Raw genomic sequence first — 71,920 nt, forward strand, 5'->3', positions numbered from 1 at the left:
TAAATTTAAATATAATAGGATGTAGATTTTGAAATAAAATCAAAATAATTATAATTGATATAATGTTAAAATAATGTTTTTAATACTCCCTCTGTCTCAAAATAGATGCAAATTTTTTAATGCAAATTATATGTAAAAGTTTGCATCTATTTTGGGACGGAGATAATATAATATTTGACATAAATTTAATAATGTTTAATACAAATAATTATTATGAAGTTTTCAATTGATCACATTTTGGGATCAACCTCTAGATTCAGACATTGAAAACTTATTTTTGGGGTGTATTTAAAATCTAAAATTGACTACAATAGTGGCTTCACGTAAAGAAATTCCGTTGCCATTAGTCTCAGACAAGCACTAAAATGATGTGATATTGTCAAGCCTTGTAGGGCACTAACTAGGCTACATTGCAAATTTAAAATTGCTCTAAACTCTCAAATCCTACCTCAACCTAAATACAAAGCACACAAATGGGGAAAGCTTCATACTTCCGTCTATTACTTCCGATAATCCTGAAAGGAATCACAGAACTCCCTTACCACATTCCATTCACCTCCCACCATCTAATGATACTAATCGTGTCAATCTTGGCAATTCTTTATTTCGCTTGGTGCAGAAAAAGATCAGATATTTATTTACTAGACTTCACTTGCTATAAACCACTAAAAAGCTATCGAGCTCCTATGTCCATGTTCGTAGAACATCTCGTCTTTCACAATCTGACTGATCCCGGAAGTGTCGCTTTCCAACTCAAAATCCTCGAAAGATCAGGATTTAGCGACAAAACATCGGTTCCTCCTTCGTTGACTCATTTGCCGATAAGAAAGTCGGTCAATTTCAACAGAGAAGAAGCAAAGACGATAATGTTCTCGATTGTGACAGCTTTTAAACAAAAGCAATATTCACCCGAGAACAGTTGATATACTAATAGTCAACTGTAGCATGGTTTACCCAACACCATCTCTAAGTTCTATGGTTATAAACAAATTCAAAATGAGAAGCAATATTTTGAGCTTCAACTTATCTGAAAAAGAATGTAGCGCCGGAATCATATCAGTGTCTCTCGCCAAAGATTTGCTTAAAGTCCACAAAAACTCAGTTGCTCTCATTGTCAACGCAGAAATGTTACATAAAAACTGGTACACTGGAAAGAATAGATCCATGCTTGTTACAAATTGTCTATTTCGAATGGGAGGAGCAGCCATATTGATGTCTAACAGAAATCAAGACGAGCAATTCAAAGTATGTGTTACAACATCTTGTCCGAACAAGTATGGCACATGACGATAATTCCTACAACTGTATATCTGAAGCTGTCGATTCTGAAAACAAAATCGGTATATTGCTTACAAAGAGTATTGTTAATGTGGCTGGGGAGGCTTTAAAGATGCACATGGCTATCCTTGGACCATTAGTTTTACCATATTCTGAACAGTTTCTATATGCTTTGGCTACGATAAGGCGAAAAATCTTCAGAAATAAAACTCTCTATGCACTGAAGTTTGAAAGAGCTTTTCAGCATTTCTGCATACATGCAGGAGGGGCTGCTATAATTCAGGCAATCGAGAATAGCTTGCAGTTGAGAAAAGAGGACGTTGAAGCATCTAAAATGACTTTACACAGATTTGGAAATACCTCTTCCTCTTCTATTTGGTACGAACTCTGTTATATTGAAGCAAAAGGGAAGATGAAAAGGGGAGATAAAGTCTGGCAATTGGCATTTGGGAGCGGGTTCAAGTGTAACAGTGCGATATGGAAATGCATGTCCGACGTTAGAGCTGATTTAGGAAATGCATGGGCAGACGACATACATAAATATCCAATGGAAATACCTCAGATCAGAAAAATCAATTGAAGATGAAAAAAAAATCTAATTATCCAAGTTCTGTAGCTAATAACCGATCATTTTATGATATACGAATTATATGATCTTAGTGTAAATTGTAATTCAGGGTGAATTGATTCCCGTTATCTAAGCATTTCAAGATGTATTCTCTAATCGATACGATAGCATTTGCGAAAAGTCAATTACTGTATGATCAAAACAACAACCACCATATAATTCAACAAAAAGAAATTCGCAACAATAACAATCTAGTAAAAGGGAAGGAAAACACCAAACAGTTAATCTTCTTCCTCGCCTTCATTCTCAGCAATGTTGAAGTATCTCAATTCGTAAACATTTTGGTCCTTGTCGGATGAAATCACACGGAGCCAATCACGCACATTGTGCTTCTTGAGGTATTTCTTAATCAAGTACTTCAAATACCTAAGGAGAATTCAAATTCTATTCAATCAGAATGGAGTTACTTACAATTAACGAAGAAATAGTTGATGATTAAAAAGCTCGGTCACCTTTTGGAGAAGTTGGAGTCAGAGGTGACGGTGATTTTCGACTTGTCACGAGTGACGGTGACGGAGTCTCCAAGGTTTCCTGTTTTGCCACCGACTTTGATGCGTTCCTGGAGGAATTTCTCGAGTGAGGCGATGTCCATAATCTTATCCTCGACTGGCTTCGCACAGTCGATCGTGAAGGAAGCTCCCTTCTTCTTCCCTTTGGTTGCTTTGCTCATTTTCACTTGGTTGAATGAATGATCCTATGCGATACGCATAAAGAAAGATAGACGATTGAATTGAAATATATATATAAGAATTATTAAGTAAGACCAAAGGAAGGGAAGGGAATTGCAGACACAGTACCTACCAAAAGGTTTTTGTTGCGGCGACAGAAGACGGAAGACCAAGGGGTAGGGTTTTATTTTGTTTATGAGTTTTGGGCCACATTTGGTTGCTGATTTGGACCTCTTCATCTCATGGACCATATATATCAAAACAAATATGGCTGGCCTTTTCAAAATGTTAATTATGTTATCAATTACTATCTCCGTCTTTGAATAGTTGTCGTTTTTACTCATACCAATATCTAATATAGATGCATAATATATCCCTATTTCACTCATATTTTTTTCATTTATTAGATGCATAATATATCCCTATTTCACTCATATTTTTTTCATTCGTAGAGATTTGGGATCTTAACCCTATCTTCAAAACCACCACCTCAATATATATGCAACAATTCCTGTAATTATTTGGAGGTAGTATTTAATTTCTTTGGATAAAACACATGAACGAAACTTAATACCAAATGTGTAAAGTTGCCGTTATGATCCATTTGTGAGGCAGATGAATTTGTGAATTCCGTTCTCAAAACAAAATGTCTTATGACATTCTGAAATCCTCCAATTGAAATCTAGTTGAAATTTTCAGGTTCAAAATTTTATTTCCATTCTTACAGAGAGGGAAACGATATATATATTTCGACTTCCAAGCTAATATGGAATTGCTTTGGTATCAAAAGGAGGAGGAGGGTTGCGGTAGGTTGGCGGCCAGCGTAAAAATAGCCAAATCTCCATGATATGAATCCTACAATATATTTCTTGGGGCGTAACCTCAGAAGCGACGCGTTGTATCGGATCCCCGGTACATTGATAAATGAGCAAGGGTTGGGGTCGTCGTCCTCACCGAGCGACGCGCCATGTCGGCGCCCGGATATGGTGTTAAATGAGCAAGGGTTCCCACACATTGCAGAACGGGTGTGGGTAAAGAAGTTAGTTCCATCGCATACTGGGGTAGAGGGTAGAAATATAGGTGGGCATAGAAAGCATAGGAGGGAGGGTCATGAGAAAGTAAGGGAGGTTAGAGTGAGATATAGAAAACTAAGATTAGGTAGCTGGAATGTAGGTACTCTTACGGGGAAGTCATTGGAGATAGCGGAGGCGATGGAGAGAAGAAAGGTGCACATCCTATGTCTTCAAGAAACGAAGTGGACAGGTCAAAAGAGTAGGATGTTAGGCAAGAGCGTCCACAAGCTATGGTATTCCGGAAAAGATAAGAACAGGAATGGAGTCGGAATAGTAGTCTACAAATCCATCCTAGATGATGTTATCGAGGTCCAAAGATATGGAGATCGTGCAATTCAAATCAAGCTCATGAGGGGAAAAGATGTGTTGCATGTTATCAGCGCTTATGTCCTTCAAGTAGGGTTGAGTGATACCATCAAACATGAATTTTGGAATAGTATGGATGCAATAATGCAAAGCATCCCAAATGGTGAGAAAGTCATCATCGGAGGAGATCTTAATGGACATGTGGGCAAAGATCGTGATGGGTATGATGATGCTCATGGAGGATACGGTTATGGGAGTAGAAATAAGGAGGGAGAGTCCATCCTCGACTTCGCTTCGGCATATGACTTGGTGATACCAAATACTTGTTTTCAAAAGAGGGATTCCTATTTGGTGACATTTAAAAATGGTAGAAATCTAAGTCAAATAGACTTCTTCCTGACACGGAGGAGAGACCGTCAGGAGTGTAAGGATTGCAAGGTCATACCGGGTGAGGCACTTACGACGCAACATAGGTTGTTAGTGCTAGACACAAAGGTAAGGCAATGGAAGCAAGAGAAGGGGAGGGATGATAAACCCAAAATCCGTTGGTGGAGTCTCAAAGGAACCAAACTAAAAGACTTCAAGAAGTCCATGATGGGTGAAGACGTTTGGAGACTAAATGAGGATGTGAACTCTATGTGGGAGGCGATGGAAAGGTGTGTTAAAAGAGTTGCTTCCTCAATGTTAGGAGTCTCCAAAGGCAAAGGAGTCGCACCAAGAGGATCTTGGTGGTGGGATGAGGCTACAAAGGAGAAAATTAAAGAAAAAAGAAGATTATTTAGGAGCTTGCCTAAATCTCAAGATGCCAATGCTTATGAGAGATATAAATTGGCAAGTAAGGAGGCAAAAAGGGTGGTCAAAGAAGCGAAGAACAAGTTCTTTGACGATTTGTACGAGAAGTTGGATACTAAAGAAGGAGAAATGGATGTGTACAAAATAGCCCGACGAAGAGAGAGGGCTAGCAAAGATATTAATGGGATAAGATGCATAAAGGATGAAGAGAACAAAGTTTTGGTGTCCGATGTGGATATCAAGTTAAGATGGAAGAATTACTTTGATAAACTCTTCAATGGTGTCCAAAAAGAGCATATTGAGGACCCTCCTCTAGAGGTAAATGGGAGGATATGCTATCTAAGAAGGGTTCGCTTTGATGAAGTAAAAGAAGCGTTGAGGAAGATGAAGAATGGAAAAGCATGCGGACCGGATGATATCCCTATTGAGGTGTGGAAGTGTCTTGGGGATATAGTTGTTGTATGGTTGACAAGACTGTTTAACAAAATAATGGTCTCGTGTAAGATGCCAGATGCTTGGAGGAGAAGCACGTTAGTTTAAATCTTCAAGAATAAGGGAGATATTCAAGATTGCGCAAACTACCGAGGCATCAAACTCATTAGCCACACTATGAAGTATGGGAGCGGGTTATTGAGCATAGAGTGAGGTCTACCACTACAATTTCCGAGAACCAGTTTGGATTTATGCCCGGAAGATCGACTATGGAGGCAATTTTTCTTGTGAGGAGCCTGATGGAGAAGTATAGGACAAACAAAAAGATTTGCACATGATTTTTATAGATCTTGAAAAGGCATATGATAGAGTCCCTCGAAACATTCTTTGGTGGGCTTTGGCCAAACACGGTGTCTCTAGTCAGTATATCACCCTCATTCAAGATATGTATGAGGGAGTACGGACTAACGTGAGGACAAATGGAGGAGACACGTCAGATTTCCCAATCACCATGGGCGTGCATCAAGGCTCAGCTTTGAGCCCATATCTTTTCACGTTAGTGATGGATATATTGACTCGACACATCCATGACGATATACCATGGTGCATGTTGTTTGCGGATGACGTCGTCTTGATTGATAAGAGCAGAGAAGGAGTAAATGCAAAGTTAGAGTTGTGGAGGGAGACTTTGGAGTCAAAAGGTTTCAGATTAAGTCGTAGTAAGACGGAGTATATGTATTGCGATTTCAGTGGACAAGGAAGGGGTCAGTCTAGTACCATTCAGTTGGGAGGAGAAGATGTACCTAGATGCGATATATTCGATATCTAGGATCTATCCTACAACAAGATGGAGAGATTGACAAGGATGTCACTCATCGTATACAAGCGGGATGGGCAAAATGGAGAAAAGCAACCGGTATCTTGTGTGATAGACATATCTCAAGTCGGCTCAAAGGGAAGTTCTATAGAACAACAGTGAGACCTGCTATTCTATATGGGAGTGAATGTTGGCCGATAAAAAAACAACAAGAGCACAAGGTTAAGGTTGCAGAGATGCGGATGTTGAGATGGTCGAGTGGACTTACATTAAAAGATAAAGTCCGAAACGAGACTGTTAGGAGCAACCTTAAAGTTGCATCTATAGATGAGAAGATAAGACAGGGTAGACTTAGGTGGTTCGGGCATGTGAGACGTAGACCTATAGATGCTCCGGTTAGGAAGTGTGAGGACATAGATATAGGAACAGAGAGGAGAGGGAGGGGGAGACCTAAACTCACGTGGGAGAGGATAATTAGGAAGGATTTAGAGTTATTAGATATTTCAGAAGACTTAGTAGAGGAGAGAAGGGAATGGAGGCGTAGTATTCATGTAGCAGATGCTTTATAGATAGTATAATTTAGTTAGGGATGATATATTTATTGCTAGATTTATTTGTAGAGTATATATTTTAATTATACGTTAGTGCTAGTTATATATGTCTTTATGTTTCATTAGATGATTTTTCTCTCTATATATATATAGCATATGTAGTATATAGCATATTACATGTATTATATATGCTTCATAACACGACATGTGAATTACGTATAACCCTTGTGCTTAAAAGTTGATGATTCATATAACCGACTCCATACGGTGGAATTAAGGTTTGTTGTTGTTGTTTGGTATAAAAAATCAGTTCGAATGTCTAATAACACCATATCCAAAAATAATTGTAAGACAATAGTAATAATTAAATAAAATCCCAAACAATGTTTTCTTCTCCACCTAACAAAAATAGTTCCCAACAATTCTCTACCTTCCCACATCTTACCAAATCAAATGTCTCTTCTCTCTTTCTTCTTTTTTCTTCTCCTCCCTCTAATTCACGAGCTCAGTCGGGGCAGGTGGCACTTCAAGAGTCGTTCCGGCTTGGATCTGGCCCCACCCGATAAGCCGCCAATGTTTCTCAACTCTTCGGCTAAGAGCAATTTTCTCCCCCTTGCTGGTGCACACCGGGGATGTCAGCTGCAGCTTTGCCAGATCGGTTTTCACAGCAAGTACCCTAGCTCCGGTTGACATAGAGCCAATGTTGAGCATAAGAATCTCTCCCTTAGCAAGCTTAGAAACCTTTCCCTGCCTCTCCGATCCTTTAGTCCTCACTCCGAGAAGCCTTCGGAGAAGGAAGAAGTTCACCTAATCATAGAGAAACTTGTTACGCACCATCTATCTAGCATATGATTATTTTCATGATAGAAATTTAGTATTTAAAACACCCTCACCTCTAGCTCGACGAAAACATCTGGAAGAGACCCGACCTCTCCGAGAACCTGACCCACAAGCCTGTCAGCACGAGTCAACATTGGATCCATGGTTGTACCAACTCCGATCAAACCTCCCGGAACGGCGAACTGGAGCTCGTTCTGCTCAGCAAATAACGAGACTATTCTAGAGTAGATTGGAGTGCATTTGGTGTTTCCACTCTCATCCTTGTGAACAATACCAGGACGAACCTCAATAATCTGATTAACCCTCAACACACCCTGAACACACAAAAATGCATAATTAGGGAGTATGTTCATCTTGTCAGGAAAGTAGATTATATAAGCAACATCATGAAGAAAGAGTAGTACTCGGAGGATACTTCCACCAGCCACACCACCCTTTATCTCATCAACTTCAGAACCAGGTTTGTTCACATCAAAAGACCGGATCACAATCATGTTTGGAGGGGAGACAAAGTTTCTCTCAGGAACTGGGATCTTTTTCACAAGATACTCGCATACGACATCAATGTTGTATTTCAGCTGAGCAGAGATTGGCACAATTGGTGCATTATCAGCAACAGTTCCCTGCAACAAGAATGTATCATGATATCAGCACTTTGCGGCCTTCTATCAGAGCGTATTATAAGCACATTTTAGTACATTTTCGGCACAATGCCCAAACAAAGGGATCGCATTTTCCTTTAAATGCATACCATCTTACAATCAGTGTACTAACCTGAATAAATTTCCGAATTGTTTCACCCTGGTCAATCGCCACATTTTCCTGAATCAGGTCCACTTTATTCTGAAGAATAATTATATGCTCAAGTCGCATGATTTCAACAGCTGCCAAGTGCTCAGAAGTTTGTGGTTGAGGGCAACTTTCATTTGCTGCTATAAGCAACAATGCTCCATCCATAATAGCAGCTCCATTAAGCATGGTAGCCATGAGAATATCGTGACCCTATAAGCAAAATGTATAATACATAAAAACGGTCCTCGAGGAAACAAAACTTAGGACACAATACATAAGCTCTGTATGGACCAGAAACCATCATAGTCAAGCTAAGAGGAGAAAGATATACAACAAATGAGAGAATCAAGTAGTTTCACCAGAATCCGATACATATACAGCGCCAGGGAAGATAAAATTAGCACACAATTGACAGCTTACCGGACAATCTACAAAAGATACATGTCTCAGCAATTTCATCCTGCAATTTTCAAACCCTGGTACATCACAGAGAGGGCAATCTTCCTTGCCACTTCCATAAGCTCTGAAAATAGTATAATTGGAATGAGACGTCATTGACAATTAAGAATACAACAACATCGGATAGATATCGAATAATAACTTACTTGTAGCACATAGGTCGAGGACATCGTTCATCCTCACATTTGTATATCTTAGCATTTGCGTACCCAAGCTTGATAGTGATGTTGCGCTCCAATTCATTTTTAAAACGAACAGTCTGCATGAAGTAGGTGGACAGTTATAAACCAGAATCTTAACTCGAAACTCATGCGTACTGGTCAATGTACACAATGTCTTAGAAATAGCTGCTTACTTGAACACCAGATATGGCTTTAACAACAGTTGACTTGCCATGAGCCACATGTCCAATGGTGCCTAGGATATCAATTCAAACGATCAACACAGTCAGCAGGAAACTATATGAACATGATCAGACTGAAAACAATCACAAACAATGGGTGCGCAATCAACAAAGTTTACCTATATTTATAGTGGCTTGGCGAGATATAACTTCCGGAGAAAGAGGATGCAGCTTAGTTACATCCAGCTTACTCAGATCTTGTTCCATCAAACCTTTACGTGACATCTTGACAGTTCCTAGACTTTCCTCAACTTTGCCAAGCTCAACGATTGTAGCTGGAGAAACAAAAGCTGAAAATTAAAATAATCACTAATTACTAAAAGTACAGCTGAAAAATAATTCAAACTGTAAAAAGGCATTATTTTGCAAAAATTCTGAATGTCTGAATACGTCAATACTAAAACAAAAAAATCTTCTCAATATCTAGTGAATGAGAACCTAAAAGAAACAAGCTAATGACAGGTAACCAGATTAAAACTAAGAGGATTCCACCATAAGCATGAAAAATACTCATATCAACATGAGAAATTCTAAATTTCACTAAGGTCTACCGAATTAAAAGAACAGTGATGAATACAGTATATTAAATAGCTGAAACATGCACGACTTAAAGCCCAAATCAAGACTGCGAACCAAAAACCGATAACATAGCTCTAGCTACACTGCACACATACTTCCAAAACCTTAAGAAGCTGAATTCAATTGCATCTACTGAGCTTAGGGAAAAAAAAAGGGATAGCTATCAATCAAAAAACACACGATTTAGGAGAGGGACGATGCTAAGCGTGAAAGACTAACAGAGAGATGGAAAGAGAGAGACGCACCTGATTCGAGCTTCGGGGCGGCCGACGATTAGTTTGCAAACGAGAGAGCGAGAGAGAGAGAGTGTTCGTGAATGATAAGAGTTAGGTTTTTTGTTCGTCTGCAGAGTTAAATAAAACGCAGGTCTTTAGAGCGTTTTAAGGATTCGTTTTAACTCGATGAAGAGCAAGTCGTTGAATTAAATTACTTACCGAATAAAATTACTGTACTACTCCTACTGGTTTAACTAATATATTAATTAGTCACTATAGTTATCAACAAATTCATTTGAGACGCTATATATTTAAAATATCTGAAATTAGTCCCTACTGGACTTTGGTTCCTCCTTTGCTAAGAGAGTAAGGCCGTGTAGCCAAAAAAATTCACTCCTCTTTTTATCAAAAATTCTCCACTTCTCAATTTTCTATTTCACATAAAATTTTAATAAAACTTGTTCCGTGATTGTACTTTTCTCAATTTCTCATTTCACACTTGCAGTCAATCCAAAAAAAAAAACACTACAAACTTGCAGCCAAATTGCGTCCTAAACTTTCTCCATAACTAGAACTATCCATACCCAGAACAAAAGTATCATCTGTATTTCATCAATTGCTTCAAACCTACAATTGAAATTCAATTTAATTAACCATTACCACAGCAAGTTACATCAATTGTCACCATAGATAGATGGTAACCAATACAAAAAAGAATCGATCTGGGCGAAATTGATTGCCAGGAAGTCACGAAGTCACATAGAGAGAGAATGACGTAAACAATATGGGGTTGCTGGGATCTGACTTGGAGATGAGAGAAAATGGCGTTGAAAGTGGAAGCTCGGATCTGAAAAATTTAGGTGCGAGAGAATGGCTTATGGCGTTGAGCGTGGGAGAAGAGAGAGAACAGAGTGTGTGAATGAAATGGGAGTGTGAACTAGACAAAATATTTCTAGTCAAGGATATAATAGTAAAAGTCATGATTTTACTGTAGCTCCGCGTCTCTTTTCCATTTCCACAATCTCTATTTTCCGAAAATTTTATGAAAAATGAGAAATAAAAAGTCACAATCGAACGGCTGTTCAATGGAAAGTGAAAATTTCGGAAAAAATTAAAAATTTTGTGAAAATTTCTGCCTAAGACGCTCTTTTGTTTTTTTCGTTTTTTCTTAACTCATCTCAACTCGATTCATTTTCATTCACTTTGATTTATTTTAATTTATTTTAATTTAAAATATAATTTAACTCATATCAATTAACTACAATTAAATATATTATATTTTATATCATTAACTATCACTATACATTTTAAAAATATTATAATACATATTCAACCACACATATAAATCATCCACTATCTACCTACACTACATCTTTTCATTTAGATTTTGAGATGGTTTTTTACCATTCAAGTGTATTGAGTTTAATTAATTTTTTAGTTCTATTTCATAGATGTCATTATTCAAGTACATTGAAGTTATCGCTCTTGATAACCAATTTAGAAAATTATATTGTAAAAGTCCGATTGCACAAAAACTTTTCAAATCTGACGGTGACTGAAGCTCTTGCCAAGACGTCAATAAAATTAAATAAAATATTTTTTATATTTTGGTGTATCGCCTCGTGAAGCATGCATTGATTTTATCGATGACTACTACATGTGTAGATAAGGTATTTTTTAACAATGAAAATTGTAAAAACTCGCTTAAAAATTAAATTGGAGATAAATGGATGAATAATTGTTTGGTAACATAGATCGAGAATGATATTTTTACTGAAATACACTGACAAATTAATTCTAACACTTTTAAACAATGAAACATCGCCGCGGACATTTATAGATGTGAGTTTTAAATTTTATTATTAACGATTTTAAGATCATAATTTGTTAACTTTTATATTATTATTAGAAGCTATATTTTGAACATCCAAACAAAAAATCCTTAACTTCCCCTTGCGGAAATCTATTGGCTAGCTCTGTAGCTCACGCGTTAGCTAATTTAGTTTAAGTAGAGTTTGGATTCGTGAAGACACAAGGTCACTCATTGAAATGCAACCACCGATGATTTGTAATAAAAAACGGCCATTCATGTTTTCTATTAAATTCACAAAATGCTAGTATTAACCTAAAATGGTTTTAACACTGTCTATTTATTCATTGCACCAGCCATCAGGTGATCAAACGTCACAAAAAAATGGAAATAAAAATAAAATAAAATATTCCCATACATTAATACATATTTTTTAATTTTTTTTATATTATTAAAAAAGAAAATATTAAGTCAATATTAATAATTATATATATTTTTTTTAATATATTTAAAAAAATTAAAAAAATATGATTAACATACAGTAGAAATCATAGCACCAAAACTTTTCCAAAAGCCTAAATGAAAAACAAAAACCAAAATCATATCATGATATGATATCCTACTAGTTTAAATCTGGCTTAGCGTTCTATATATGTTTTGATGAATGGATTTATTCATAAGATGCACCGCCAATAGCACTAGTTTTGTGGCCGAAGATCCTTTGTCGGAAGTCGGCAACCATGAGAGGCAGCCCTTTACGGAGGGAGACGGTCGGCTCCCAACCGAGCAATTCTTTAGCCTTTGAAATGTCTGGCTTCCTGTGGATCATCCACTGTGTTTGGCCTGAATTCTATCTTTGCATTTAGATCTAGAGAAAATTATAAATGTATTTTTTTTTTAAGAAAACTTGGACATTTGTATAGAAATTGGGGGAGAGGTAAACATTGGTAGTCTAACTGGAAATGCTATTTCCGGTTCTACCATGTAATGACTGTGATTAACAGGTATTTAAATTTAAGATAAGACCGGAAATGAGGTATCCGGTCCAAGAAAAAAAGAAGAAGCTAAGACCGGATTTGTCAAATCCGGTCCAAGGAAAAATGAAAAAAAAAAGGCAAAAGAAGAAGACAAAAGAAAGAAAAAGTGAAAAGAAGACAAAAGAAAGAAAAAAAAATATTACTAATATTACTAGTAATATTTTTGCATTACAAGGAAAATGGAAAAAAAAAAAAAGGTGTTGACCGGAATTGTGAGTCCCGGTCATAGGGAAGACCGGATTCTCCGTTTCCGGTTTTAACTTAGACCGGATACACCATTTCCGGTTTTAACTAATTAATCCTAATTAATAGTCCCGGAAACGCGAAATCCGGTCATACTATTTGATGTTCACCTCTACTCGTTACTGTTTACAAAAGTAGTGCGCCCTTTAGATCTATCGTCTCTTGCACCACCTATTATTAATTAAACAAACCCCCATTCAATTAATTAATATGAATATGAATGTGAATATTATATGTATATGGATGGATGTTTTTACCTCAGCAAGTTCGAGCATGGTGAATTCTCCCGGGTTGCCAAGATTGAAAGGAACGACATGATCTCCTTCCATTAACCTCATCAAACCTTCAACCTGTACAAATTAATTAGTAATAGTAACACAACATTATTTCCTTGTCACTTATCGATAAATTCTTGAGATTGTATTCTGACACTTATCGATAAATTATCGCAGGTGTGCTAACGGTAGCAAGTTAACACAGTATAACAATAGCAGTAAAGAAAGTAAATAACACGCGATATGATAACGCAGTTCGGAACACCCAACGTGGATGATCCTACTCTGCGGGGCCTAGCCCAAAGATAAACGACATTCCACTATTCTTGCAACGATAGGTCAGTACACGGATTATAATTCGCAAATCTATAATCTACTTCCTAACTCACTAAGTGGATTCTTCGTCTATACTAATTGCCTTATCAAAACGGACAAAGACTCTCTTGCAATCTCTCACCTAGACTACAAGGACCGATTGCCTTATCAAATAAGGTCCGGTTAATAACAAGAGATTCTCAATTACTAGGTTTCCAAAGAAGACTTGTACCGCAAGAAAGAATCGAATCTTCAGTATACTGGTTTTGACGAAAATAGCCAACTCACAAACTCAGGCGTGAAAACAGGTGTGACTCTGGAACCTGTGTACACTCACGGCAGGTTTGACTTAACAATCTCCCCCTTTGGCATTTTTGACAAAACCTTCAGAAAAATCTTCAAATCGACTTTTCAAACTTCTGAAACACCAAGTCTTCAAAACATCGTTAATGAAAACTAGTAAAGCGCAAACATTGCCAAGATTGTGAAAACAGACTCAAGTTAACACAGTTGAAATTTGCACAAATCTGACCGCTAGATTTGAATGATTTCCGTTCATTCAGAAATTATCTCCCCCTATCTTTTTGATCTCCCCCTTTTCGTCAATAAATCGCCAAAGACACCACTCGGAGATAGCAAAAACGCATAGCTGGTCAAATAAAAGTTATTACACAGCCAAAAATAAAAAAAGTTCTGAATTGTTTGATCATAAACCTGCATATCCAGAAGATAAAAACTTCCCCTGGGAATCAGCTTCTGGCAATCTGAGCTTCCAACTGCAACATCTTCTTCCTTAGCCTATACTCCTATTTCGTCAGGAACTTGACCATTTCTCGTGCAACGGCTAAAGCGTCAGGAGTCAGAACATCTTCTTCTCTAGCTTCAGCAGGATTAACTGCTCTTTCTTCATCTTCAGAGATGTTCATGATATGCTCCCCATTTGTGAGCCTGGCAGTAAGCTTGAAAGCTTCAGGTTGAGTGAAGTCCTCGTTCTCACTAACGGTCAGCCCTTGATTTATCAGCAAGGTAAAGATAGTGGCAGGGTAGGCATAGTTGCCATATTTCCTTGACTGGCCAGCAAAAGACACTATCCTGTCATAGGCCATGTCACCCAAATCGAAACCAACCCTAGTTTCAACCTTAAACAGCAAGAGCCCCAGCTTCAAGCTCACAGTGTTAGTATGTCTGCAAGGCATCCAATTCGCCACGACTATTTTGTGCAGAGCCGAATAAAAAGCTGTCAACTCAGCTGGTTTAAGAGCAGAATCACCACCAAATCAGGTCCTCTTACGGCCACCAGTCAACTCAGAAGCAATAGCATCATAGTCTTCATCACACCTTTCTTCCGGATTCCAGCATTCGAAGACTTCAGACAGCAATTGTGGAGAGATTTCATAGAACTTGCCTCTGACATACACTTTTTGATAATTTGGCGAGTCAAGTTTGTCCACATCAGCAGGCATGTTGCAATAGAATTCTCTGACAACCTTCTCAACGTACTGGTTGTTCCTGGTTGTGCTGACCCACAGATTCTCTTCGAGTAGAAGATCTTTCAGGTTGAACTCGTCAGCCTGATCGCTTTCCAGCACCTTTTCTGCAATGATCTTCTTTCCATATGCAAATGGCCAAAAATCCCTGGCAGCATTATTAACAAACGTTCCTGCCACAGCTGGCTGCTCCCCCTGTGATTTTGAAGTGGAAGCTGGTAAAAATTTGGAAGTCTTCAGAGCAATCCTCTTCCTCTTTAAACTTTTCTTTCCCCTTGTGTTAACAGGGACCTCAGCAACCTTTTCCCTTACAGGCCTTTCAGCCTCTCAACATTCTTCTGCTCAGCCACAACATCAGCAACATGAGACTCCCCCTCAGCATGAGCATCCTCCTCGGCATGGGTCTCCCCCCCAGCTTGAGGGTTTCCTCCATTATCAGCATCATTTTCCTGATCCTCTGTGGAAGCAGGATCTTCAGCAACTCCAGACTCACTAGCGCCTTCTCTTCCAACATTCTCTGTCCGGACCTTGCGTGGCTAACAGACTTACCAGATGCCAGATTTTCACTCACATCCTCAAAAATACCGGTAATTACAGTTCTCCTACCGATCCTACCAGAAGAGGAAGGGAAATTACTTACTGGAAAACATCGATGCACAACCAGAGCACTCTCCGGGTTTTCGACCACAATGTCCTCTTCACTTTCATCATCTGAGTAGTACTTTGAGATATCTTCAGGTCTTTGCTGTGAGAAGACCCTCCTCGGTGGTGGCGGTTACTATTCTGGAGAAGATATGGTTATCGGCGATGAGGGAGACGAGGGTATTGTACGAGCGTTCGACGCAATTCTGGACGAGCGTCTAGTTCCACTGTGTCTCCTTGAGCCACCCCCTCTTGTTCTCGCCATTTTAGCAGATTGAAAGCTTTCTGAGTAGGATTTGAGAGAATGCTTAGGGTTTGAGGAATCGTGTAGCACAGAGAACCAAAAATGCAGTTCTACACTCTGATTTTAGCTTCAACTCTGCAACTTCCCTTTTTCAGTATGTTTAAATTTTCGTGGGAAGATCAGCTGCTTCGCAGGCCAACATAGATTTACTAGGCCCAACATCTTTCCTCATTCTACCCGGCTGTCTCTTTGGGCTTTAGCTCATCACAGCCCAATTCTTTTGCTTCCTAAAAAGCAAAATCACACTATCTCCAAACTTCTTTTTGTATTTCTCTTTTTGTATTTTTTTAATATAGAAAGGATAAAACATAATAAAATGGTATTTACAAGGGATGGAAGCACTTTATCTCATGTTTCACGTAATAGAGCAAAGTCCAAGAGCTCCTCTCAAGAACTCAAAGCGACTTGCATCTAGACTCTTCGTAAAGATGTCTGCCAATTGTTTTTCAGTTGAGACATATTCCAAGGCCACCTTCTTCTCTTCAACAAGCTCTCTAATAAAATGGTGACGAACTTGAATGTGCTTCGTTTTGGAGTGCTGTGCAGGATTTTTTGATATGCTTATAGCACTAGTGTTGTCGCAGTATATTGTCAACACACCTTGCTCTAAGCCATATTCTTCCATCATTTGTTTCATCCAAAGTAACTGTGCACAACAGCTGCTGGCTGAAATATATTCTGCTTCAGCGGTGGATAATGACACTGAATTTTGCTTCTTGCTAAACCAAGACACTAGATTGCTTCCAAGGTAGAAACAACCTCCTAATGTACTTCTTCAGTCATCTACACAGCCTGCCATATCAGCATCACTATAACCAGCTAACACTCCATTTGTATCTTTTGTATACCAAAGCCCTAAACCTATTTGTTCCAGAAACATAGCGCACAATTCTTTTCACAGTCTTGATATGAGATTGTTTTGGATTAGCTTGGTATCTTGCACAAACTCCTACACTAAAGCTTATGTCAGGTCTGCTGGCACACAGATATAACAGACTCCCAATCATGCTTCTGTATAGTGTAGGATCAGCATCTTCCCCTTCAATGTCTTTTGATAAATGATCATTCGTGCCCATCGGAGTTCTCATGGGTTTGGCAGTTTCTAACCTAAACTTCTTCACCAGATTCTTGGCATACTTTTCCTGAGTGATCGAGGTTCCTTCCTTGCACTACTTGATCTGGAAGCCTAAGAAATAGCTTAATTCTCCTACCATGCTCATCTCAAACTCACTGGCCATGCTGTGAACGAATTTCTATCGTTCCCGTTCACTGGAGCTTGCTTAAGACCATATAGAGCTTTCGTCAGCTTGTACACATGATCCGGATAGACTGGATCAGAAAACCCTTTAGGCTGCTTAACATACACTTCTTCATTTAAGTACCCATTTAAAAAGGCACTCTTGACATCCTTTTGATACAGAGTAATGTTGCCATAAGCAGCCACAGCAATCAATAGCCTGATTGATTCAAGCCGAGCAACAGGAGCAAAAGTTTCATCGAAATCCACTCCTTCAACCTGTGTATAGCCTTGTGCAACAAGTCTCGCCTTATTTCTCGTTATATTTCCCTGCTCATCGGTTTTGTTCTTGAATATCCACTTTGAACCAATGATATTGTAATGTTCAGGTCTAGGAACCAACTCCCATACTCTGTTCCTCTCGAATTGATGTAGTTCCTCCTGCATTGCAAGTATCCAATGTTCATTAGTTAAAGCCTCGTCAACTTTTTTTGGTTCAATTTTTTATGTATAAGCAACATAGTTCATCATATCTCTGTAGTTCTTTCTAGGCACCCCTCTTGTTCTTCTTTCATCGATGTCTCCAATAATATCCTCCGTTGGATGGTTCTTCTGAATTAGTGTTGATGGATACAGATTTCGATTTGTGACTGCAGGTGTGGATTCTTGTGTGTTCCCAAAATCTGTGCTAACAAGAAATGCCTCCACACTAGGTGTGTTTTCATTACTGCTAATATTTTCTGCTCCTAATGCCCCCACACTAGGTGTGTTGTCATTAGTCAGAAGTTGACCAATTCCAGGTTCACCGTCCTCTTGATTGTCCACTTCCACCTGCATGTCATCAAACACAACGTTGATAGATTCAGTAATGGTATTTGACTTTTCAATAAATATTCTATAAGCTCTACTATTAACTGAATAGCCAACAAATACTCCCTTTTTACTTTTGGAGTCGAGTTTTCTTCTCTGTTCTCTATCCTTCAACATGTAGCAGGGGCTCCCAAATTCATGAAAGTACTTCATAGATGGTTTCTTATTATTCCAGATTTCATAAGGAGTTTCCTTTATGTGTGGTCTGAGATACACCCTATTTATGATGTAGCATGCAGTTGACATAGCTTCACCCCATAACTTGTAGCTTAGCTTCCTAGCATGGATCATGGTGCGTGCCATCTCTGTAATGGTTCTGTTTTTCCTTTCCACCACTCCGTTTTGTTGAGGAGTAATGGGTGCAGAAAATTCATGCATAATTCCGTTGTGCTCACAGAATGCTGTGGCTACAGAATTCTCAAACTCTTTTCCATGATCACTTCTGATTCTCATGATTTCTCCAGTCGTGTTTCTTCTTTCATTGTTCAGTCTGGTACACAGTTTTATAATGAAATCTGGAGCTTCAGACTTCTCTTTAAGAAAATCTACCCAAGTGTACCTGGAAAAATCATCAACACACACAAATACATAAGATTTACCTCCCAGACTTGGAGTTTGCATTGGCCCCATTAAGTCAATGTGCAGGAGTTGCAGAGGTCTTTCAGTAGTGATATAGGGTACTTTGGAGTGTTTTTCCTTCGTTTGCTTCCCCATTTGACAATCTCCACAAGTGATATCAGGATCATATTTGAGAAGAGGTAAACCCTTTACATACCCTGTTTTTGACAGATCAGCTAGATTCTTAAAACCAATGTGTCCAAGCTTCTTGTGCCACATTTTTAGATTTTCCGTGCTAGTCTTCAAATACTTTATGTCTCCATCAAGAGTGTATGTGTTATCAGCTTGTCTCGTTCCTAACATGACAACTGCTCCATCGATATTGAGCACATTGCAACCATGCTTGTTGAACCTGATTTCACAATCTTCATCACACATTTGTGCAATGCTGATCAGATTGTGCTTAAGACCTTTCACCAATAGAACATGCTTTATCTTTGAGTTTGTCAAAACTGGCAGGCTTCCTTCTCCGATTATAGCATTTGAATTACCATCACCGTAAGTAACAGTTCCATGGTTTTTGTAGATAATATTCTTCAAATTTCCTTCTTCACCTATCATGTGCTGAGAGCAGCCACTATCAAAGTACCAGTCGGCTACCCTTTTAGATGAGAATCTGCACATCAGACTCTTCAATTCTCCTTTCTTCACCCAAATTCGTTGCTGAGAGTGATTAACAATGTCGAGTTTCTTCTTTGGTGCTTTCTTGGATTTGAAGAAATAAATCTACGAATGTCATTCTGTCGTATGAAACATCTAGGTCTTATATGTCCAGGTTTATTACAATAGTGACATATGATTCTGGCTCTAGTCACTCTGTTTTTGGATCCTGAACTGGTTCCTCTTGATGGTTTGTGGCCTATACCAAATAGATTGTTCTTAGGAGCTAATTGTTTCAGAATTTCATCTAGATTTCCCTTTCTTTTGTTGAACTTCTCCATTGCACGGTTGGCTTGGGCTAACTTCATCTCAGTCTTTGACAATTCAGATTTCAACTGAGCAATTTCAGTTTTATATTTTTCAATCACCTTGTCGAAAACCTCCCTTTCAACTGTCAATTGCTTCACTTCGTCGGAGAGTATGTGATTGATTTTGAGAGATTCAGCCATTTTCCCAGCTAGATCTTCGAAAGCACTGTGTATGTCTTCGTCTTCAGAATTACTCTCTGAGCTCTCATCAGAACTTGAGTTCTCCTCTGTTTTACCTGTGCTAGTAGATTCTGTGGTCATAGAAACACGGGCAGCAAATGCATTATATGCAGGAAACTCAATTTTACTTCCACTATCACTGATTTCAGATTGGTCTTCGGATGTCCCCTCATCACTCCATGTGGATATGAAGGATTTCTTCTGCTTTTCCAGAGTATTGGCACACTTTGCAGCAATGTGACCAAAACCTTGACATTCATGACATTGTATCTTTTCTTTCTTGAACCTGGTCCTTCCTTCATTTGATTCTCCCTTTTAAATCTTTGACTACCTCCACCTGACTCATTCTTCTTTTGGAAATTTCGACTATTTTTCTGAGGATTGACTGTAGAATAATCAACGTACTTGGCCTTGTTGATCTTCTTGTACATCTTTCCCATGTTTTTCGTCAATAGCGCCAACTGCTCATGGATTGAGTGTTGTTCACCTGTGTTAGTAGGTACATCTTCCACTCCAGTTTTGAAGGCAACGGACTTGGACTTAGACTTATCTCTGTTTCTCATAGCCAAAGTCATCTCATGGGTTCTAAGCTTTCCATTAGATCATCGAACTGCAGGGTCTCGAAATCAGTAGATTCACTGATAGCATCTATCTTTGAGCTAAACTTCTCCGGCAGTGAGATCAGCACTTTTCTCACCAATTTGATTCCGGAATAACCTCGCCAAGAGCAGCAGATTCATTAGCAATGTAACGAAGGTTCTTTTCAAAATCAGCAATAGTCTCATCATCTTTCATGGTTAGAGTTCAAACCTGATGGAGATGAGGTGCAGCTTTGATTGTCTGACTGATTTTGTTCCTTCATATGTGAGTTGAAGAGCATCCCATGATTCTTTGGCAGTCTCAAAATTTTGAATAATCTTGAATACACTAGGACGCACGGCAGATTGAATGATGCTAACCGCTTTGCTATTTGCTGTGCAGGTAGCAGTTTCAGCTGCTGTCTATTGGTTTTCACTCTTAACGGCTTCAACTCCATCAACAGTTGTAGTAGGAGGTGTCCACAGAACCTGTGTAGCACGCCAGATAGCTTCATCCTGACTCTTCAGGTACCACTTCATTCGGTTTTTCCAATAATCATAATTGGACTCGGTAAGTAAAGGAGGACGAGTGGTTGAACCGCCTTCTTCGATCTTGTCATCCATTGTCAAAATACGTAAGATCTTTTTTTCAAGAAGATTTCTTGAGCCCGCTCTGATACCAATTGAGATTGTATTCTGACATTTATCGATAGATTATCGCAGGTGTGCTAACGGTAGCAAGTTAACACAATATAACAATAGCAGAACAGAAAGTAAATAACACGCGATATGATAACGCAGTTCGGAACATCCAACGTGGATGATCCTACTCTGCGGGGCCTAGCCCAAAGATAAATGACATTCCACTATTCTTACAACGATAGGACAGTACACGGATTATAATTCGCAAATCTATAATCTACTTCCTAACTCACTAAGTGGATTCTTCGTCTATACTAATTGCCTTATCAAAACGGACAAGGACTCTCTTGCAATCTCTCACCTAGACTACAAGGACCGATTGCCTTATCAAACGGACAAGGACTTTCTTATAATCTCCTAACAGATTACAAGCGCTACCAAGTTTTGCACTTTAACACATAACTCTCTAACTAGTTGAAATAGTGCTCGATTAGGTACTCACCCTACAACGTTCACGGACACACAAGGTCAATCGACCGTGAACAAAGGTGTAGATAGGAATATTTTCTCCTCCAAATAAGTCGTCAATGTCGACAGCAAAGAATGCAACAGCAGATCAACTTCTGGTCGACAGCAACAATAGCAAATCGGATGTCTTCTTCGAAAGCAAGTTTGCAGAATACAGCGTGCAGAAGACAGCGTGCAGAAGACTTGTAAGACATCTCACGAGATTGTAGAGTCTTCATCCTTTTATATAGAAAACCTACAATCTTGGAGAATAAGACTTCTTCATAGAATAGGAAAAAACAATCTCTTATGGAATAGAAATTGTATCCTAAGAGAATCCTTGACTTTCTCTCTATTAAGAATTAATTTAGGAATCCTTTTCACAATAGGAAATCCATATAGAATCAAATAAGGTCCGATTAATAACAAGAGATTCTCAATTACTAGGTTTCCAAAGAAGACTTGTACTGCAAGAAAGAATCGAATCTTCAGTATACTGGTTTTGACGAAAATAGCCAACTCACAAACTTAGGCATGAAAACAGGTGTGACTCTGGAATCTGTGTACACTCACGGCAGTTTGACTTAACAATTCTGATCATATATAATCCTTCCTAGAGTATGTTTGGTTCGCTAAGTTTAAGTTATATACTGGACTAGAGTGAATTCAAGCAATAATAGTATTAGTAAGGAGTGAATAAGTTTATTTACCAGGTCTGAAACGTATTGGAAGCTCCTAGTTTGTTTTCCATCACCATAAACAGTGAGTGGTTCCTTCCTTAATGCCTGCAAAATTAAATAATAAAATTGAATTTCTTGGTTTTCATGATATTCCTATCACACAAAAAACCAACATAAATAGTGTAGGGTATATTTCATATATTTTACCTGAGCTATAAAGTTGCTGACAACACGACCATCGTCGGACAACATACGAGGACCATAGGTGTTGAAAATACGAGCAATTCTGACCTGAAAATCCAATTATGTATAAAATTAACCAGAGTGTGTAATTTTTGTAATTAAATAAATAAATGGAGAAATGAATTAAACTCAATCCCAAGACCCCTGTGAGAATCCATCCATAAAGTCTCAGCTGTTCTCTTTCCCTCATCATAACAGCTCCTAACACCTGACAGCCAGCCAGCCACCCAATATTATTACTAATAGTACGATACGATCGAGAGAGTTAGTTATTTATGACAACAACTTGTACCAATGGGATTGACATTTCCCCAATAAGTCTCAGCTTGAGGATGTTGCAAGGGATCGCCATAGACTTCACCGGTACTGGTTAGAAGGAAGCGTGCTCCTACTCTCTTTGCCAATCTCAACATGTTTAGAGTCCCCACCACAGTAGTCTCGTACAACAATAATATTCCAATCAATTCAGTCAAGGACCAACCAAAAACAAACAATAATACTTATAAGAAAGAAAGAAAGAAAGAAAAAAGGATATGATTGTTTTGATAGGATTGAACTTGTAATGAACAGGAGAAGCAAGGGCACACCACTTTTGTACACCTCAGATTTAGGAGGTGAACATGAAAAGGTCTTTTCGGAAACTAAGTTTCCGGAACAACTAATATGTATTAGGCATTTAGATTAATTAATTTCCGTGATTAGTGTTTTCGGGATTCAATTTTTTTAAGAAATAATGATTTCTTAATAATTACACCATTATTTGTGGTGGGGGGAAATTAATTTAATTGATGCCGGTAATGGGGTTTACGGACTCAACTCAAACCGGAAATGGGATTTCCGGACTCAACTCAAACCGGAAATGGCATTTACGGAATCAATGTGAAACCGGAGATGAAGTATCCGGAATCTATGTTAAACCGGAATTGGATTTTCAGGAATGAATGTGAAACCGGAAATTAAGTTTCCGGACTTAATGTCAAACCGGATTTGTCAATCCCGAATGACGGTAGCCGTTAATGAAAATTCCGGTTTAAGTTTGTCCGAAAATTGCATACACGGATAGGATTTTGCCTATATAAGACCTCCGCACCCGTTTTCACTTCCACTTTATTTCTTCGTCTCTCATCCGAATAATTTTAAAATTTCTAATTTTTTTTTCGATTTTATTTGCAATATTTTTTGAATTTGATTTTTTTTTATAAATATATCTTCCTATTTAAATTTATACTGGAGGAGTTCTATACAATTCGTGGAAGGCAAGGTCGTGGTGGGTAGCGTTCCCGACGCAACTTATTTCATCAATGGTATTTTGAGTTGTGATGATTTTTCTCAAGTAATGTGCGATTATGCCGGAATTCAAAGAGAACGGGTACAATTGAATCTTATTTATGTATACGCAGTTGATAATGGTGAAAAACAATGTATCGTAATTAATGATGATGCTACATTATCATTGATATATCAACATCATTCTTGGAGTCATGACTTGTTCATCAGCTACAATCCGATTCATAATTCGGACCGGACATCAAGATTCAATGCCGGAGGAGAGGGTAATAGTAGACCTCGCGGAAGACAGGGAAACGCCTCATCAGACGAGGATTACATCGTTCCACCCGCAAGAGATTATCATGTGTTCAGCAACATGGATGGGCCTAATGAGGTAACAAACCGCCGCATTTCTAGTGGTCCAGAATTATACAATGGTGACCCTAGTAATATAAAGGTGGGAACGCATTTTTCTAACAAGGAAGAGCTGCATGGTGCGATAGCGATCTGATTAACCAGGCGGGGAGCAGAATTTCGCGTGACGAAGTCAGACCGAACAAGATGGGTTGTAGAATGCGTTAATCGTCCAAACAAACGTACTAAGCAGATGCAGGACGGTATTATATGCAATTGGAATATCCAGGCTTTGTTCAAGAGCGAATATCGCACGTGGCAAATGACTTTCTGGTGTGACGGGCACAATTGTGATGGAGCGGACAACGAACGTGAAGACAGGAATATTTTGCTAGATCACGTTGCCCACATCATACTGGAAAAGATTCGCGATCGTCCAAATTACCCAATGAAGGCCATAGTTGCCGACTATGAAGCAACATTTGGCTGTAAAATTAGGAAGAAAAAAGCTTGGGACGGTAAGTGAGTGGCGATGAACCAGGTGTATGGAGATTGGGAGACAAATTTCCGCCAACTACCCAGCTACATGCAAGCTCTTCAACACTGTCACGATGGGACTACAGTGCAGTGGAAGTTCAAGAAGGAGGACGGGATTGTGCATAGCAGGAGGAAGATTTTCAGGTACCAACACATGTTTACCTAGCACAGTAATAAGAATTTTACTCCCTGTACTGATTATTGTTATTTATTCAGGTACGTATTTTGGCATTTTGGTGCCACGAGACTCACTTTTCAACACAGCCATCCGGTAGTTACTGTTGACGCAACGCATCTTCGTGGGTCGTACAAGGGTAAGGCGGTTGTAGCGGTCGTAAAGACTGCCAACGATAGAGTCGTGCTAGTCGCACATGCGATCATAGACGAGGAGTCGAACCACAGTTAGTATTGGTTCTTAAAATACCTGAAAATTTACGTTCTACAAGATACGTTCACCTGCATCATCTCTGATCGTAATTCGGGCATCCTGTCTGCTATTGTGAAGCTCGATAGCAAATTTCCAAACTGGAGAGTTCACAGGTGATGTTTACAACACTTTAATTATAATTTCAAGTTCAAATTAATCCATGAATTAATTATTACTTCTAAACAGGTGTACCTGTAGGGAGCATATTCATGCTAATATGCTGCCAAACGTCTCGAAGAAGAAAGGATTATATGCCTTATCTTGGGAAGTTGGTACCGACTTGGATGAGGCTAAGTATATGAAAGCATGAGCAGATCTTATAGAATCGAGTCAGGCTGCAGCAACGTATCTACAACGTCTTCCCTTAGAGAAGTGGACATTGTTCCTAGACGGATTCCACCGATGGGGAACAACCACGTCGAACGACATGGAGAGTTACAATAACGTTCTCAGAGGCGACCGCTTCTTGCCAATCAGGGCGTTCGTTCAGGCAACGCATGCAAAAGTCATGGCAATATTTGCAGACGAACTGACGAAAATACATAGATACAGATATGCGCTTGCACCAAAACCGATGGAAACATTCGAAGCAGACAAAATACATTCCAGACGGTATAGAGTCTCGTTATATCCAAATGCTCCCGGCCGTACGTTCAGCGTCAGATCTCCGCCATTGAGTCTCAGAGTTACCGGCAATGAACATACGGTTCAATTTGATATGGGTTCATGCACATGTTTACGTTGGAACACCTACAGGATACCCTGTTCTCATGCAATGGTCGTTGCAAAGGAACTCCACGTTCGTCGTCTAGACCTGGTTCATCGTTGCTACACAAGGGCTGGTTGGAGACAACAGTTTATGGTATTTTTTGCCCTCTGCCAAATCATTGGCCCGAATCCGATTTTTTGCTCCTACCAGACGACAGTCGCATGGTTCATCATACCGGTCATGGTCGCAGAAGAGTAAACAGACGACAGCGTGGCGCGAGGGACTACCTGAACATGACCGGTCGAAGACCACGAGGGTGCAGTAATTGCAACAGCAGAGACCATGACAGAAGGAAATGCTCGTTCACTCATACACCGGCGGATAGACTACCGTTGAACATGTTGTACGACCCATACGGACTTCATGGAAATGCGCCTCTCGATGATGACGACTATGATGATGATAGTGAAGATGTTGACTACGATGATGATGACGATGATGAAGATGACGACGACGATGATGACGATGATGAGGATGAGGATGACGATGAGGTTGAAGATGATCATGAGGAGTATGATACAGACAATAATTAATTTTATTTTTAATAAAAAAATATTGTGGTGATGAATGTCAATATTATAAAAAAAACAGTACATTTAATCTACTCCAATGCTAGCTCATCTGGGGTCGTAGTATACCCAACTGCTCCTTTTCTTATTCTGACCGCGACCGATACGATCTTGTCGCTGCAACTCTATCTCTTCCGAAGATGGTTCGCCACTATGAGTCTGAGTATCTAGTAATTACGATGGATGTAAAACAATTCGTCATTATCAATAACTATATATTAATAACACTATGCGAAAATTTTAAATGTATTATGAAAATATACTAACCATGAACCTCTTGACCTCCGTGTTGTCCTACGAACTCGGCAAAACCTACTGGCCGGTCGGTGGATGTGTCGGGAAAGCCTTGAGAACTCGACCTGATGCCTAACTCTATATGTACATCTCTAGCATATGTGTCGGCCGTCTGCTGCTCCGGCTGCACCGAACCGAAAAAACTCGCGACGAAATCGTATTGCGTAGGTTGTGCAGGAGCGAGAGGATCTGCAGCCGTTGAGGACACTAGGAGCTGCTGATAGGGAGAGGTGGTATCCGTCAGATCATCGGTAGTAAATACCCGGCTGTTCAGAAGTTTCGTTAAGTTCATCTGCGATGGGAAGAACTCATCGCTGTGCAATGGTCGTGACTCTGGCACTTGCACATTACCACCTGCATGGTGAGATGATGTAGAATACCGGGATAAACCACTATGATGAGAGGATCCAGCGGGACGAAAGGGTCCAACCCTAAAATCCGATACGAAATGACGAGCAGATCCAGCCGGATGAGAAGGTCCAGCAGGCGGAGGTACCTCAAGTGATGGTTGCCTGGCTTGTCTACCGCTCCCCAAAACCCGACTCTCGAGCCTCCGCAACAGTGATCTCCATTGGGGCGGCACGTAACCCTGATTGGGATCGACGTGCCGACGTGCACATCGGTCGGCTCCTGTATCGGCAAACCGGTCACCTCCAACAAATCCCGAATCCGTGACGAAAACTCCCCATAATTCTGCACATGCTCGTCATGATATTGGTTGTCCCTGTACACATCTTGAATATGGTTCGCCCAATGCATAAGTCGGCTCAACTCCTCGCTCTGCAAATAAATACCACATCACATAAACAGTGGATTAATATAGTACAGTACAGATCGCTCAACGAATGACAGTACATAAATAGTGAATTAATAAATACCACATCACATAAATAGTAGTAAATCGTACGCACCAGGGCATTCACCGAATCCGTGTGGCCATTAACCTCCTGCATATGGCTCACGACCGGGCTGTTGAACGAAGCGGACGGTCTTGCCAAGGTACCAGTCCCGATATAGTGGCACAACAGTCGGGTGAGCTGTCTGGGGACCCTCGACGACATGGTTGGCCCCAATGTGCCAATTTTGAACGTAAACAGTATGTACTCGTTCCCAGTTCTTAACGTGGGACGATCTCTTTATCCGGTGCAACCTGTCACTCTCGGTCTGATTTAGAGGAGCCTCCGGTACAGCTTGCAGGCGCCCAAATTTCCGCATGACTCTGTCGGGGTAGTGCCCCTCCACAATATAGAAATAGTGGAGGTATGTCCTCGACATCCATATGTGCTCGTCCTGACGGCATGCATCCGGTAGGAACTGAAACGAAATGACGAAAGTAATTGTTAAAAATAAATTTATATTTTGAAAAATAATATTCCAAAAGATTAAAAATACCTGTGACGAAGTCATCATGGACAACTGATTTCTGTAAGCCACGAGGGCGTGGCTTGTAATATTCGTTCTGGACAAAGGTCTTGTCCACTTGCGTCAATTAAAAGTTCAGTAATACGTAAGCCATAAACGTATGGTCGCAGAAATAAACAAATCATGAATTTAGTTATAAATTTAAATGTACACGAACTTACTGTGCAGCAAATGGGGCGTCGACCGGCGCCTGATCTCCTCGACGAAACATGGGCCTGACCTTAAGAATCCTCGTCCATGTCCATGACTGCACGAGTAGCCCGCACATGTTCGTATAGTGGTCTCCGGAACGGGCAGAATCGTACAATGCGCGGTACGTGTAGGAAAGCACGGCGCTGCCCCAGTTCAAACAACCGCAAGCCTCTGGGTCTTCTAGGAGCCGCAGTACCAAGAGATCGATCTTGTTCTGGCTCTTATCAGGGAAGAAGCAACCATCAAGCAAGAATGCGAGGTAGCATGGCGCCCTTTGAAGCGCCTCCTCTTAAGTAATATCAACACGATCGCGATGGCGCTCCAAGTGGGCCCTAAGGATAGAGAGCCGAATACCGGTCTTCCCAGTCCTTTCCGGCATACAGCCCAACAGCCTCCGCAGATACCCGTCGATGTCAGTGGGATACGACTCGCTACCCATAACCGGCAAACCGTCAACCCGCAGTCCCAGCAAAACCTCAACGTCCTGCAGCGTGATGGTTGCCTCGCCTATGGATAGATGGAAGCTGTGGGTCTCGAGCCTCCATCACAGCGGCAATGAAGATCCCCACGAATACGAATCCTCCACGACGAAGGAGACTTTGCGTGATCGAATTTCGTTGTTTATTGATCGAAGAGCGAGTTTCTGTTTGATTCGACGACGATGATGATTCTTCCTTGTTAGGAATTTGTGTTTGGTTTCTGTGATCCAATTGATCGGTCATTTTCTTTCTTTAGGTTCTCGAGAAATGGAATGATCGATCGATATAATGCTAGCTAGTTAGAGATGTTTTTCCCGAGCCAGGGAGAGAATTAGTAGGAATGTGTGTTGAATGATTCTCTTAAAAAGACAAGAAGTGTGGAGTGTTTCATGTTTCTAGCAAGAGAATGTTTGACTATTCAAACGGTGATATTTGCTTGTATATTTTTAGCGATTGGATTTGCCAATTTTTTTCATTATAAATAAGCTTTTTCAGATTTTCCCAACAAGGAAACCAATATAAAATGAAAATTTCTTAAATCTTTTTTTGTGAAGAAAAGATTCTTCAAATAAATTTTAATTGCAAAATATAATTTTTATATAGAGTAACCAAATCTTTAAAATTTATTTTCTGGTATGTTTTATTTGGGAGTACAACTTTGGTGTCGTTATCTTTGAGTGGGGATAGGCTTAAGGTTTTTAAATCCGATAAGTTCTGTGTCCGTATATAATATTCAAACAAATAAATAAGGTAATAATACTGCTCTCAAAACGAGGCATGTCAAAAGTCCGGCCCTATTTTTTAGGACCGGATTCTATAAGCTCGAAGGTTAAAGGGTCAAAATAAAAAAAAATCATTTATTTAAAATGATTTAAGAATTACGATGTTGACCTAATTCTTTCGGATGTTAGGGCTTATGGGCGGTCCTTTATCGATTAAAAAAAACCGTACCATTCAAATGTAAAATAATTTCTTTAATTTTTTAAAATTAAATTAATTTAAAATTTGAAAGTAAACAAAATAAAATGTCGTAATACCTCAAAATGATAAAATGAAATGGCGTAGTGTCATTATTCTAATATAATAATTTAACTTTTTAACTAATATTGTAAAATAAAACATAAAAGAAACAAATCCATCAACTATTATGTTTGTTTATTGTCATCATCTCCTCCTCCTTCTTCAGGTAAAATAAAGAATTATCGAAAGATGGAAATTGATATATGTGAATGAAGTTGATGAATGATTTTTTTATGGAAATGATATGCGGTAGAAAAAGAAGAAGAAAAGACGTATAATATATTATATTGGATTTTTTAGTAAAACGAGTAATATATCGGGAAATGCCTTTTGATTCTTTATTACTATCCTTTTGAACACAACCGATACATTCCAAAATAACCCGTACTCGAACATCTTTGCCCTTGGCCATGAATCTCCTTTTTTTTATTCACTCAACTTGTCTATTTTTATTTTCCGTTCCAAAACATAATAATAAAAAATTATAATCAATATATTAATAAAAATATAGTAATAGAAAAACCATTGTATTACTTACATACAATGGTTCTTTTAAACTCCATTTCATTTTAAATCTCAATAGAGTACTTCAAAACCCTACTTGATAAATATTTATGATAATCATTTTTTTAAATTAAATAATCATTATTTTTAAATTAATTAACCATCAAAATACTATTAAAATAATTAAATTAATATTATATAAATAAATTAACTCATAAATAGTAAGGTCGGATTTAATCCGACCTGTAGGGCTAAATTCTTTAGGACTTCGATCCTTTAAAACTTAAAATATAAAAGGATCAATTTTTTTACCGTAAATAAATCCTTCGAGTCGGCCCATTTTAACATCCCTACTCTAAACTAATAACTAATAATACCAAAACTTGCCTATATATAAAAGTAGTCTTTCTTTGCAGACGAGAAATAACATTCCTCAACTAGTCACGACTTAGCAATAAAAAGCCAAAACCGAATGAGAAATTAACATTGAAAAATCAATTTTCAATTCACCTAACAGGTCGAAAAATGGAATGAATTTAGAAGTGTATCTGAGGCTTCTACTAAAGCCCGAAATCGAAAGCTAAATTTAAGAGTAGAATTAGATTTGGTCAATCCCTATCTCATACAGACCAAAATGATCATCTGTCTGTTCAAATTTAAGGTAATACTGTAGCTTTTAGTCATGGACGCTATGTATATATATCATGATCATCTCTAAATTATAAGTAGTGAATACGACTTTAAAAAAAAAAAAGTAGTGAAAACTCTCAGAAAAAAAAAATAAACTAAGGACCCTACTTTCAAGCTAATTTGTTTATAATAACTTAAAAAAAAAAAAAAAAAACTTAATTTGTTTATGCTTCTCATTTCATTTGGTTCGAGTTTAATTGTAGCATGCCTTGTAGTTCCCAAAGCTTTCTTTATCGGGAACCTGACTGATTCAATTCAAACTAGAAAAAGCTAACCAACATCTTTCTCCAACCAACATCAGTATTTATCAGTTGGTAGCATTAAAATTCGAAACATAATCAAATTTAAAATGTTTTTACTAAAGAGCTTTGATTACAAATCTCGTCCTTTAATTACTTTTAAGTAAAAAAATTAGAATTACTTTCACATACTAAAATGGGCCTTGTAAGTGAATTTGAAAATCAAACTCTAGTTGAATGAGAGAACTCTATAAATACATACTGTATCTTTAAATTAAAGCAGTACTACTCCACTAGCTAAACATCTTACAAACATAAAAAAACGCTAAACATCTTATAAAAAAAAAAATGATAGAGCAAGAAAGACAGGGCGGAGCTCCTCCTCCTCACGGCATAATCATAGCAGTGGTGGTGGCCGTAATAGTTCTACTTCCATTTCTCGTCGGAGACAACGGAGAAGCCATTACAGCCGCCATTGCCGACCTCCTAACGCCAATAGGCCTCCTCCTTTTGCCCATTATTCTGCTCTTGACCATACAATACCTCTCCACCTCCGACAGTACTACTGGTTCATTCATCTCCGCCGTCTTCTCCTCCGGCGAGCCTAACTCCATCCACCGTGCCAGTGGCTCCACCGCCGGAGTAGCCATTTTACTACTCTTGGTACTTTTCCTGCTTTACAACCGCTTCTACATCTTCGGCGGCGACGGAGAATCTGGAGATTGATTAATTAGTTTTTTTTTTTGATTTGTTTATCACTTAGTTTTTTAATGTTATAATAGTATTATTAGTACTATTACTTAAAACATTTTGTATCTGCAAGCAGAATGATAGAATTAGAACTATTTTTGTGAAATAGTAGTGTCTTCTTTTACGTTAATGTCCTTGGATAATGAAATATTTTGTATGTCATTGTGTCAAAGCAAGTATATTATCGTCATTGGCGATGAAATAATTAATTAATTATGAAAGCTGTCGAAAATGCTTCATTTTGTACACTCCTTCCAACTTTGAATTCAATTCACTAACAATCCGTGGCTTGTCTTTTGTGAGCAACCAATGCCGAGCCAAGTGGTGGCGCAACGGTGGTGGGAAGGGCGGCTCCTCGTCGGTGATCAGTTATTTCCTTACTTTTTTTTGGAGAAATTGGAGTGAAAAATACTAATTAAACCATGTGGAAACTGCTATGTTCCGTACGTAGTTCGAGTATTGAACAGTCGAAGCACAGTTTTGGTGTTGACATGTCATTACTGTTTGCACAACAAAAAAACCTGACACTAACAGAGTATGTATTCAGTAATAGTATGGCCTCTGTCACGTATCCATTTTTCTTATTTTTCCCACATTTCATTTTTTGTTTGTATGTATTATGAAAAATAACAAAACACGGTGAAATTAAATAACAAAATTCTACAGTCCACGACAGCATGTGTGAAGTTGTAAATAAGTGTGCTCAGCATGTTTTTTTTTTTTTTTTTTCTCATATTACCATTGATTTCATATTCCAACGAAAAGCCAAAAGTAGCTTTGAATTGTCTTCCGATATTTTAGCTCGATAATGTCAAAACTAAAGAAAAGGAATGCTTCCCATTCAAAAAAAGAAAAGAAAAGGAGTGCTCAAAGATCCATCTTCATATATAGTTAATGCTTTGCGCCGGATTTCTGCACCTTATCCAGCCATATAAACACAATGCAACATTGCAATAACAAGAGGATAGATAACGAGTCAATTATATTACATAGCGATGTCATAAAAGAATGCTAAAATTACTCAAGCCTTGGATGCTCAACGTAAACAAACCACCAGTAGCACACTTTAGTTTCGTGGTCTAGAACCAAAACTACTGAAATGGCGTAATTGAAACCCTCATTAGTCAATTACCATGTTTTGCCGAGATACATATAATACAGGAGCAATTTGGCAGACTGTTACAAGGCCGCTGCTTCATACTTTCCAGAGTCTAGCTTCATACTCTCTGTTAGCAATCAAGATTAAAAAGCCTCAGTTAAGGGGAAAATGTTTGTCAACAGGAACTCTAAACATATAGGTACAAGCATGTTATTCAAAACCCAGGCAAGAATGTTGGAAAGATTAAGTACCAGGGCCAAGCCTCATATAACTCAAATTCACTATAAATAGATAGAAGAATCACTAACAATGATTGGGGATAGATAGATGGCAGCTAGAAATTCCGGAGCTATTTAATGCTATGGTAACAACTTAGAAAAACAAAGAGGCGCAATTGAGTTCGACATGAATTTTTTTCAGGGGGTACAAACTCCAACTACATAACATAAATTATTTATGTTCAACTACATAAAGCTTTACTAAAATGAAAAGCACGATTGAAAATGTACTACTGGACTAACACACTTACAAAATATTCAGAGTTATAGAATGCATGTCATTAACAATACAGAAAAACTCCATGTAAAACACTTTCTAGTTGCATGAGAGAGCAAGCACTTGATCATATCTTCATGCCAGTCCGAGATTTTGTAGCTTGTTGCAGTGAGGCGTTGGCAAATTCTTATTCCAGTGTTGCTTCTGCATCTCTATATGGCAATAGCGCCAAAGCATATTTTTATAATCTTTGATCACGCTGTCCTCGATATCGGAGCGAGCATCACTTCCAAGAGGGAAGCTCTCATCAAATGACGATTTCACATAAAAATCCACCCCAAGTTTCTCAGTTTTCTTAGGAACCTGATAGGAAAGATTCTTATGCAAGGAATACTCTGGCTCAGGAAACGGCAAAGAAGCAAGCAAGAAAATCAGCAGGAACGGCAATATTTGAAGAAGAATCATTAGATTAGATCCTCCTCCTCCGCCCCCTCTCGGAACTTCCTCCCTCTGGAAACCACCCATTCCTCCGCTCCTATAAACATGGGAAGCCCTATACATCTCCGACCGACCAAAGAATGACCTAAATATTTCATCAGGATCAAAATCATCCTCATAAAAGTCATGAGTAGTTCTCCTTCTCCTTCTCCTCGGTCTATAATTCTGTTGCATGTCCGATTCGAACTCGTCGACCAAACCAACCTGATCGTACTGCCTCCTCGAATCTTGGTCACTCAAACACTTAAACGCCTTGCACACTTTCTTAAAGGCTTCCTCAGACCCAGGAGCCTTGTTCTTATCAGGGTGAACTTTCAATGACATTTTTCTATAGGCTTTCCTAATCTCCTCTACAGAACATTTCTTCTCCAGACCAAGAACTGCATAATAGTCCTGGTTCCGATTAATCTTTTTGATCAAATAAACATGCTCTTCAGTATAAAGCCCATCTCCATTTCCATTAGCATTTTCCAGACCAATTTCAGTTTTCTTTTCATCAACGGGATTTGCATTTACAGGAGAATGAGAAGGCGATCCCGAATCAAGCTTCTCACAAGCAGCTAAAAGGTCAGCTACAGGTAAATTATGATCAAGGCGTTGTGCGATTTTAATGAATTTCATCGCACGTTCTTTCTTACCCAATGCAATCGATTCCTCAACAATCCTACGACACCTCAACGCTTCATCTTTGTTACCATCCATAATGATTCACCGAACCTCACAATTCACTTTGGAAATGAGAGGGAACAAAATCCAAAACTGAAACAAGGGATTCGTAATTCAAGCAACCGTATGTATATGGAGTTGACAAAATGACGAGAAATTTAACTGAAATCATATATTTGAACGAATTCTTTGAGAAACCAAACCTTCTGTTTACAGAGATCCAAACAACGTCGGCCAGAGAAAATCAGGATCCTGAAGATGAAAGATGGTCTCTGCTTTGCTTTGCTTTGTTACCATGGCAGTCGAATAAGCAAGCTCTCAACAACATGTCATATAGTCTGATCTGATACTTATTAATGGGCTTAATGTTTCGGCCCAAAGTGACATTGGACCCGCCAATGGATATACTACCTCCGTCTAGTAATGGGCAAACGAGCGGGCAGTTCGGTTCGTCTCGAACTTGCATCTAAGGCTCGTTTAATAAACGAATCGAGCTGGGCTGCACTTCAAATTCAATCATTTGGTTGACTGTGTTAGTCTGGCGAGAGTGGCCGATAGATGCCTCGGCTCGGTCTCGTTGCCTTTTGCCGTCTTGGCGGGCCTCTTCTAGGAGATGTGGTGAACGACCCTCGGCCTCTTCGACCGGCACGTCCCCATAATTACGAGGATCGTTCATGATGTTAATTTGACGGATTCAGCACCTAGCATTCAACATTTCTCTCAGTTTTTCGGCATAACGGTCATATCTGTAGGCGTCATGGTTGGAAAGCAGGTTCTTCCCTTTTTCTCTGCGCCGTGTGAGTGAGTCACGCAAGTCGATCACGGGATGGACTCCACTGCGTTCATTTCGATTTGTCATCGAATCTCGGAGGTCCCTCTCCGTCTGATGAGGTGCAAACCTTAGGACGAGATGAGCCTCCATTGAGAATGACACGGTCGATTCTGGCGCGGTTTTTCTCTTTGGTCAGGATGAGCGTGCTGCGAAGCTGGAGCGCTTGTATTCATGATTATATGGATGTTTCCTGAAGAGTAACTAGAAGACTGATCCAGTTCTTGATTTGAGACTTCAGGGATATGATTAGCAATAGGTTCAAGGTCAGTCCCTTCTAGAGAAAAAGGCTGGTCTTGAAGGATGACCATGTCAGTGCGCCGGACTGTTCGTCGCTGACGGCGACCTTCTCTTGCTAGATGTTGATCCCGCTCGGCATCGGCCTCGTTGCCTGCCCAAGGAGTTGCTGATCTGGTACGCATACTTGGTAAGCTTATGAAGGAAGTTACTTTAAGAGGCAATTGTAGCTTCTGAACCTGGAAAACTCGATGAAGACTGGATGCAGAAAAGGAAATTTTTTACAAACTCCCCACGGGCGACGCCAATATTCGATGTGATGCGAAACGAGATAGTAAGTGGAGAGCATGTGCCTTCTTCCAATTAGTCTTCGAGCTAGGTTTAGTGACTTAGAACATAATGAGAGTTGAGAAGTATTTGAGCGTCTACGGCCTGAAGCTGGCTTGCAAGGCTCACCACGAAGTCGAGAGCCTTGTGGAGTTACTTGAATCTAAAGAGGGAAGTGTCCGTCTTTTAGAGTGAGAAGTTGCCCTTAGTGTTATGCATATTGTCTCTTATGTGTCTCTTGGACATCTGAGTTGGGTCTTTATATAGGGGAGCTTTTAAGTTTTCCTTGGATGCTCAGTATTATGAAAGCGACATGTAGAGAGTGGGGACCATAAGTCTTCTCGGCTTTGGGCGCCCATGGCCTCTTAAGGAGGATAAGGTCGGTGGTGTCCGTGCCCCCGGGCACTCATGGCTTCGGAAAGGGGACGGAGCCGCTCACAATCCCTAGTCTGTTCGAAGCCGAAGACACCTATGGCTCCACGGTTCAAATTACCTAAAAGCCCCTTTGCCGTATGAGGTTTCATTTGCATTATTTGTTTGTTTTGTATTTGGGTATCAAATAAGCAAGCTGCTACATACTATGAGGATTCTGGTTATATTTTGTCAAAAAATGCCAAAAGGGGAGATTGTGAATGCATACTACTCAAGCTTCATGATTTTATGTATTGTCACTTTTTGACATACTAAATAAGATTAGTCATAATGATGTAATGGTATAGTATATGCTTTTTGACTAATAATATAATCAGTTATGGAAAAAGAAATCATGTCAATGGTATTAAAATCGAAACTAACATCACGGATGGATAAATGCTTAAAGTAGTTATCAAACAAGATTGATGACATGAGGAATCAACAACCACGAAGGATCAACGTTCTTCAAATAGGATTGATGACATGGAAGGATCAACAGCCAAGACTTGACCAACGATTCAAAGGGAATAAAAAACAAAAAAGAAAACTAAATCAGACATAATAAAGGAGACAGATATGATTGATTTGGTTCCTTGGGAATCAAGTTTCTTTATGGAAAGAAAAGATGAGGATCATAAGTCTTAAAGAAAAATCGGATCAAATCATATCTGTTTCATCATCAAGTCTATGAGTAACGACCAAGACATAGAAAGGGTATAAGTAGAAGACGATTTTTCTGCAAGAGTTTTTTGCACAAAAAGCACGTCAAGGAGGATTAAGGAAGAGTGACAATTAATTCCACTCTATCCTTTGTTTGTTGTCATAGGTTATTTAGTTCTAAAGAGTGGAGAGTAAAGATTGATAGTACTAGCCGATGTTGGCTAAGTAAGGTGGCATCCTAAAATATGTTGGTTTATCTAGGACTAGCTTTACATAGGAGATAATCGGATTACTACACCTCTGTGGTTTGAACACAACTTCTAGGTGATTTGGGAATATTATTCTCCCACCATTGTAAGAAGTTCTACCCGGTCTTTTTGGTCCGCGGACGTATGTGTTGTTTAATACACCGAACCACGATACATTATCAATAAATAAAGCAAAGATGTTTTTGTTTTGTACTGAATCTCTCGTGTCATCTCTATTATTCTTTAAAGTTGTTTAATCTATTGTGTGTTAAAACCCAACAACGTTTATATGCTCCAACAGTTCGTTCTAATCTAAGTGAGAAATGTTCTATCCATCCATCACATTTTTACAATGCTGATTAAATCGATATTCAACTCATGATTTTTTACGTATCTGCCAATCATAACAACTGGTTGAGTCGCTACTCGTTGAGGTGTTACATCTATCGTCTAAATCAAACCAGCGCATTTTTACTTAAGTATTATTTGTTTGATTTATTTATAAGTCTCTGAACCTCGTCACCAGTCCAAAGAGACTTATCACCTGTACGTTTGTAGTACGAATCAGTTTAACTCTAATAGTTATAACTGATTCATGAACAAGTCTCACGCACAAATACGTTTTGCTTAGAGAGACTTTCAACACAAACAGTTTGTAGCATACAAGGCCCATTTGATCTCTAGATCGCCAGATCTACATATTCACAACTGTTGTTGACGTTTCTAATTTAGTATCAACTTAACTGAGTCAAATCTAAAAATTCTAGTTTAGTATCAACTTAACAAAATCAGTCTATAAGACACTAACTCATGATCAGATTGATTGAGTTAGTTCGTCACTTCGACACGCTAAGTCACGATCATCATCATCATCTAAAGGAAGGACTTAAGCGTCATCGGCTTACTCAACGAAGGTGTATCAGCAGGAGCTTAGGAATTCATTGTAAGTTCTAGTTCAGTTCCTACTGAACTATCACTATACTGTTTACAACAATAACAGTAAGTTGTAAGCTGTCTATAAGTAATTGTCCAGTTGTTTCTGACCAAGTACTAGTTTATCTTTCACAGTTTATTGTACTTTGAATTATACCTTGATTATTAGTTATAAACTATGTTAATTCATACCGTACTATTGCTTTACAATTATCGTTCTTAGATTTATATTCAAGTAGTTAACTGTAATCTGTTTAGATAGTACCGATTGATTATCCACTATTGTTTAGTATCCAACTTAAGAATAGGATTTTATATCTGTGTTTAGATTATTCTTAAGTAGATCTTTTGTACATCTAATCAATCACTTCGATAAAACAGAGATATATATAAGTGGTTGTTAGATTAGGTTTGAGTTGTAATTGGTTAAGTGACTTCTTAGGTGACTTAGTCGAAAAGAGTTAGGGCTATCAAATTTCAGGCTCTTTAAACATAGAGGCATTGGCACTGGCTTCCTGGAAGTGCTGGCCCTAGCGCTACTTCCTCACGCCTGGGCTATGCGCCTGTTTGCTCAAAGACGCGGATTTGTCGTACTGGTTCAGCGACTTAGAAGACCTCAAAATCGAGCAAAATTTAGGAGGGTATCGAGACAAGGAAGGGTTATGTCGAGGCCAAATATAACTACGAGTTGAATAACACGAAGAGGGAACTTCGATGGAGCATTAAATTGGGAAATTTTTGGAATATGAGGAATGAAAGAAGAGCGGGGGGGCTATTTTTGAGAAATCCCAAACATGATGAAATAATGAGTATTAAGAGTCCGAAGACAAAGAGACACCAAGGTTCAATGAATGGGCCATGTCAGCCACACATGTAGTTACATTGTCTTGTTTTGTGACAAACCTATCTGCCTTCCAATAAAATCGCTTCGAAATTCACGCCCTAATTAAGACTATCCTTTTATTCACTTCACCCGTTTCGTTGGTCAAAGATGGATGGGTTTCCATCTGCCATTGAAGAAATCTCTATTACGTCAGTCAGAGATCCAAATCAAATCTTTTAACTTAATCTCGACATTGGACCCTCTCCAGTGAAGCAATCCAAAGTCGAGGGCAAGATCCTTGAAGCCGACAGAGGCTCGATGGAAAATTATTTAACAATAAGACAAAGACACAACTCCATGCTTGAACGAGACCTAAGTGTCCAATAAAGCCCACGACGAGCGGTCTTTCTTCCACGAGATCACAACTCTCCTACAAGAAAGGAGACAAATGATACTATAGATGCCAAAATCGTAGGCGACCCCGGCTTGAGAGAGACCCGACCTTCCCAAAGAGGCCATAAGAGCCCGAGGGCAAGAGGATCGTCGGCCTTTGTCCTCCTCAAGAGGCGAAGAGCGTCGAAAGCTGGGGAGACCCTTGGATCCCTCGTCACAAGTCGCTTTCAAAGGGCTTATCTATCCAAAGGCCATCTAAACCCTACTATATAAGTCCTATCATAAATGCGTCCGCCACAAGCAGACACATTTGGGAAAATCTCTCGCTCTAGAAGATAGGCACTTCTCTCTCTAGACCGATTGACACTATTTCGACTTGATATGAAATGTATAAGTGATGAGCACACACCTCTTTCCGATTAGTCTTCGAGTTAGGTTATGGACTTAGGATAGAATGGGGGGTGAGAAGTATTTAAGCGTCTACGGCCTATCCGAGCCTACGAGGCTCACCACGAAACCGAGCGGCTACGTGGTGGGTCTCAAGTCTAGTAAGGGAATAATCCTGCTTCTAGAGAGAGAGTGTAAATACTCTTAATCTCTTATATGTCTCTAAGTGTAAGTCTGCGTGCTTACTTTGGACATCTGAGAAGGATCTTATATAGGGGAGACATTTAGGTTTGACTTGGACTGTTAGTGCTGAAAGCGACTCTACAGTTGTGAGGCTGTAGGTCTCCTCGGCTTTGGGTGCTTCAGCCTCTTCAGGAGGGTGAGGCCGGCAGTATCCGTGCCCCCGGGCGCGTAGCCTCATAAGGGGACGGAGCCGCTGCACGTACATGTCCAAATTACCTACGATGACACGGTCCAAATTACCTAAAAGCCCCCATGCCATATCATTTGCATCCTTTCTTGCAGGAGAGCGTACGGTCTCGTGGAAGAAATACAGCTCGTCTGGGCTTTTGTTGGACTTGTGGGTCTCGTTTGAGCTTGAAGTCGTATCCTTTGCTTCAGTAGTGTGGGTTTGGCATAGGCCTTGGTCTTGCCCTGATTGATATGCCCCCGAGCTTCTGTCGGCGTGAGGGTCTTTGTCTTCGGCTTCAATCGACTTCTCTTGGGAAGGAGCCGGTCTTGAATTCTGTGAATGCAATTGTGCATTTTGCATATCACGTTACTGAGTTGTCACTTTTTGACGTAACAACATTAGGGGCATAATAGTGATTATATTTATGGATATCATATGCTAGGTTGACGTAACAACATTAGGGGCATAATAGTGATTATATCTATGGATATCATATGCTAGGTTGATCAAATGGATGCATTCTATAAATAGTCACGCTTGGTATGATTGTATATTATATGTGAGACATGACTAAATAAAGATTTGTGAGATTGAGGAATCAACGAGCAAGATAAATCATTGATCATTAAGCAAGATTGATGACGTAGAGAAATCAACAGCTGAAGATGAATGACAATTCAAATGATCAAAATGGAAACTAAATCAAACAATCAATATCGATTAAATTTCTTGGGGATCAAGCTTCTTCTATGGAAAGTAAATATGAAGATCACAAAACTTAACTGGCAAATCAAATCGTATCATTCCAGATTCACCATCAAGACGTTGAGTGACGATCAAGGGATAGGAGGCTATAAATAGAAGACAACCACACCACAAGAAATTTTTGCACAAACGAAGCACAAGGAGGAAGATAGAGTGACGTCCATTCCACTCTACCCTTTAGTTTGTTGCCATAGATTATCTAGATTCATAGAGTGGTGTGTAGAGATTGAGAGTACTAGTCGGTCGTGGCTCGTTATTGGTAGGGTCCTAAATAGGTCGGTCCTAGGTCTAGAATTTGCATAGGAAATAATCAAATTACGTACAATAGTCTTGACGTGTGGCTTGTACACGCATCTGAGTAATTCAGGTTATATTACTCTCCCCATTGTAAGCAACTTCTACTCGGCCCTTTGGTCCGTGGACGTAGGTGTTGGTTATTTAACGCCGAACCGCAATATATCTTTAATTGAATAAATTTAAACAAAGTTGTTATTTGTTTCGTATTGAATCTCTTCCGTTCAATCTCTACTATTCTTTTTTTTTTAATCTATATTGTGCCAAAATCCAACAACGTTTATATGCTCCAATAGTTTGATCAATTTTAAGAGAAAACTGTTTTATTCATCTAATCGTGTTTTACAAGTCTGGGCAAGTCTTTATCTGTTTCAAGATTGTTAACACATCCACCGATTCGTAACAATTGCTCGAGTCCGTACTCGTTGAGGTGTTACATATATTTGTCAAATCAACCTGCACGTTAACTTAGTATTTATTTGTTTGATTTGTTTGTAAGTTTCCAAATCTCGACACCAGTCTTAGAGAGACTTATCTTTTATACGTCAGTCATCTAAATCAGATTAACTTCATATTTAAGACTGATTCATTCGGTTAAAGTCTCTAAGCCAGAAGCACATTTATTTGGAGAGATCTTTATCACAAACAGTTCACATCACGAACATCCTATTAGATCTTTATATCATCAGATCTATAGATTCACTCATCGATAACTTTTACTGATGTGTCTGATTCAATGTTCATTTAACTGAGTCAGATCTGAAGGTTTGGTTCAATAGCAACTCAACTGAATCAAATCAGATAGGCACTAATTCAGTATTCAGAGACTGAGTTGGTTCGACTTGAAAGACACTAACTCAGGATCTGTATGACCGAGTTAGTTTGACACTTGGAGCGCTAAGTCACGATCATTATTGTCATCCGGATGAAGGACTTAGTTCAGTTCCTACTACACTACCACTTGTTTTATACTGCATTTAGTTTGTTTGTGAGTTGTAGGTATTTGTAAGTACTGGTTTAGTAGTGTTTGAACAAGTACTAGATTATCTTACACAGATTATTGTACTTCGAGCTATCAGTTGATTATTAGTTATAAACTATGTTAGGCATTGAGGTACTATTATTTTTACAGTTATAATACTTGAATTGCTTCTCTAGTAGTTTAACTGATTTAATAGTACTCTTTGTTTATCCGCTGCCGTTAGTATATTTGCATTAACTTTATTCTTAAGTAGATCATTTGTACATCTAATTGAATCACTTTGATAAAATCGAGATATACACAAGTGATTGTCAGATTAGGTTTGAGTTGTAACTTGTTAAGTTGCTTCTCGAGTAACTTAGTCGAAAAGAGTTAGGGCTATCAAATTTTATTGTCCATTGAGAGAAAGGTTGTTTGTCTTCTATTGTGTAAAAAGACTTCTTCAAAGATGCTTTTGGGAAGTCCATTGGTTATTGTCCAATTGTCATTAATGAGGCGGCTTGAAGAGATGTCTCCCTTTGTCGTCTTTGGGTAGGCAAAGGGTTTGTTCGAGAAACGGGACAATGTCAGTGCATGCTTGGTTGATGTGGAGAGCATGCACTGAACTAATGTGTCTCTTCGTCTTTGAATCTTGATCTCCATTATTTCATCATGACCTCGACTATTGCTATAAATAGAATCCTCCAACGCCATTTCTCTCTTCTTCCTTAAATTTTCAGTTATCGTCTTCGCTAGTGAGAGAGGGAACCGTCTTCGAATTTCGAATTTCTTTCAAATTCTTTCTTCTCGGCTTTGCCTTCTTTCTTTCTCCTGGTGCGGGCATGTCTCAACGATAGTCTACCCAATCAAACAGGCAATCTTCAAGGAGGTCGTCACCTAATCAAGGGTCGAGGGATCCGCGCCGGCGACATCGCTCCCCTGGACGTGTCCAAATTGTCGCCGCGAGGAGGGAGGAGGATGACCATACTCTGGCTCCTTACCGATCATTCGGCTCCAGCCGTAACTTGGAGGAAGCGACCCCGGAGCCGAAATTGTTGGCGTCTTCCATGAGAGCTGTGTTGCGAGCAGGTACGACTTCATGGTCGTATTGGATTTTTGATCGCGCCGCAGATGACGGTTATTCTAGCTCCGGGACTATGAAGCCGGAAAACTGGAGGACTCATTTATGGGGTCCTGACTCGTTGGGCTTGATTCTGAAGGGGCAGTTCAGGAGATCGGCTGACTGTTAGCTTTCGAGACGTCGTATCGGGGCCGAGATCGATGTCATGGTCTGCCATCAATGGGATCCGATTCCCATTCACGTTCTGACATTGAGGCCTGTGCAGAGGTCAGATTCCGTTGGATGGCCGAAGGGGGCGGTCTTGGCGCCGAGGCGGCGCTGAGATACTTGATTATCAAGAAATGATAGTCTGAAGCTTTGCTAACTGCTTGCTTTTTATACTGTGCAGCTGATAGGGAGATTTTTGCCGACGAGAGAGATCAAGCCATTGGGCCCTCTAGCCGAGGTCATACTCTTTTCAGGGATAAAGGGAAGAGGAAAATGTATGAGGCCGATGACGAGCTTCCGGCTGTAGCCCCTGAAAGGAAGAGGAGCCGTTCTCTTGCCCCCGCGACGCGTGCTGAGACCAGTGAAGTAGAGTCGAAGGTCGAGGCCGAGGAGGTGAGGCTGAAGCCTGCCCATGCCAAGAAGAAACCGGCCAAGCCCGCTGCAAACAAGATTGGCAGAAAGTGGCAAGCCTTCTTGAACTTGTTGAGCTCCATTTCTTTGGAGGATGATATGCACTCGATCGTAGAGTGGACAACCAAGGCCGTAACTGACGGGGACCGAGCAAGGCTGGAGGCCAAAGAATGGGATGTCGTGGTGGATGGGGCATTTGGCCATGGCAAGCTGATAAGTTCCTTCCTTGTGTTTCTCCTAAATTACTGTTCTCATAATTTTCCAAATTTTATGTAGATCAAGTTCAATTCTCAATGGACAGGCTGCTGACCATACCCACGAGCTATTTAGGAGGTATAGGGAGTTAGAGTAGGTGCACCGACCGTGTTGGAGGATCTGGTGGAGACCAGGGAGAAACTCGTCGAGAGGCAGGCTCGGCTTTGAGATCTGGAGGAGGAGGTGTCGTCCGCTAAAGTACCAGCTTGGAAGATGGGGCTAAGGATTTCGATAGAAGGTTGAGGCGGGTTGGTCGTCAAGCTGTGGAGGCATACAAGCTCTCTAGCAATTTTCAGGAGGATGCCGTAGAGGCTGCAAAGGTGGATATAAACTTCCACAAGGGCGAGGCATTCAGTCAAGCTGTGGCGGAGGTGCGGGCCCTGTTCCCTTTGGCTGGTGAGGTTTGGATCCTTTCAAAGCCAAGATGGAAGGGGATGAAGCAGGTGTCGATGCTGAGGCGCGCCCAAAAGCCGTAGCTCCTCCCGAAGAGAACCCCCCTACAGAGGCGGAGATGAGGTTGCCGTCAATGAGTCTCTCTTCCTTAAAGCCCATGAGCTTCTTCGTCGGCTCCCTGCCTCACCTTCTTGGGGCTCTATTGATTAGCTTGCTCAAGCCTGCGTGTCTTTCATACTGCCTGTTAGCCATGTAATTAATATTTTTCGGATATTTTGGCCGTTTTGAGGCCTTATTTAATCTTCATTTTGGTTGCTCATTTTCGTTGCTCTGCTCTGCTTTGCTTTCTTTTTGCATGCTTTTGTTTAAGATTTCTTAGTTTGAGGTTGGCTCAAAGCCTTCGGCTCCTATATTATGCCTGTCCTAACAAAAACGAGCCTTCGACACTAGACGAGGGCTTGACCTTCACAAGTGCTTGGCTTCACTTTGTTGATTCATGATCTGGCTTGAATTTTTACCTAGAGTAAAGGTTGGCGGCGGTGTGGTTGTAGCTTTTAACCGGCGCCTTGTTTATTTAGTGCCCTTGTTTGATTCTTTGTTTTGATCAGCTGAGGGCGTCGGCTTCATCTTGGGTAGGCGACGACTTAACTCTTATTGTTGTTTCTAGGCTTCAATGTTGCCTTATTAACATGAACGTCGAGGTGGTCGTAGCTCTTAGTCGACGTTTAGCTTTTTTTATTTTCGTAAGTCTTAGTTTCTCTTCTTACTATCCAAACGAGAAGAGTGTCGGTATGGGCGTACCTTTTTGCCGATGCTTATTGCTGGGTTGGGCGTACTCTTTAACCAGTTTTGTTCTCTAGACTTGAAAACTTTGCCTATTGGGATGGAATGTATCATCGGTTTGGCTCTTGGGTTTTTAGCCGTAATTTTATCTTCAAAATATCTGGAATCTTGGCCTATTTACGAGGAAGCATTGGCGTGGCCGTAGCTCTTGACCTTCAGCTTGACCTTTTTTGGACTTCGAATCCTTACTTTACCTTCGGAGTAGGCGTACCTCTTAACCGAGAGGCGTCGGGGTGGGCATACCTCTTAACCGGCGGCTTAGTCTACGATTGTTCATTGGTGGGGTTAGTAAGGATTTGGCATCGCTCTAGTCGACAAGGGAGGCACCGGGGTGGACTTGGCTCTTAACCGACGGCTCTACTTCTCATTCAAGCGGTGCTCTACGCTTCGCTTTGAACGAGATTGGCCTAATAAAAGGATCCAGAAAAGCAATGATTAGTCGCTAGTCCAGATCACTTTGCTTGGATTCACTCCAAGCTAGGGGGTGTTGCCTGTATTAAAAAACTTTGGCGGACAATGATCAGTTGCCGACCGCAGTACATTTTTCTCAGTCTTTTAGGTACTTTATAGGTACTTAGATTAACCACTCGGGAGAACTAGGTCTCGCTCCATGGTGGATCGGCTAAGACTAAGTTATGGCGTCGCACTCTTGGGGGATTGCCCTTGTCTATGTTGGCATGTATCCTTCCAATTCACCTGTCTAGTAATGGGGGTCCCAACGGGGCTAGTTTGGCGCTATGGGCCTTGTTGGGTGCAGGCCGAGCGAACTAAGACTCTTGGTCTATGTTCGTTCTGTCTTCGGCCCTCACCGTTCTTCTAAAAAATAATATGAATGATGCTTCCCGTAGGACTTATGCATAGTTGATCGGTAGTTTAGTGCCTTTATATGACTTTTTACAAAATGTGCCACAAAGGGCCGAATGGAGGGACTTTAGCCGAGAAAAACCGAGGTTAGTCTTCTAGCTTTACCAGTAGTATGTGCAGAGGTTGATAGCGTGCGAACTCATTGGGATGGGCTCTCCTTCCATGGTTTTGAGGCGATAGGAGCTGGGTCGCGATACTCGGGCTATTCTGTACGGTCCTTCCCAGTTAGGACTCAACTTCTTTGCGACGTCAGTTGGCTGGGAAACCTCCATTTTTCGAAGAACCAGGTCTCCACGTTTGAATGATTTGCGGCGTACCTTGCGATTGTAGGACCTGGCAAGCAGGAGCTTCTGCTCTTCTATGCGCGCGGTTGCGGCATCTCGCCAGTTTCAACATTATCTTTGTTCGCGGCTTCATAGCAGTGTATTCTAAACGAATGAAATTCGACGTCCAACGGGATTACGACTTTAGTGCCGAACGCCAGTCGAAATGGCGTCTCACCAGTTGCTATTTTGCAAGTGGTCCGGTATGCCCATAGTACTTTGGGGAGTTCGTCCGGTCATTTCCTGCCCTTTGCTTCCTGCAGTTTTCTCTTTATCCCCTTCATCAACAATTTGTTGGTGACCTTAACTTGGACGTTGGCCGACGGATGCGCCACCGAGGTAAATCTATTGTCTATGCGGTAGTAGTCCAAGAATCTCATAAACCGATCGCTTGCAAACTGAGACCCGTTATCGGAAGGACACTTGGGAGGCCGAAGCGAGTTATGATGTTGACCCACACGAAGCGTTCGATTTGGACCTCGTTGATGTTGGGTACGGCTTCAGCTTCAACCCATTTGGTAAAGTAGTCTACAACTACTATGATCCATTTCTTCTGGTTAATGGACGGTGGCAAAGGACCCACTATGTCGACTCCCCATACGTTGAAGGGAATAGACGACAGAATCGGCGCGAGGTTTTAGGGTTGTAGATTGGGAATAGGCGCAAACCTTTGGCAGGCTTCGCACCGCTTCACATACTCAGCTGAGTCCTTTTGAATAGTAGGCCAAAAGAATCCTTGGCGGATGATCTTCAAAGTCAGTGCTCTTCCTCCTAAGTGTTGTCTGCAAGTCCCCTCGTGAGTTTCCTGGAGTGCGGATTCGGCTTCGTCTGGTGTTAGGCATTCGAGCAATGGTAAGGAGAGCAAGCGTTTGTATATGGCTCCATCGATGATGGTATAATGGGTGGCTATGCGCGTTAGCCGTCTGGTCTCGCTCGGATCGTCTGGCAAGGTGCCTTATGAGATGTACTCCATTATAAGGGTCATCCAATTCACTTGTTGATCTATGGGGGCCGCTAAGGGCATGTCAATGGATGCCGAGTCCAACACTTCGGTGTAGACGAGCCTATCAAATTCCTCAAGGTCTTCGAGGCGAGCTTTGATAGGAGATCGACGGCGAAATTTCTTCTCTCGGTACGTGGGCTACCCACGACCATTCGAATTGACCTAGAAGGTTTCTTACTGTAGCCAGATACTTAGCCATTCTCGGCTCATGGGCAGTATAATCCTCGGATATCTGGTTGACTACCAATTGGGAATCGCTATGGACGCGGATTCTTTTCTCCCTAAGCCTTCGAGCAAGGGCGAGGCCTGCAAGCATTGCCTCATATTCGGCCTCGTTGTTGGTGGTGGCAAAATTCAGCTTCATGGCATATTCTACCTTGAAGCCGTCTGGGCTGTAAAGGATTACTCTAGCTCCGTTTCCCGACTTATTTAAAGCGCCATCGATGAACATTCTCCAGCATTCTTCATCCAGGGTTCCTTCCGCGGGCGGAGCTATAGGTGGGTTGGTTGATGTTCCTTCAACGTCAACTGTTCCAGGCTATTTGTCTGGTACAGTGCATTCCACGATGAAGTCCGCTAGGGCTTGGCGTTTGATGGCCGGCCGGTAGTGATAAGATATGTCGAATTCACCCAGCTTGTCTGCCCAATTAATCATGCGACCACTGGATTTAATATCGTGGAGGATTTTCCTCAAGGGTTGTTCGGTGAGCACTCGAATGTGGTGGGCCTGGAAATACAGCCTCAGTTTTTGTGCGGCCGTAAGTAAAGCTAATACAAATTTCTCGACTCGGGAGTAGCGGACCTCAGCCCCGTGGAGGATTTTGCTGATGTAATACACATGCTTTTGGACCCGACCTTCTTCTTTCACGAGATCTTCGATCGGCCGGGCTCGAGGTGTGGTGAAATCGTCGCGAGCGTCTAAGTCCCCCGCTAAGGATTGTCTGGATGCTCGGCGTGGGGCTTCTGGTGCCACGACTGTTCTCGGCTGCATAAAGATGTGGGCTTTAGTGGATCAGCCAGCCCTTTGTGCTCTCTCGACTCTATAGCGGCCATGTGGCATATCCTAACTACGCCCTGGGCTCCGCGAACAGTGCTAATACCACCAGTAGTAGGGAATTTAATGGCCTGGTAGAGGAAAGATGGCACACCGGAGAAAGCTGAAATCCCTTTTCTTCCGAATATCGCGTTATATTCTGTAGGAGCTTCCACAACTAGCCAATCGACCATTTGCAAGGCCTTGCGGGCTCTAGCTCTAAGGGTCACAGGGAGCCCAATCTGGCCTTTGACGGGGATTACAATTTTTTTTTATTGCATAAATCGCCCTTGACGGCGGTGACAAGTGCTCGTCTCTCAGGCCCATAGTCCTAAATGCATGATAGTAGAGGATATTGACAAAACTAACGTCGTCTACTAGTATCTTCTTGACCGGCATATTGGCTATCCACATCGAGATGACCAATGGGTCAGTGTGAGGAAACTGAATACCTTCCAAGTCTTCCTCCGAAAAATCTAGGTTTGTGCCGAGCGGCTCTGCATAACAAGCTTTGGCACTGGCCTTCCTTTTCAAAGAGGGTCTTGGGATCGACTCTCTGTGCCCAACCAATGTCTGCATTGTGTCTCGAGCTCTTGGGGAGGTGGGATTAGGCTGAGGTGCTCTCGTCCTCAAGCTGGTGTCTTCCTGCTCTTAAGAAGGGTGCAAACAGATCTGCAATTTCTGCTCCCAAGATGACCATTTCCGGCCATAGGGAAAAGGGCAAGTGGCGCGGTTTTCAATTCCGGACCAGATTCAGCACTAGCGGTTCTGATTCTCATGGTTAAGAGATAGCATCAACAGTAAGTCTGGAAGACTTATGAAGAAAGTTACTCAAAAAGGTAATTGTGTGTTGGAATCTGGAAAAATTTTATGAAGACTAGATACAGAAAAAGGTAACTTTTCATGTAGTCCCAGTAGTTGGCGCCAATGTTTCGACTTGATCCGAAACGTAGTATAGGTGAGGAGCACGTGCCTCTTTCCGATTAGTCTTCGAGTTAGGTTATGGACTTAGGACATAATGGGGGGTGAGAAGTATTTAAGCGTCTACGGTCTATCCGGGCCTATGAGGCTCACCACGAAGCCGAGCGGCTGCGTGGTGAATCTCAGGTCTAGTGAGGGAATGATACTGCTTCTAGAGAGAGTGTGTAAATGCCTTTAATCTCTTATGTGTCTCTAAGTGTAAGTCTGTGAGAAGGGTCTTATATAGGGGACACCTTTAGGTTTGACTTGGACTGTCAGTGCTGAAAGCGACCTGTACAGTTGTGAGGCCTAGGTCTCCTCAGCTTTAGGCGCTTCGGCCTCTTCGGGAGGGCGAGGCCGGCGGTGTCCGTGCTACCGGGCGCATAGCCTCACAAAGAAGACGGAGCCGCTACACGTATCTGGCCGATCCTCAGCCGGAGGAGCCTACGACGGCACGGTCCAAATTACCTAGAAGCCCCCATGCCGTATGAGACACCACGACGACTTCAACCTCGTGATTAGACTTGCTGGCCAATCTAGATCGTAGACACGCAAATACTATTATTATTTTATTCTGCTCTACCATATTGATTAAGGTAAATACTATCATAAAAGACGCGTGCTCTCCACTACTAGATCGTTTCACGGATTGAAACAAATATGATTTTTTTTTATGTTATTATATTATATATGTATAAGATATAAATAGATGGATTGATGATATCAAAACATAACAATTTATTCTTGATGAACTACACTACGTTGAGTATATGATTGAACTAAATTATTTGTGAGAGGGAAAGTTTTAAGCTGATCAGATGATCTAAGTTCCACTCCTGCAACTTTATTGCAACGAAGGTAGCGATATGTTAGACATCGATTTCGATCAATCCCATCCGAGCATATATTAGATTTGATGTTTGATCTGATGATATTAGAGATAATATCATTTTTAGTATTTAAAAAATAATTTAGTTAATATTCATGTACCTTTTTTACGAAATGGGTGTATTTTTGTTAGTTTTTCTAACAAATATATATTTATTGTCAAATTTTACATACGTGGCACGTATCTTTCGTTAAATATTTTCAGATAGCTCTACATAAACTAACATGTCACCTACGAAAATGACACATTATGAAAAAAAATTAAAATTTTAATAAATCGAACCAAACCAAATAAAAAATCGGTTCGTTTTTTATTTTAACATGCGTGTACATTTATTTTAACAAACGCACGAGCCAAATCAGAAATTATACGACAAATTACTATTATGCCCTTTATTTGTACCGAACAAGCTTCTTCGATTCCATTCGATTCAATCGTTCCATTCCAAGGAGAAGGTGCCGGAGTCAAATCCGACCCGTTTAACAAAACGTGCCTGAAATCAGAGGCCGTAGGCAAATCCCAAACAGAGAGAACGTGGGAGGTGATGGATTAAAATTTGAACCCCGAACAGATCTGAATTAAAATTCAAGATTAACCAAAACCATAGATCGGTTCAAGGTGATGGACCCGAGACCGGGAGACACGGCGGCGACGCCGCCTGACGGGGCTGGATCATCGTGGATCTGAGGGTCGGCGACTCCATCTTAGTAAATTAGTCGATTTGGTTCAAGATATGAACAAAGCACGTTTCAGATTATCAATTATTAGCTTTGATAACTGTTTTTTTTTTTTTGCTTCCAGGATGCTGCTCCTGCTGCTAAAAGTGCTGTTGATGATAACATCGGTGCTTAACCTTGAGCTGTTGATGACGACGATTTGTTCTTCAAATCAAAATGCAAACTTTGAAACTGAGTTGAGTTTGCTTAGAATGAGAAAGAGAAGAAGCTGTGTTTGTTAAAATCGGTTAGATTTTTTTAGAATTCTAATTTTTGGTTCGATTCTTTTTTTAGAATTCTAATTTTTTGTCAGAATATTTACGTATTATTTTCGCTTAATCAACATGTGACATGTTAATTTATATGGAGCTAATTGAAAATATTTAATGAAAAATATATGTCACGTATATAAAATTTTATGATAATTGTTAAAAAACTAACCGAAAAACATCCATTAAATTTCGCGATAACTAAATATTAGCTAAATCATTTATGAGGTAAAATGATATTATGCCGATGATATTGGGTCAAATTTAATTTAATTTCATTAGTTTGTAACAATAATTAGAATAATAATAATATAATGGTTGCTTGCTTGTTCCATAAAATACAAATTCCACAGAATTAACTTCACTTCTCGCGTACTACACGTCTTTCTTCCATTCCACCGAGTTAGTTTTTCTCATTTCTTCTTCTCCTAAATCCCTTTCTCTTCAGTAAGTAAAGTCATTGCTTCTCCTTGATCGTTCACTTTCTGCAGATCGGCATTTTATCTAATACATACATTTCATCATCTCGATTTCATTCCACCTCGTGAGTAATTCCGTTCCGCCTACTCTTATATGTATTTCAATGGAGGAATTATTTTCTCTTTCTTGTTACTTAATACTACTACTCTATATGTTTTATTGTGCGTGTAAAGCATTGCTTTAACTGGCTCCTCAAAAGCGATCACAGCGCCACGTGGGCGGTCAGATGCAGCAGAGCAATGCTGCAGCGCCGCTCTACGACCCCGGCGGTAATGTGGTCCCAGCCAGCGATGCGGTCATTTCCCGGTGGCTGCAGTCGGCAGGCTTACAGCATCTGGGCTCTCCCTCCACTTCTACTGCCATTGATCAACGGCTACTTCCCAATCTCCTAACTCAGGTAAACTAAGAATATTCAATCAATTGACTCAAAATATAGGTTAAGCGATGGTTGTTAGTTACCCAATCATGGCACTTGCTGGGTGTGCCATTATTTTTATTAGTTTAATTTTCTACTGTACGTTGTCCATTTATACATCTTGTGTTCAAGATACATCCAGGTCGATTGCTAACTTTTGTCCTCTGATCTAGCTTTTAGTGACCATTTCTTTACTTTCTTGAGTTATAGTGAAATGGTTGAAATGCCTCAAGGTATAGAGAGTTTCTGATCTTCTGTTATCGAGTTTTAAATGAATCTATGAAAATTTTACTTTTGTTAGTGTGGATACGTACCTATTCGCTGTTTCCTGTTGGATTCTTTGTTGATTTTTAATCTACTCGTCCTGCATGATTAGAAGATATCCAATGTAGTTTAGTTTTAAACATCAAGTTTATAGTTCAAATGATAACAATGACTTTTGTAATGTTGATGAAGGGGTTACGGGGCTCAATCCGTAGAGGAGAAACAGAGGCTTTTCAAGTTGATGAGAAACCTCAATTTCAATGGGGATGGGTCTGAGCCATTTACGCCAACTGCCCAAACTTCAGGAGGGTATTCTGTCTTAGATGGGTTTGATTCTCCAGAGTTTAGGGGGGGTTTCGGGCTGGGCTTTTGGATCTTCATGCTATGGATGACACAGAGCTTCTATCTGATGTATGGATTCTTTTAGTACCCATTGATTAAGTGTCAAAGTTTGACGTGACGCATGCTGGTACAATGTCAACAGCATTGTTTCCGGTGTCCTTTTCCTATCCATTATCTGACACACTTCTCGAGGCTACGAGTGAAATTACACGCTTACTTGAAATCCTTTTTTTTGGCCCCTTTGCAGCATGTAATTTCGGAACAATTTGAGACATCACCATTTATACCTGGTGGTGCACAAGCATTTGAAAATGAATGTGTGGGTGGCAAACAACAAAGAGAGCCGATTGATGGTGACACTTCAGATCCATTTTCTACTAATGGGAAAGAGAACAATACAAAGGAAAATAACGTGGCTAAGATTAAAGTTGTGGTATGATAGTTTCATCGGCTGTGAACAAATTCTTTTGCATCTTGTATTTCATGAATCACTAAGATGACGTTGTGCTACTACATATCTTATTGAGGGACAGCTAAACTGAGGCCATTGTTTGCTTGGTTTTGTAAAAAAGAAAAAGACTTAATTTTAGCTGACCAAATTGGTTTCTCTTATATAACATACAGCCCATAAAAGACCCTGTTTGATTTCATTTTTTACATTGGAAGCTTTTGATGTTGGCCTTTTATGTGTCTTGCAGGTGCGCAAAAGACCTTTAAACAAAGGAAAATAACGTGGCTAAGATTAAAGTTGTGGTATGATAGTTTCATCGGCTGTGAACAAATTCTTTTGCGTCTTGTATTTCATGAATCACTAAGATGACATTGTGCTACTACATATCTTATTGAGGGATAGCTAAACTGAGGCCATTGTTTGCTTGGTTTTGTAAAAAAAAAAAAGACTTAATGTTAGCTGACCAAATTGGTTTCTCTTATATAACACACAGCCCATAAAAGACCCTGTTTGATTTCACTTTTTACATTGGAAGCTTTTGATGTTGGCCTTTTATGTGTCTTGCAGGTGCGCAAAAGACCTTTAAACAAAGGAAAATAACGTGGCTAAGATTAAAGTTGTGGTATGATAGTTTCATCGGCTGTGAACAAATTCTTTTGCGTCTTGTATTTCATGAACCACTAAGATGACGTTGTGCTACTACATATCTTATTGAGGGATAGCTAAACTGAGGCCATTGTTTGCTTGGTTTTGTAAAAAAGAAAAGAACTTAATTTTAGCTGACCAAATTGGTTTCTCTTATATAACACACAGCCCATAAAAGACCCTGTTTGATTTCATTTTTTACATTGGAAGCTTTTGATGTTGGCCTTTTATGTGTCTTGCAGGTGCGCAAAGACCTTTAAACAAAAAGGAGATCTCACGGAAAGAGGATGATATTGTAGATGTCACTGATAATTCTTTAAGTGTTCATGAGCCGAAGCTGAAGGTTTGTTTCTGTCTTTCCACAGGAATTGTACTATTGATGATGTGGTGGATTAATTTGGGTCTCCCGCCTCCTACCCTCATGGATTGTTATGTCCATTGCAAAGTTTTAATATTCTGGTTTGTGTTTTACATCTAAAAAGGTGGACTTGACTGCATATGTGGAGAAACATGAGTTCACTTTTGATGCTATCTTGGATGATAATGTAACCAATGATGAGGTAATGATTTTGTATTGGAGGTTGTACATTGCACTCTTTGCTATTTCGCTTTATATACGAGTAAACTAAATTGTTTCAAATAAACATTTATTTAAATGGTATTATTGAGACTGGGTTCTAGGCATTGAGTTTTTGCATCCAGATTTGTGGGAAGTATGATTGAATTCAACTCTTTAACTATTGATTGGTTGTACTAATTGGCTCCTTGCTTCACTTGCTTCTTTATAGGTATACCAAGCTACTGTTGAGCCCATCATACCCACCATATTTCAGAGAACAAAAGCCACTTGTTTTGCTTATGGTCAAACAGGCATGTTAAAGTTCTTCTGCTCCCTTTTGTGTTTAGTAAAATCAACTCTGCTTGTGACATTTTAACATTAAGTGGATAAAAATCCTTTCTAGATGCTGTTAGATGGCACGTCAACAACTAAAGATGTACCTGTTTCTGTTGATGTAGAAGATGTTTATGAGCAAAAGGATGCAAAAGTGGTCAAAGTGGGGAGAAAGGTCGTGGACAAAGAAGCCCTCTCATACAACAATAATGTTGATTTTGATGTGGGGCCAAGATTCATGGAGAAAGAAACTCTCTCAATTGACAGAAACATTGATTTTGAGAAGCAATCCTCAACAAATTATCCGTTCAAGGGGGGAGAAGAAAGTGAGATAGGCTCTGGTTCTATGGATAACTCGAGGTTTCAGTTGAATAATTCTTATGGTGATTCTATGAGTCAAAACATTTACTCATCATACTCGCAAAGTTTAGTTGATACAGAAGAAAAAGTAGAGAAAGTATCACCCCTTCGTCAAAAAGCACCCAGGGAAGAGAAAAGATCACACTCTGCCTGATTCGTCCACATCAAACTCTAGGCAGCAGGGTGCAGTCAATAATAATGTTGGTTCTAGACAATATGAACCTCCTGATACAAACATCGACGCAATACTTGAGGTTGGCTCTACTTGTACGCATCAATGACCATTTTTCCTTTTCCTTGTGAGTAACAACTATTTTGATATGTTGCAGGAAGAAGAGGCATTGAAAGCAGCTCATAGGAAAGAGATTGAGGACACAATGGAGATTGTCTGTGAAGTATGTTATATTTTCTTCTCTTCCTCTATTAATAGTTTTGTTTGTTTCACTTCTGTCTCAAAAATAGATTTATGGTTACTTTTAACGAATGCAGAAAAGACGGATAAACTGAGTAAAACTTAGTGCATTTTACTCTGATTTTGTGTTTCAGGAAATGAAAATGTTAGCAGAAGTGGATCAACCAGGAAGCCAAATAGATAATTATGTGACTCAGTTGAACTTTGTGCTCTCATGCAAAGCAGCAAGTCTCGTTGGTCTTCAATCTCGCCTTGCCAGGTTCCAACATCGTCTAAAAGAAGAGGAGATTCTTATTCGGAAGAGAGTTCATCGCTAACGCAGCACATCTGCGAATATGCTAGGCTTGGCCTGTGGGAAAAAAAAAGCTTATTGGGAAAGCTTATGAAAGAAGAAATGAAAGTTGAAATAGGTTTAAAAGGTTCTCACTGGACTGTTGTAATAGTACCATTGCATCTTGCTACCATATTTAGAAATTGTATACTATAACTTCCATATCATCATCTATTGAGTTGCTGAAACAATGGCTGCAGGAAAGTAGGTTTTTGGTACTCAGGCTCAAGTCAGGAAACTAATTAGCAAGTCGGTTCGGTCATCTTGGGGACAAAATCTTACGCATAAAATTGTCATAAAGAACAAATCTGAATAAACTCTCTTTTTTCCAAGATCTATCTGATAAACTCTCATATCTAAAACTTAACATTCAACTACAATACTCGAGGCCAACACTCAATCAACTGCACACAACACAAGCTATGCTAGGTTAAAAACACTCAATCAGTCAGCTCTAAGTTTAAGAATCTCCTTGGCAGTCCTCAAGCGAAAATACGGCATGTGCTCCTACACATTGAAAATAATATAGATGAATTAGATAACAATTCATAAATTATGCAAGGCCTTAGCATAATATATAATAGTCCCTGTGTTTTTAGCAAAGATGTTAGATTGGTCATCGTCTTGGAATTCTTTACATGAGAATCCAACTTTCAAAAAGAAAATGACCACTTTCGGTTTTTTCTCTAAAAAGAAACAGGGACTAAATACTAGTAGTATATTCTACATTCATGTAAGGCAGATAAAAAGCCTTTCTGGCAAAACTATTTTGAGCATCTTACCTGTTCAAAACAAAGTCCTAGACCTCTGCTGTAAAAGTCAGCATACTTTACCATAAACATGCCACAGTCAAACCTATTATCAATAGGAGAAAATAACTGCATATTAAATGTCTGAAGATATAATAGAATGGATGCTACACTCAAATAAGTTCAATTGATATAGAAAAAAAGTTCTCCATGAAGGTTGGCCCGGAAGAATAAAAGGGGGGGAAAAAAACTCGAATACTTCTTACTTTTTAGTTTACTAAATAAGCTGCAGATATTACCACAAACATGGTTGTTTTTGACAAGTATGACCACAAACATTTTATAGGACAACAAAAATGCGAAATGTTTAACTATGGACGAGAATATTTTTTGTTTCAAGAACAAACTGGTAATACAAACCAACCAATTTAAACCTAGATGATACTGATATCCATACAAATCCAAAGAATTCGGTTTACGTTTAAGCTTAATCAAAATATGATTACTTTGTATTTTCACTGCCTTGCAGTTTTGCTTATTACAGCTAACAAATTTTCACGAAAGCAGAAAGATAATCAAGGATCTCATGTACTAACCCATTTTCTTGCTCGGGGAGGTCGTCAACAAATTCCCTCTCCCAAGAACTTACATCAATGACTTTTCCACTCTTGTCTTTCACTTCCTCGGCGTAATATGAAGCCTGTCACATGCAAATGAAAAACAACTGAATTTCACAAACACCAATTGTGAATTTTGGAAGGAAAGTGAAGAGAAAAAATAAAATAAATCCTTTCTTCCCTTGCAGAAGTTCCAGCAGCATAATTGTATAGGAAAAAGATAATGACAAAAACTATCTTAATTTGCCATATCTTCACACTTTTCACCAGCATATTGCCTTATATGATATTCAAAAACCAAATAAAGAAAATTCTATTCCTACCAGCGATTTTAGTACTTCGGGGTCTCTTCCCTTGAGTGAATCAAGATACTGGAATTTTTTATCTTTTGCATTGATAATCGCCAAACACCAATGTATCTGTCGGTGGATAGGCACAAAAATCTGGAAAAAAATAAAAAATCAAAACAAATATGGGCGAGTTCTAATTTAATTATGCAAAAAGAATATAATGCGAAAGGAGGTAGAAAGTACTTTGTCACAGTCAATGAGATAGTATCCTAACTTCCTCATCGTAGTCCATCTTTTCACAGCTTTAAATCCTCCACTTCTCAACTACAGATTGACATAAGAATAAAAGGTGTTATCATTCAACTGAAAAGATAGAAGGAGAGCAATTAGAAAAGATAACTAAAGAGATATAACCAACCTTGTTGTAGAAAAAGTGTTGAAGAAATGACACTTGAGAAACTTCTTTGGTTCTCTACTTTCCCTCTCTTTCAGCAACTCAACGTAAACATTGATGACCTTTGATAGACAACAAATACAAATAATAAATAACACATAACCTATCAAACTAATCCATTATCATATAAGCTTAATTACACAAAAAATACCTCATCGTTCAACCATTGTCCTGGCCTAAGGCATTGCAACATTTTTCCTGTAATATCAATACCTGAGTTTTGATGTGTTACCAGGATCTTGCTGCATAAGAAAATCATAATACATCAAAAAAGGCACATTCCAAGTGTTCAAGTAGCAGGGAATACAAGCATCACTTACGAGTTGTTTCGATTAGAGAATGCAGATTCAATATCATCTTCGTCCTCCTCCGAAAGAGGAATGAATGGTTCACAAGGTATTTCCTGCAGACAGCAAGTCGAAATTTTCATAATTAAAATTTCTGACATTTGTACTTTTCCTAGTACGGCAACTAACAAAAAGAGAACTTACAGGCTCCAAAGGCTTCTTTACATGGCGTTGAGACTCAAACCAGGATCGCTTATTCTCATTAAACTGAATCTCGAATTCCAGAGCTTTTAATTTGGGATCACTCCTCTCAACATTCTTTAGCAGATTTTTGTATGCCTGAAGAGTAGGCACACTCAAATCCGGCTTTAAGGAGAATGAATCCAGCAACTTCCCGGCATCATCAACCCTAAAGTTACCATATGTGAGGACAAACGATGAAGACGGTTGAATAATTGGCTCCTCTGCCAAATTATGATCATCTACATTGCGTTTCTCAACTTCTTCTACACAGTCATCATCGGATAATATAACCTCCTCCCTAATATTTGCATTCCTCTCAACATCAACAACAGGTTCCTTCTCTTTAGGGAAGAACCTCAAGGCACCAAAGGCCTTAGTCTTTGCTAGGGTGTATTTGAAGCTCAATGTATTCCCCATCTTATCCTCTTGTTCCTTGCTTCTTGTTTGAGAAAAAACAGCTGCTTTGGTTTTCGAGAATCCGAATTTGAGGATTCTAACAGGCGCATGGACTTGTCTGCGTAATGGGGGGGGGTTTCGTAACTGGATATCGAGAGATCCTCGAAGCTGTACTTAGTATGGGCTTATCGGGGCTGTGATGGATGGAAGGAGGCAGTAATTTAGGTTTTTTAGAGATATGAATATCGGGATATGGACTAAAAGATTCGTCGCTGCGCTTTCGATTCAAAGCGTACGCACCCATCGTCGGAGATGAAGAAATCTAAACCCTAGATACTTGAATCCCATTTACATATCCAGACAAAATCGAAATTAAACCCTTCACAAAGACAACAAAAAGGAAACAATTTCTATTCGAACCAGTACTGAATTACATAGCCAAGGTGTTAAAAATAGAGTAGTTGGCGCTTTGACCTTTAAGTATACATACATATTAGTATGATGTAATGTTCAAAAAAAAGAAAAAAAGTATATACAGTATTACGTATTTCTTCATTTTACTTTTTTTTTTTTTACCCAATCAGAATTACATCCGTCGAGAGTCTGACACTCGAGCTCTTCAGGATATTTCTTTAATCTTAACTTTAAATGTATTTATCCTCAAAAATATACTACTGTGCAAGTTCAAAGTGATTTGCTTGAGAACACAAATAATCTTACATTAATTAATTAGAATGTAGAAGAAAAATATATCCAGCTAATATTATATTATTGTAAGAAAAACTGATTGAAACAATTTCGTCGAGAATTCACTGAATTGATTTTCTCTTATATAAATAAATAAAACTTGAAAGTTTTGTATGCTGGAAATGCTTGATACAATGATACTATCTATCTATATACAGAGAAATTTAAAGAGTTTATTCTTATTAGTAAAATACTTATTAATTATTAGAGGATAGTTATATCACTTGTTATTGGATTTAATTATATGACTCATTAGTATTTATTTTTAAACTTCATAAAAGTTTAAGTTAGCTATAAAATTTTATTATGATATTTTGATATAAGGATTTGAGCTATATATATTGCTTGATCCTTTCTTGTTACTGAGAAAAATAAATATAAAAATTTTATTTAATAAATAATGATTGTTTCTCTATATCAATTTTTTTTTCTATCCTGTTTATTAATATTTACAGAACTAAAATAAAAAAAAAATGCCTGACAATTCCCTCTCGCACCAATCAGCTGCTAATTCATCTTCATCAGACCTATTCGAGTTCAACTCACCTGTAGTTCTGAAAATATTTTCATATAAAAAAATTACAGTTTATCTCGATGAAGATAACTTTCTATTCTGGAAGCAACAAGTATTCCTCATGGTGAAACAATACCGCCTTCACCGTATCCTCGAGGGAACGACAACTATTCCTCTTGAAAAGATAAAGAACTCCAATAGATTTTTGGTTGAAAATCCAACTTTCATTATCTATGAGCCGCAGGACTCTGTCCTAGCTTCATGGTTCCTCTCCTCGATTAGTCCCTCGCTACTGCCCTTGCTTTTTGGTAAAGACACTGCCTTTGAAATCTGGAGTACTCTATGCAAACAGTTTGCAACTAAGTTGGCTGCTAAAAAGTTACACTACCAAAATCTCCTTTTCAATCAGCGCAAAGGAGATCTCTCTATGAGGGAATATCTTTCTCGCATAAAAACCCTATGTGATAAGTTTGTTTTGTGTGAAAAACAAACCGATAACTTTGAACATATCTCTTATATCCTGAACGAGCTCCCAGCTGAATATGAGTCAACCATTGTAGTTATCTCAGGTAGCAAATCGACCCTTGATTTAGACTCTGTCACTACCATGCTCCTAGATGTTGAAGCTCGACAAAAGTCATTTCTCACTCAAGATGTACCTCATGCTAATGTGGCTATCCATCAATCACCATCACAACACTCAGCTCATTCGTCATGGAATTCTCCCGGTCAATCCAATCACATGGCATTTCAAACTAGATATCGACCCTCATCAAGGCCTCTCGCCCGTTTAATCAATCTCGAGGTCGAGGACGTGGTCGCTTCGAAACTAGGCCTCAATATCAGATATGTGGTAAGGTCTGCCACCTTGCCCACAAGTGTTATTTTCGATTTGATCAGTCCTTCGTTGGAGCAAACCAAACCCCTCCCCAACAAAACCTGCATCATACACACTCCCCTGCCTCAATAAGTGCAAATGCTTGTATCTACAACCCTATTAACACACACCAATCCACCCCTCAATCTTTTCCACAACAATCCATTTTTCAAACCTATCATACCCCTCCATCCAACAACTATTTTGCATCTCCATCATCGACTGCCCCACCCACTCATTCTACACAAACCGAACAAGTTGTAGGTGCTGCTCAAGCATTCATCACCATGCCTAATATGGTTTTAGATGACTCTTGGTATCCGGACTTTGGGGCTACCAATCACCTTACTCATTCTGGCAGTAATTTGGAGACTTCTGCACCATTCCATGGTTCAGGTAAAATCCTTGTGGGTAATGGAAATATTGTGAATATTGCAAATATCGGCCAATCCACATTTTCTTCCAGTCCGAGGCCTCTACACCTATTTAAATTGCTGCATGTGCCCCACATTATGAAAAACTTATTATCAATATCACAATTTACCAAGGATAATAACGTTTTCTTTGAATTTTACCCTGATATTTGTTTTGTTAAGGATATCCAGTCCAAGCAGCTATTCCTTCAAGGAATTGAATGCAATGGTCTATATCAGCTGTCACTTCCAAAGTCTACCTCATCTTTGAGTTTGTGTCCCACTACTCCTAAGCCCTATGAAGTGTCACCATCTTCCTTCTCTTATGTAAATAATACTGTTTTGACTCAATGTAATAGTGTTACTAAGGATCTTAGTTTCACCTTGTGGCACCGTAGATTAGGACATCCCTCTTTTGAGGCTCTTCGTCAATCTCTTAGCAAATGTAATGTCACTTTCAGTGTTAATGAAAGCAAACTTTTTTACACTGCTTGCCAACTTGGTAAAAGTCATAAATTACCTTTTACTAATTCTTCCACCGTATACACTGCTCCACTTCAATTAATTATGGCTGATTTATAGGGACCAGCTCCAATAGTGTCCAATGGGTTACATTACTACATAACTTTTATTGATGCTTACACTCGGTTCACATGGATCTATTTGCTGTCAAAAAGATCCGATGCTTTACAGACTTTCATTGACTTCAAGACAGCCGTTGAACTTAAATTTGACACTAAAATACTTGCTTTTCGGAATGACGGTGGTGGCAGAGAATTTATCAGTTTCTCCAAGCTGCTAGCAAATAGTGGCATTCAACATAGGTTTTCTTGTCCTCACACTTCAGAACAAAATGGCCTCATTGAGAGGAAGCATCGTCAGATTATAGACGTTGGACTCTCCCTCTTAGCACAAGCATCCATGCCACTTTTCTATTGGACTGATGCCTTCACTATAGCTATTTTTCTTATCAATAGGGTTCATTCTAAGGCTTTATCAGGCTGCTCAACAATTTGAGAAGCTCTTTCTTAAACCTTCAGACTACTTGATTCTTCGTGTGTTTGGATGCCAATGCTTCCCTTGCCTGAGAAGCTACAACAATCATAAGTTGAAATTCATATCCGTGTCATGTACATTTCTCGGATATAGCTCTGCTCACAGAGGCTACAAGTGTCTCGACCCAAATGGTTGTCTCTATATCTCTCGCCATGTTCGGTTCAATGAAGACATGTTTCCCTTCAACAAACAACATACCATCTCTCCTCAAATATCCCATGTCCCAAGCTTCCCAACCCCTTTTCCTATTATCCCATCTTCAGCACTGGTAGAATGTACCTCCTCACCATTAGCTTCCCTACCTTCACCCTCACCAGCAACACAAATAGATTCTCCCGTCATACATGAGCCTGATTTGAATCCAGAATATGATACTGAAAGTGAACCTGGTGTAGACTCCTTACCACTTACTCCACCACCCATTGTTCCTCCATCTCATTCACATGGCAGCTTTGCCAGAAAATATTCCAACTGAAATTTATGATGCTTTATCTCAACCTGAATGGAAGAAAGCTGTTAATGTGGAATATCAAGCACTTGTATCGAGTAAAACATGGACTCTTGCTACTCTTCCCTAGTCTCGGTATCCGATTGGTTGTATGTGGCTCTTTAAAATTAAAAAACATGCATATGGCACTATTGCTCGATATAAAGCTAGACTCGTAGCTAAAGGCTACTCTCAAGTTGTTGGCTCTGACCATACTGAGACTTTTAGTCCAGTGGCACGAACTCAAACTATTCGAACTATTCTGGCTGTAGCAATCTCCAAACAATAGAAAGTTCGGCAAATAGACTTCAACAATGCGTTTCTCAATGGTACACTTCATAAGGAAGTCTACATGACACAACCACCTGGTTTCGAAATATTATCACCCTATGACTCTCCCTTAGTTTGCAGACTCCACAAAGCCATCTACGGCCTCAAGCAAGCTCCACGCGCCTGATTTGACACCTTAAAGAGCCATCTTTGTGCCCTCCAATTTATCCAATCGCAAGCTGACACATGTTTATTCATTCGATTCTCAAATGGGTTCAAATGGGTGTACCACGTATTTACTTGTCTACGTGGAAAATTTAATTCTTACAGGTGATAATGACTCTGTTATAAAAGATATTATTACAGAGATGGGTAAACAATTCTCTGTGAAGGACCTTGGTTACATATACCAGTTTCTCGGTATGGAGTTTAAACACCTTCCAAGTGGTGTGCTCATGTCTCAAAAGTCATACATATGTGAATTGCTTGAGAAAACAGGTATGATGGATGCTAATCCTCTTCCTACTCCAATGGTTGCTCATCAATCTATCACTAAAGAAGATTGGAGCTCTTCAATATTATATGCAATACCAGGCCTGAAATTGCATTCAGTGTAAACCAACTCAGCCAGTCCATGAAACGTTCGCTTAATGTTCACTGGCGAGGAGTTAAACGTATTCTGCATTACCTCAAAGGCACACTCAATCATGGGCTTCTATTTTGCCCATTCACTAATCTCACTCTCACTGCATTTGCGGATGCAGATTGGGCCAAGGAATCCAACACTTTTCGTTTAGTCAGTGGATATTGTATTTATCTTAGAGGGAACCTCATTGCATGGTCTTCAAAGAAACAATCAGTTGTTTTACAATCTATCTCTGAAGCAGAATACAGAAGTGTTGCAGATACCGTGTGTGAAGTCGTATGGATTACCGCTCTACTCAAGCAGATGCACATCACACCAATAAGACTACCTACTATATGGTGTGACAACACTGGGGCTGTTGCAATATCAACCAATCCTGTCCATCACTCTCGAACCAAACATGTAGAGATAGACCTACATTTCATACGAGAGAAAGTACAAACCGGGCAAATTCAGATAAACTATATTCCTACTGCCAATCAAATTGCTGATGTATTAACTAAGCCTCTCACTGCTGCGTGCTTCACTCACCTGCGGCAACAATTGTGTGTCCTTGCACCAAAAGAAATCTCATCTAACTCATGAAAATGCAACTTCAATAAAGGGAATATTAGAGTATAGCTGTAGCACTTGTTATTGGATTCAATTATATGACCCATTAGTATTTACTCATAAGCTTCATAAAAGCCCAAGTTGGCTACAAAACCCTATTATGATATTCTGATGTAAGGACTTGAGCTATATATACTGCTCGTTCCCTTCTTGTTACATTCTAAGAAAAGGAAATATAAAAACTTCATTTAATAAACAATGGTTGTTCTTCTCCAATATAGTAGCTATTGCTCTATTTGCTGACATTAGTATCTGCCAACTAGTATATGCAAATAAGCCTGCCATTGGATTTGGTTGAATTTCAGACAAGTTGCACCACAGCAGCAATCCTTATGAGCCATTTTGGAGAAGATCAGCAAGCTCGTCAAATAACAGAGCAGTACGCCAGCCCCACCCCTTGGGAGCTTTCGGCAAAAGTGTGCCTCTTTGCTTGAAGCTTCCAAACACCGTCACTTCTCTTTTTGAAGGACAGATCAACTAAAAACCATACTAAAATATATTAAAAATGTGCCACATGACCAGCTCTAAATATTTTGTACAAGAAAGTCACCTGATAACGAGCGGTAACTTTTTCACAAGTGTCGACGTACATATGAACCTGAAACAATTAAGACGCATAAGCAAAATGTATCTTGGCAGTTTGTTGAATGCAACTGCAAACTATCACTAACAGCATTCTTCTTGTTACCTTCCTAATGGGATCGGATATTTCTGCTTTTCGTCGGTGAAGAAATAAACCTGAAATTATCAAGGAAATCAGTTCCTGAAAGTCGTAAATAATATTTCAAGAACAAAATATCAACCGATTAGAAATAATACCAAGAGTTCGACGTCCTTGAGGATCTTCGTCATTGAAGGCCTGTACACTGACCTGCATGACCAGAAATAACTTTAAACTAGTACCAATTACCAAGTAAAACACAAACGGATTGCCTTTTCAGCTTATAACTGAACAGGGTGACAATAACACACACAGAATGATTAGTCTCATTTTCTATACCTTCCACAAAGAACCAGCATAAAAAAATTCAGGAGAGTGCTTGACTTGACTATCACTGAGCCTGTGAACATCTTCAAATTCAATCCTGAGGAATAAGCACAGAGTTCGTCGACATTACCCTTCATTTAGCAATAAATATTATCTGAAAAATGAAATAACGAAGACACTGATCTTGCGACGGGCTGAAAATGAATAAATTGCTTGAGCTGAAATCAGGATCTTCCATATTTAAGGGACAATATTATATAACAGAGGAATAATAGCAGTAGATTACTCTATTACGCCACAAAAACAAATAAATAAAAACAGACGAACAAGTTTGCAAAGCAAATATGTAAGTTCTTACCCAAATCGAAAAGGAGGAAAGTGATTTAGTGGTGTTTTCATGTCCAACGATATTGAAGAACTGTTAGCATTCTCCCATTCAATAGGTTGCTCTGGGGAATGGAGCATTTGGACTCCAAAGCCACTAGTACTCGTTCCAGCCACTGAAGTGCGGCTTTGTAGATCCGACTCATAGCCTCTCTGGCTAGCACCATTGCTCCCTCCCTGACTCAACCCAACTAAAGCAGTCAAGCCATCTCCAGTTAGGTCTCCATTATGCTCAGTTCTCGCATCAGAATCACCATTAGCAGGGGCCTGCTGGATATTTCTATTCCCCGTACCAAAGGGCACACGGGAAAAGACAAAACGCGTAGGAGGCCAAGCATCGGTAGGAACAAATGTAGTTCCACGTCCAATACCAGCAAGCCCATCAATTGGTCCTCTCACATGCACCCTCACAGGCCTAAAAAGGCCATTTCCTTCACCTTGAGCAGAATCAGCAACATATACACTTCCCATATCGCTAGATAAAGCGTTTTTGATGATCTTGCACATAATAACCTGAAGTAGAAACTCCCTGTGCAATCCCAAATGGTTGTTTGCAAGAACATGCCATACTTGTATGGCAACATTTTTTGCATGTGTAGGCCCCAATATCTTGCACCCGTTGGCTTAAGAGCATCTACGTTATAACAAATGAAAATAATCAAGTGATATTCTATTCAGTGCTCACACAGAAAATTGAGCAGCCGATGGTCTAACGTATTGTAAATTTGTAATAAATAATCAGACGATCTAGATTAGAATTTAAAACGGGCTATCAATATAATATTCTAAAAGGCATAATATATAGAGGTTGGAATAAATTTGAGTCACTTATGCCAAGAATAGCCAGATCAAAAAATTGGCCGAGAATTTCATTGGTAACAAGGATATAAAAAAGAAGCATAAACTATAGGAAGAGAACATATCTATGTAGTACCGAACCTGCAGCCAAAGACTGTCATTCACTGCCTGGCAAGGGAAACCTAATTCTTCAAGCTGCTTTCTAACATTCAACAAAACCTCAAAGGACATGTTGCAGTATAAAAGAGAACCTCCCTCAAATATATTAACAAAAGCATCATACTCATCTTTGCGAATCCCACAATTCCCTTTAGCATGATCTTTTACCTGTCTTCTACCAACAACCCTGCCACCCCATGAAAGGGGCGGTATCCCACAACGCCCCCAATCACTGAGCATAAGACTCTCACAAGATGAGTCCATTGTGGAGCAATGTCGCTGGTCACTGCCAAGCCAGCTGTTGTTATTTAACTGATAGCAAGAGTCCTCTTCCGATGGCCCCTCCATAGCCACTCCACTCCCTAGTCCGCTTGTCCTGACACCAACTGGCATTTCAACATAGGAAGACATAGCCCTAGTACCACTTGTACCTGAAAATGTGCTACTAAATGAAGAAGATTGACCCATACTGCAGGGATACATCCTTTCTGAATTTGATTGATCGTTTCCATGTTGTAGAATCTCTATGTTGGAATCAGGAACTCCTGCTCCAAAGTCTATCACACGGTCTTTAAAGTTACCCAAAAGGTCATGAGCAGCATTACAACCCAAACAATCTTTCAAACTTAAATGTCCAAGTTCGGACTGCATGCTTTGATGACTAAGGCTATCAACAAGATTTTTACCCTTTATTCTAGAAGAATCAGATTGAATGTCTGCCTCCATCTCAGATCCAAAACTTCCTTGCTCAGAACTTTCTTTTGTGCAGAGAGCACCTTTAGCAAGAAGTGTGTACAGCGCCAACTCAAACCTTTAAATTAAAGAGAAGTCAGAGTGACTTCACAGAAAATAATATTCCAAAATCTATAGTAGCAGTTTTCTCTGCAACTTACCTTTTCTCTTCATTAGGTACCCATAGTTCATCTGAGGTCAGCAAAGAATGCAAAGTTTGGGAGGAAAGTTTCGGAAGCATCTGTTTAAAATACAGGTAAAGTCTGTAAGAAGTTATCAAAGATTACTGGTTAACCCAAACACTGAAATACAAATGTTGTAACAGAGTCCTTAACAGTGAGAATTGAGCAAGTAAGGTGCCATACATATTTTAGGTATCAAGTTAAAGACTCTTGTGACTCTAAATGATTAATTCAAGTTGGTAGTCTAAAATAGAAGCTATAATTCCGCATGTATTCGTTCACGTCGTTTCATTTCAATTGGCATCGACAGAACGATAAGAAATGTTTATTACTATATTTAACTTTACATTGTCTCTACCATTTACCTCTTTCAACTCTGTGGCACCACTTTGACAAAGGTATCCCCAACAAGCATTTCTGACACGTTCTCCATGGATCCCATAGTCTTGGTTCTCCGCAAAAGTCTGCATTAGAAAGCAAATACTGTTATGGTCAATTTTAAAGAACGAGGAACAAAAAGACGGGACAAGAGCAAAGGTAAAAAACATCAAACCTGATACGCCAAGAAATTTGATGTCCACAATTCAGATATGATGAAATCTGTACAGATTGTACATAAATCCTGCATGAAAGATTCAAGATGCAAGGCCAATCAAAAGAAGGGAATCTCCTAATATAGCCAGAAAAAAGTCAAAACAGAAATATGTTTCTGAAATCTCGGATTATTCATTTCGCCTCAGGACTAAAGAAGAGCATGCCTAAGTATTCACATACCTGAAGATCGAGGAAAGAAGCAGCAGCCAACACCCGGAATGCATTATTATCGTTAAGTTTAGCATGATGCCCGTAAAGATATGCTAGAGCCACATCAATTGCCTCGCTGTTCACATTCTTATCATCTATATTCAGGTTAACAACCGGAGAACTAGCCTCTTTCCAAGGGCCGTGTAGCATGTTCCTGCCATACCAAAGAAAGATTTTTAAAAAGGAAAAATGAATTTGCACCAAGTAATATAATGATGAATATCTATCTACAGAAGAATGTTTCCAAATTACAACTCTGGAAGCATATACAGATTCTCATAGCATGATGTAGAAAATATCCGTTGTGAAACTTATAATTTTGACAGCAAGGCTTAGGTCAGCTGACAGACATAAAAGCAAAGCTACCAGAGAGTGCAAAATGTGAATCTATCGTTATTTAAATGTTCATCATCTTCTTAGCTTGCACATAATTTCTTGACTGCTCATTTCGAAAATAAATAAGTAAGGTACCCACCTAAAATGAAAACAAAAGTAGTTACTAGTTCGAGTAGCAGGTCAGCAACAAACCGACGAAAAATATATTTAAAACAAACAACCAATCAGAACACATTAATATGCCAAATTAAATACTTGTACCAGCTAAATCAATTAATACAAGAAAACATTGCAAGAAATACAAAGAGAGACCTGAAGTAGGAGCTCCTAGAGAGAATCAAGCGATGGAGGTGGTAAGTGGAGCTCATGGCGTGGACAACGACGTCTGAGAAGGAGCCGGCATTGAAGCCTTCCAATTGGATGTGATCACAGAGGGAGGTCAAGTTGCAATCGAGTGCTCGAAGCTCGGAGCTGCTCCGGTCGTTGTCGGAGAGCTGCGAGGGCTGGATCGTAATTTTCATGGGCTGGAGATGGTACGGGAAGGACCTCGACGATGAAGAAGGGGGAGAAGAAGAAGATGAAGAGGGCTTAGAGTATTGCGCTGCCATTTATCGACAGTGTAAGATAGAATTAGAGAGTGGATTTTGCATAGTGCTGCCTTGCCTGCACACAGAGAGATAGTCTGTTTGGATGACGAGAATTAGAAAAAGGAAAATGGACGAATGTTTGGTGAGGGAGAAGCAATAGATAGATTATTAGATAGGGATAATTACACTTTAAAACTATACCCAAAATCACTTGGGTCCGAGAACTATCTAACGTCACATACGGGTCAGCAAACTATGCTCCTTTTAACGTACAAGTCCACGACATTAGTGAGTGTCCACATGTCACTAATAGTACGTTTGTTAATTTTCCGAAAATTGACATAGAATTCCAGAAGTAAATTCAAATTGGGATTAGGGTTCATCATCATTCCTCAATAATCTCATCGGATTTCCCGAACATGACATGTTCACGACAACTTTTTTCAGAATATTTCACTTTTTTGTATCAAATATGGTAGGACACCTTGGGACAAAGTTGGACACAAACACTTTTTAAAAAATAGTTTAAAAATAAATAAAAAATTTTACATATAATTTATATTAAAAAATTTATATTTATTTTGGGACGGACGGAATAATTATCAGCCTACCCTCGATGTTTATAGAATTACACAATCTAATTTAAACTATCTCGACTCCACATCCCTCTTTTTTATCGGACGACACAACCTCTCGAATCTCGATCATAATCTCCAATCCACCTCGCCGTCGATCCGTCTCGCCGTCGATCTCTTCGATCCATTTGGGCGGTCATCTTTTCCGACGAGATCGTGGCGTTCGACGAAGATCTCGAAGGTTTCGTCACCATGGGGTTCCTTTTCTATGAACGTGTCTGGGAATTTATGTATGCGTCGGCTTAGGGATATCCTTTTGTATCGAAAGTTCTTGCTTCATTTCTTGTTTTACCAGTTTGTTTTGATGTGTACCTGATTGGGGTTGTAGTTGACGACGATGGAGAAGGAATATGTAGATATGAAGAACGCAACCCCTCTGCAAGCCTTGCGGTGGCTGAGATTTTGAGAATTCCGATGAGATTACTGAGGAATGATGATGAACCCTAATCCCAATTTGAATTTACTTCTGGAATTCTATGTCAATTTTCGGAAAATTAATATGGTTGATGATGAACCCTAATCCCAAATCGTAAGATGAATTTTGTTAAACGAAATGCCAAACATAAAAGTTGTCTTTGAACCCTATACTTAATTTAGTTGTACAAATAGGTCCTTATAATCAATATTCTTTGGTTGTTAGCCTGAGTTGTTCTGTCCGGTATTACACCAAATTGTCTTGTTCTTTCAGTGTCAAATTGTCCCGTCCCGTCTAACAAACACACCCGATCAGACCCGTTATGTGCCTAACAATGCTGATGTGGCTTTTTATTTAATTTTTTTTAAGATCTCTTGTTATCATCATCCATGGTTTGGCATCCATCTTCAAAGCCGACATAAACATCACCACCAATCCTATCTCCAACGATCAGGTTTAAATTAGACACCAAAACCAGTCCCTCTCCTTCTCCTTCACCTTCATTCATAATTAGTTCTATTCTATCCTTCAGCTACCATCGGCCCCGAAGAAACAAAGTACCAAACACTATTTACGATTCTATCTCTAAGTCTGTCCAGATCCAGAGTAGTCAAACCAAGCACGACGCCTCATCTCTCTGTTATTCGTCTTCCCCGCCGCGTTTGAGCACTGGAAAATTAGGGATTTTGTCCCGATAAAAGATTTAGAGATTTAACAAATTAGGAATTTTGACAAAATCAGATGGCTACTCAAATTAGGGGTTTTGAGATTAGGGATTTTTTACGAAACAGGTTCAATTAATAATCAATGAATATTCCTCTGGTAAGATGTTTTGAATTTAGCTTTAAAAAAAAGATGTTTTGAATTTATAAGCTTTTTTTTCGGTAGTAAGGAGGAAACTTGTCATCAGTAAGATCTTCATTCTCCTCTGCTGTTGTTTGGGGAAGACGACCAAAGAAATCGATGTCGTTCACAGTC

At 39.6% G+C, this 71,920-nt stretch overlaps 7 protein-coding genes and 3 pseudogenes across 7 annotated transcripts; 4 read left to right on the forward strand and 6 right to left on the reverse strand.

Moving 5' to 3' along the window:
* Positions 1–473: 473 nt before the first annotated feature.
* LOC139883119 (probable 3-ketoacyl-CoA synthase 21) lies at positions 474–1,858 on the forward strand. Its single transcript, XM_071867334.1, is given in 3 exon segments — positions 474–880; positions 882–1,232; positions 1,234–1,858. Coding segments are annotated over 3 exon segments (1,383 nt in total).
* Positions 1,859–2,127: 269 nt separating this feature from the next.
* Positions 2,128–2,576, reverse strand: LOC139883127 (large ribosomal subunit protein eL22z-like). Its single transcript, XM_071867340.1, has 2 exons — positions 2,359–2,576; positions 2,128–2,272 (listed from the first exon to the last, which is right to left on the reverse strand). Exons 1-2 carry the CDS (start codon positions 2,574–2,576, stop codon positions 2,128–2,130), a joined length of 363 nt encoding a protein of 120 aa, XP_071723441.1.
* Positions 2,577–3,422: 846 nt separating this feature from the next.
* Positions 3,423–5,285, forward strand: LOC139883120 (uncharacterized). Its single transcript, XM_071867335.1, has one exon. It carries the CDS (start codon positions 3,423–3,425, stop codon positions 5,283–5,285), a length of 1,863 nt encoding a protein of 620 aa, XP_071723436.1.
* A 1,752-nt stretch (positions 5,286–7,037) lies between these two features.
* LOC139883126 (eukaryotic translation initiation factor 2 subunit gamma-like) lies at positions 7,038–9,273 on the reverse strand. The gene is made up of 8 exons (XM_071867339.1): positions 9,159–9,273; positions 8,992–9,053; positions 8,783–8,895; positions 8,598–8,700; positions 8,160–8,387; positions 7,790–8,008; positions 7,439–7,699; positions 7,038–7,352 (listed from the first exon to the last, which is right to left on the reverse strand). The coding sequence occupies exons 1-8, from the start codon at positions 9,262–9,264 to the stop codon at positions 7,038–7,040; spliced, it is 1,407 nt and encodes a 468-aa protein (XP_071723440.1). The 5' UTR covers positions 9,265–9,273.
* A 3,040-nt stretch (positions 9,274–12,313) lies between these two features.
* On the reverse strand, positions 12,314–23,335 carry LOC139883121 (UDP-glucuronic acid decarboxylase 4-like; annotated as a pseudogene).
* Positions 23,336–31,582: 8,247 nt separating this feature from the next.
* Positions 31,583–31,960, forward strand: LOC139883122 (uncharacterized). Its single transcript, XM_071867336.1, has one exon. It carries the CDS (start codon positions 31,583–31,585, stop codon positions 31,958–31,960), a length of 378 nt encoding a protein of 125 aa, XP_071723437.1.
* A 1,753-nt stretch (positions 31,961–33,713) lies between these two features.
* LOC139883117 (chaperone protein dnaJ 49) lies at positions 33,714–34,778 on the reverse strand. Its single transcript, XM_071867333.1, has one exon. It carries the CDS (start codon positions 34,776–34,778, stop codon positions 33,714–33,716), a length of 1,065 nt encoding a protein of 354 aa, XP_071723434.1.
* Positions 34,779–49,856: 15,078 nt separating this feature from the next.
* LOC139883123 (kinesin-like protein KIN-13A) lies at positions 49,857–56,250 on the forward strand (annotated as a pseudogene).
* A 458-nt stretch (positions 56,251–56,708) lies between these two features.
* On the reverse strand, positions 56,709–59,604 carry LOC139883124 (ubiquitin-like-specific protease ESD4). Its single transcript, XM_071867338.1, is given in 10 exon segments — positions 56,709–56,771; positions 57,047–57,119; positions 57,610–57,713; positions 57,954–58,073; positions 58,164–58,236; positions 58,321–58,436; positions 58,526–58,616; positions 58,695–58,777; positions 58,866–59,435; positions 59,437–59,604. Coding segments are annotated over 10 exon segments (1,461 nt in total).
* Positions 59,605–65,223: 5,619 nt separating this feature from the next.
* Positions 65,224–69,913, reverse strand: LOC139883125 (uncharacterized; annotated as a pseudogene).
* Between the last annotated feature and the right edge of the window lie 2,007 nt (positions 69,914–71,920).

The sequence above is a fragment of the Rutidosis leptorrhynchoides genome, unplaced genomic scaffold (genome assembly GCF_046630445.1).
Source record: "Rutidosis leptorrhynchoides isolate AG116_Rl617_1_P2 unplaced genomic scaffold, CSIRO_AGI_Rlap_v1 contig356, whole genome shotgun sequence".
Classification (NCBI taxonomy): Eukaryota; Viridiplantae; Streptophyta; class Magnoliopsida; order Asterales; family Asteraceae; genus Rutidosis; species Rutidosis leptorrhynchoides.

Excerpts from the sequence above, each read along its gene's own strand:
- LOC139883127 (XM_071867340.1), bottom strand. The coding sequence starts at position 2,576 with ATGAGCAAAGCAACCAAAGGGAAGAAGAAGGGAGCTTCCTTCACGATC. Across the intron at positions 2,273-2,358 it reads GACTCCAACTTCTCCAAAAG|GTATTTGAAGTACTTGATTA; the intron begins GTGACCGAGCTT and ends AATTCTCCTTAG.
- LOC139883120 (XM_071867335.1), top strand. The coding sequence starts at position 3,423 with ATGAATCCTACAATATATTTCTTGGGGCGTAACCTCAGAAGCGACGCG.
- LOC139883126 (XM_071867339.1), bottom strand. The coding sequence starts at position 9,264 with ATGTCACGTAAAGGTTTGATGGAACAAGATCTGAGTAAGCTGGATGTA. Across the intron at positions 8,701-8,782 it reads CCTCGACCTATGTGCTACAA|AGCTTATGGAAGTGGCAAGG; the intron begins GTAAGTTATTAT and ends TACTATTTTCAG. Across the intron at positions 7,353-7,438 it reads ATGTTTTCGTCGAGCTAGAG|GTGAACTTCTTCCTTCTCCG; the intron begins GTGAGGGTGTTT and ends CTCTATGATTAG.
- LOC139883122 (XM_071867336.1), top strand. The coding sequence starts at position 31,583 with ATGATAGAGCAAGAAAGACAGGGCGGAGCTCCTCCTCCTCACGGCATA.
- LOC139883117 (XM_071867333.1), bottom strand. The coding sequence starts at position 34,778 with ATGGATGGTAACAAAGATGAAGCGTTGAGGTGTCGTAGGATTGTTGAG.